Raw genomic sequence first — 60,948 nt, 5'->3', positions numbered from 1 at the left:
CATTTAAACCACCTAGGAAGCATTCGAACCGCTTGGGAAGCATTCCTACCGCCTAGGAAGCATTCCAACCGCTAGGAAGCATTCCAACCGCTAGGAAGCATACCAACTGCCTCAGAAGCATTCCAACCGCCTACAGGTTAGCACTCGAACCACTTATTTAGCCCTCAACCGCTATAAGTGGTTCGTAAGTGGTTCATAAGCCCTCCTCAGAGGCGAAATATGTAAATGAGCTAGGCCCTCGAACCACTTAGTGGCATTCCAACCGCCTATGAAGCACTCCAACCGCCAATGAAATTTCCAATCGCCTCAGAAGCATTCCAACCGCCTATAGGCATTCCAACCGCTTATAGGCATTCCAACCACTTACAGGTGAAGCACTTGAACCACTATATAATTATATAGCTATGATGGCTCAGCAATTATACGAGAGTGACGAATAGGAATATAATGCACTGCAGAAAATTGCACATGGTAAGCCCAGAATATACTCCATTTTTTATCCATTGTGACAGATGCAGATCGAGGCATTTAGTTCAGTACAGCGTCTGTCTTTGTCGAGTCTATGATACTTTTAATGTGGACACTAGTGGAGATGTGACTCCAAGTTCTTCTGGTTGAACGATATAATTGTCAAATCAGCTTAGAATTCAGTATTAACATCAATTGAGTGAATGCAAAGATGTACCATCTGGTGGCTAAATCACATCCGATGGATAAATCACTGCGTCTTTTATGGAAAAAAGTGAGTAAAGGGCCTTCCAATTCAAATGCAAACTATGCTTCAATGAATTCCCATCACATAAAGGTAGTTGCTTTAGCCCTCTAATCACACGGTTGTATTAGCCCTTGAACGAATATATCAGAATCAAAGGATACCATTATTATTGTCTCAATTAACACAAAACCATATGCAAACACCAGAAAGCTGGCCACTGCTATGGTTGTTATATAGTTTATCTTTTTTATTCTGTGATGTAATTCTCCAAATTGACTCCTAAAGACAAATTAAATAATTCTTATCAACAACTATGGAGGTCCAAACTATTCCCTTCATAATAAATGAAGTCAAAAGTGAAAAAAGGCAATTTCCCCTAATTTTGAGCCATATGAGTGCTTTTTTGAGGATTTGTGCATGGTATAAATGTACACTGTTATTATTAATGTTAATAATAATGCCCCAATATGCTAACTAGCTCCTCCTTCCTAACACTAGACCATTCCATATTTCAAGAAACTGCCTACATAAAACCTATATTCAATGTTACATCTAGTCATATTTAAGCTTACCTATACTACACCATCCATATTGTGGCATATTATTGCACTCAAAGATAACTATACACATGGATCCCATACATGTATGATGTTGTCCACATAATCTGCATTGTCATGTAACATCCCAAATGTAAAGAGTGAAAAATAAGGCCTATAATAAAGCTGGAAACATGAAAGGATTAAGATTCAATCATCTCTGCATTCACACCAGTTCAAAATGGCAGTTAGAAATATATTCCCATCATGCACCTGTTTGACCCTTAGGTCAACCACTAAGAATGCTAGTCAAGGCTATTAGCAGAATGCCTAATTGAATGGAATGCCTATTACTTAGAAATTTTTTAACCGAATGCCTAATACTTAGAAATTTTTCAGTGGAATGCCTATTACTTTAAAAAATGTTAACCGAATGCCTAATACTTAGAAATTTTTCAGTGGAATGCCTATTACTTAAGAATTTTTTTAACTGAATGCCTATGACTTACCCGAATGCCACTGAGTGCCTATAGCAAACCGCCTAATCCTAGAACCACTTAGTTATGAATGCTTAGGAATGCCTAAGTTAATAGTATTGAGCTTTAACGAGGGCTTAATGAGTAAATAGGCATTCGGTAGCATTCTTGTGAGGCATTCGAATGCCTGTGAACCAGCTCTATAGGCATTCATTAGCTGCTGAGTGCTAGTGATGACCTAGTACCGCTATCCTTGGCACTCGAGGGCTTGGCGAATACCTACAGAATGCCAAATAGGCATTCATGTTTGGTAAGGGTGACATTTTTAGCATTTTACTAAAATCATGAGCTGATTTAAGGCAAATTACTGGTTTTAAATGGTTACCGGTCACCACCAAATGTCAAAATATTGCGTAAAAATACATCAGCAATTCCTGTAATTAAATAATTAAAATTAATTAATTAAAATAATTGTTTTTCTAATTTAGGGGTTTTGCTGTTCATCCCTCTCAACGCATACAAAAAATTTGGAAAGAGCATGGTCAAATTACCCAAAAAATGTTTTTGAATTTTGAAAATCAGTTAGCTAAAATTGCTATAACGGATATTGTAAAGTGCCATAGTGATATAGCAAACTTTATGTTGTTTACTCCTGTTTAATTTTGTTTATCTAAACTTTGCAAGCCAAATAAACAATAGCCTACTAAAGCCAATTTTAGCAATTTTCTGGCACTTAATATATTTGCTGGATCTAGCATTAACATGTTGACAAGAAAAAAAACAAATTGGATTCACATTTAATTATGTAATAGCCATTTGAATAGTTTACTTAGTTTGTTTACTTGTAAATAGTTTTCTTATTTGTTTCAATGAGTTATACAAGAGATAAAAAATTCAAAATCAAGAATGAGGTTCTATTTTGCATGTACATAATTTCAACCCAATTAGAAATAAATAGTAATATTATAGTATCAGTAAATGCTAATTAAGGTAAAATGCTCATTAAGTTGTTTACTCTTTGTTTACGACAACAACACACAATTCAAACAACAATTTCAACAAACCGGGAATTACGACTTTATTATACGCACTTTTTCTTTGATCTGTTGTGCAAGAGACAGCACAAACTTTAATGGATATTGCCTAGTTATAGGCATTTGAATTTGTTTACCTTTTAGTTTATGACTATGCTAGTCCAGTAAATAACCAATAGTCATAGAACCTGTTTTTATAATTTCCAAAAATTGCCATAGACAGTTTGACTGAAAAAAGTGCCTCCATGCCAAACATGACCATGAACCATGACACTGAACTGAAGGTCTACACGTACACTGTATCATGACAAAGACACTGAACTGAAGACAAAAAGCTTAAATTCCTAATCATAACCCTAGTCCTAACTAACCCTAACCTCCTTCTAAATACCCCGATCCAGCGTTAATAATTACCTACGGATTGTGTATGACCATGAACCATATGACACTGAACTGAAGACACGTACACTGTATCATGACCAAGACACTGAACTGAAGACAAAAAGCTTAAATTCCTAATCATAACCCTAGTCCTAACTAACCCTAACCTCCTTCTAAATACCCCGATCCAGCGTTAATAATTACCTACGGATTGTGTATGACCATGAACCATATGACACTGAACTGAAGACACGTACACTGTATCATGACCAAGACACTGAACTGAAGACAAAAACCTTAAATTCCTAATCATAATCCTAACCCTACTCACCTCCTTAAATAAATACCCCGATCCAGTGCTAAATTACCTACGGACGACCATGAACCATGACACTGAACTGAAGACACGTACTTTTATCATGACCAAGGACACTGAACTGAAGACAAAAAGCTTGAATTCATCACATACACAACACAACTATAGGCATGGCTAATATAAATGACATTGACATGTGACATTGACATTGACATGGTGTACCGTAAACTCGTAGAAGATAAGGATGCACAGAGAAGCTTAAATTCATCACATACACATGGCATGGCTAATATAAATGACATCGACAAAAAGCTTAAATTCATATACACAACTATAGGCATGGCTAATATAAATGACATTGACATGGTGTACCGTGAACTCGTAGTCGTAGAAGATAAGGGTGCACAGAGAAAGGTAAGGATGCACAGAAATATAGGGAAGGATGCACAATAGTAAATAATTAACACCAAAGTGAGTGATTTTATGGTCTCATTAAAAGGTGTCAGGCTTAATTGAATAAGCGGCATCACATTATCAACAAAGTACGGCCTTAAAATCATTAATTTGCATGCCACCCCTGAGCTTACAATAATGTTGGCAGAGTTATGTTAAACGCATCTGCCGATTTAAAAAATAATTATCCAGCACGAATCACATGGTTTTATTTCAAACAAACTCTTATTAACCTTAAAAGCAAAAACCTTAAAACCGAAATTGCCTGTAGCAATGACGTCCCAGTAACACAATGAAGGCTGACGACAATTGAGCACAAATAACCATGACGTCATAGTCGTCATTGCTACAGGAAATTTCCGCAGTGAGAAATTTCGGTGCGGGAATTTTGAATATCGCGTGTTAAGAGCCGGCTGTTTTTATTCGTTTTTATGGTCAATATGAGTTTGTTTTAAATAAAACCATGTGATTCGTGCTTGATAATTGTTTTTTCTAACATATAAGGCATAATGTTATGATTGTTGGAGTGTTCCTTTATCGATAATTTAAGCTTGATTTAATTTAAGAGTGCATTTTATGTCCACTGAAAACTGAGCATTATCAGATTATGTGTCGATATTTATAGCAAGATACACCGACAAGATGGGTTGATTTTTAGTCAAAGAGACCAAAACTAAAGCCCTTGACATATTCATCCTTCTTGTTAGCAGCAGGTGCTTCCGCATCCCTCTTCTCTTCCGCTGCCGCTGCAAAAGCTTCCGGATTTGAAAGAATGTCTTTAACCTGCTCAGCTTGCTTGAAATCAATATCGGTTGCTTCAGCTATGGCGAGGACATTCTTGAATCCATTCATGATGGAATGAGGCACGCTAGCAGCTGTTGGATAGCCAATTTGAAGACTCACACTGGCAAGGTTACGTATACCTGCTATGACGGACTTCAGCACATCCTCATTATTCACCATTTCAGGTAGAAACCTGTCCGAGTCATGCATTGTGTAAATCTTGACTTTGTCTGTGTGGTCAACGACAGCAAGTGAGAGTCCTTCGTTAATTGAAAAAGCAACGTCTGAGGGCTGCACAAGTTTCGATCTTTTCCTGTTATCGCCACCGATGAGTTGTTTTTCACTCAAACAACTGGCGTCTAATACCATTACTTCATTTGATAATTCCGTGACTGCTAAAACCGAAGTACCTTTTTGATACCAGGTACTTACATCAATACTATCGCACATTTGGGGGTATTCTTCGGCAAGCTTCATGTTGACCGATTTAACTTCTGCTATCTGACCGAAAATATTACAATAGCCCATTTTCCTCTCTTGGAAACGCACGTACTCAAGGGATGACAAATATGTGCAAGGTTTCTGTAAACTCATTTGCTCGAGCTTGGACTTCATCGTCGCATAGAAAGACAGGAAATCAGAATCACTGCCATCTTCTACCATTGGCCTTGCCTGCTGCTGGATGCTCTGTAATCTGGCGATAGTACCTTTGACTGACGATCTGTACTTTTCAAGACTACGGTTTTCATATTCGACTTTAACGTCTAAAGTCTTAAGTAACTTCCTTTTATCTGCCTCAATTTTGTCTCTCAAAATTTTATATCTCCCTTCAATCTTATCTTTAAGCTTAGCAATATGTTCTTGTGAATCTGCATGGGTTTTACGGGCGTTGATTTCCGCTTCGGTAAACACAGTTTCAACAGCAATTAAGTCTTCAAGGCCTTCCAACGCGTGCTTTCTTCTGGTTGCTGTTGCTTCGGATGCTTCGATACATTCGTGGTCTGGAGATTTGTGTTTCAACGTTGCACAAATATGACATATTGGCATCTCACACGTGGTGCAAAATATCTCCGCTTTGTTACCCGGATGTCTATTGCACATCAACTGACGTTTGATGCTTGATCTTGGTCGAATCTGAAACAAAATAGGTTTTGTGATATTAATTCAATTAGTCTATTTGCGATAACGTTAATTGTATTACAGATAAACTTAGACGTCATAAAACAGGTCTCCGATCCAGATATCCAAAACCTTTGAAGATACTCCCGCAAATCAGGTAGGCAAGAAGAATTCTTAATGTGAATTTACTCATTTGGTCAGGAAAGAAGTTTCATTTGCGAGAAAACTTCCACAGGGCTTGCAAAATAATGTGCGAGTGGTTCGAGCAAAAACAACTTGGAATGGGGTCGAATATACATCCATTGAAAATTTCCTGGCATATACAGGACATGTTTTTGTCCATATTGTACGCCGTATAGACGCATGGCTACACAACCGGCATGACCGGTGTTTACGACGTATAAACACCCAAAATGCTGAACCGTTTAATCTGATACTAATAAGAACAATGATAATGAACTCATTTCGTTACACCTCTTAATTTGTCAAGTTTTTACCATACCAACATTAAATTTAGTTAAAAAAGGTCAATATTTGTGTTCTACAGCCAACAAAATGCTTTCAGCATGACACCTGTTACCGACTTAAGACATTTGAATACATGAATACAAAAGCCACCTAAGTCCATGCGAAGTTATTTTGAGAGAAAAACCTGTGTATCATTTTAATTCCTTCAGTTAGATTTACCTGGTCAATATGGTAAGTTTTACGTGCAAATGAGTGGATTAACCTGTATTAGGTATGACGATTAGCATTTCAGGGACTTCGTGGGGTTCATTTTAAATTTTGGACTTAGGTGGTTTTTGAATCATATACAAAGACAACAATGTTAGAATGAGATTACCACTAGTAAGATAATACAAAATAAAGCACACAGGTATGAGTAATGTTGATAAGCATTCTGCTATGTAATATAAACCACACACTTTCCTTTATTAAACCCATTTTTTGTTCAAAAGTCATTCTCTAGCAATGAATGTGTTACAAGTGGACTTTTATACATACTGGATTTCAATCAATGTGTTACAAGACTCAAATCATGGAATTGGGTGATTCTTTCATACATGCTATTTTTCACATGCCCAATAGACACAGAGAATGAATTTGAGTTGTTCTTTCATGCATATGACAGGCCTATGTATAGCAACAATTTCCCATGCTTAACTCAATTTGGCCAAAGTATGGACTTAGGTGGCTTTTGTATAAATTGTATTCATTATATTCATTTGACAGCTCATCAGTCTAAGGTCACTTTCTGGAAAGCTGGACTGTCGCCGCATCTGGGTCACATACCGTCCTTATTTGGCTGTAAGACAAATTGGTTACGAAAGCATACTGAGGAATAATGGACCTGTAATGAACATACCTTGCCTGTCTTTATTTCATCAAATGTAGCTATGGCGTGTTCACGTAACGCTGGAAACCGTTTATGTGCCTTCAAACAAGGTGCACATAGATACTGATCACAGTCGAGACATTTAGACACAGCTACAAGTTCCTCATCACAACTGTTGCATACAATCTCCGTTGAATGTTTAGTTACTTCGTCTGTCAGAACCACTTCTTCTACGAGCTCTTTCAAGTGGAAGTTAGATTTCAATTTCGACGCATCACCATTGGGAACTTCAATTCTTTCTTTGCACAATGGACATGCTAACGTTTTGGTACCAAGAGGTGCATAGTTGGTCAAACAATCTTCACAAAAGCTATGGAGACATGGCAGCGTTTTTGGATTGCGGAATCGATGTAGGCATATGGAGCATTCCAGAGTTCGTCTTTGTCTTTCGAGTGTAGCACCACCTTCCGCCATCATGAGTTTTAGTCCCGCTAGTTGGTTTTATTTGTTCCTGAAATTTTGTAGAAAATATAATAAAGGCATCGACGAGAAGCCTGGAATATGTTTTTATCATGCAGACGTATATACATACATACAAATTCAGAGTATAGACCTCTGGAAAAGGCAACCGTTACTAATATAGTTTCACGGCATACCCTCACTTACGATCTTTGGGTATACCGATCATCAGACGGATAATTTGTCATGGTTTCAACTTAACATAAATGCATATTCATGTAGGCCTATATACATTAGGGCCTATGTGGTGTCAAAATCATGACAAACCAAGCCGCTCCCAGCACAGCCTCTACTCCAAAAGTGCTCAACCACTATAAATAGTGGAGGCGTATAATATAACAAGTATTTTTTTTCAGGTGACTAATTTTGTAAATAAGGGAGCGATCGTTATTTATGGCAGGGGGGAATGGGTAAATTTAGGGGGAACATGAAAATTTTTGTGGTCTTGAGGGGAACCTGAAATTTTAGTTGAACCAAGAGGGGGATTGTTAAATTTTAATGGAAAAAATAAGGAAAACAAGGGGGAACGCGAAAATTTTGAGCGGACGCGAGGGGGAACGCGAAATTTTTGTCGATATTTTTGCCAAAACACCCATTCCCCCGCCGTAAATAACGATCGGTCCCTAAAAGTGCTCAAACCCATTACAGGTGAGCGTAGAAACAAACTCAAAGTATAGACCTCTGGAAAGACAACCGTTACTGATGATCGGTATACCTAATGATCGTATTAAAGTGAGGGTATGCCGTGAAACTATTAGAAGGCCTATATAAACGGTTGCCTTTTCCAATTTGTTTCTACGCTCACCTGTAGGCCTAATGGGTTTGAGCATGGTTTGAGCACTGTTAATTCCAAAGTTAGTCACCTCAAAAATAATACTTATCAAATAAAATTATCACCATTTGCCCCAAATATTTTGCGCCGCCCCCAATTAATTTTGCCAACCACCACCACCCTCCTCCCAACAAAACATTTCTGATGCCGCCACTGATTCTGCACACAGACAGACCCTATTGCAAAAGAAATGATGCGAGTCCGTGCATGATAGTCGGATAAGTTACCTACTGCCTGCAGTCGTCCACGACTTCAATCTGGAACATAGGCTATCATCATGAATACATGATCATATCACCGACCAAATGGTTGTAAGTTCTCCCCTTAAAATTGCTTGAAGTCTGCATAGTGTTTTCCCCGGATATTTGCACGCGGGCCGGTGGTAATACATGTACTATGCATGCCACACAATAGCTCCAAATCATGATCTGATCATGCAATGCACTCTATATGACCTATGGAAGGTCAAGTCCACGCGCACGCGTGTTCTACGGTAGGATGTATTAGATGGAAAAAATTCCCTTAAAATGACATTGTAAGCTATTGTATAGGGACCTACTGGGGAAATAATTTCAAGCGCTTAAATTTAGCTCAAAGTTCAGGTTGAAATTCTATGACAAAATCTAGGATTTTAATTTTATTGATGCTTTGGTTAATGTAATGTTAAAGAATTAGAATAAGGCGTCGAAAAATCCTCACATCCGGTATCTTTATAGGCCTATTTATTTATTCGTGTATTTATTTATTTATTTACTTACTTACTTACTTACTTACGTACTTACGTACTAACGTACTTACTTACTTACTCAGTAAGCCTATTGCTCAGTGGGATCAGATATCCTGTAAAGACGACTTTTTATATTGTCTTCTTAGCGGTGATCCTTTACGACTTTATTGTCTTATAGGTATTTCTCGACGGTGGTCCGATATTTTGTAAGATCGACGACTTTATTGTTTAAGTATATAGGCCTATCTTGTATAAGACGACTTGATTGTTTATTTCAAAACTATTTCTCAGTGGTGATCCGATATCTTGTAAGACGACTTTATTGTCTAAGTATTTCTCAGTGGTGATCCGGCATCTTGTAAGACAACATTATTGTTTAAGTATTTCTCAGTGGTAATCTGATATCTTGTAAAACGACTTTATTGTTAAAGTATTTCTCAGTGGTGATTCGATATCTTCTAAGACGATTTTATTGTCTAAGTATTTCTTAGTGGTGATCCGATATCTTGAAGAAGACTTTATTATTAAGTGAGTGGACACTACGAATGAGCCGTAAACTCGGCAAATTGCATTCTGAGTTACAGTGTAAAATGTACGTGACGGTCGTTTTCATAGGTATCTCAATTCGGTGCGACAAGTATCTGATCAAACACTGTTTAAACCAATCAATAATCCTATTGCTGAAGAGGATAATAAGCTTCTACCTATTTCTATAGAATAGTTCTTGTCTTTGTTTGCTTTGGCTAAATCCTGTTCAAGTGGTGGATAACAAAGCATTGTATTTTGTCTAGGTATGTATAACCAACAATTAAAAATGAGAGGACATTCCTGAACCTCGTTGACTTGCGGATGATTTGCAATGACCGCCAATTATGACTGTTTGATATTTATTACCAGAAATGTGGAAAGAGTCACACGTAGAACAAAAAAAAAGGTACAATTTTGTTGAAGGAACAGAGTTCAACAAACCATAACCCCGCTTCTGGATATCGTTTGAAGTCAAATGATATACCATTTTAAAGCTTATGATATATATTTTCTAAGCACGAAATTAAACAAAATTGACCGGGGCCGAATTTACGGCTGATTCGTCGTGTCCAGTCACATATGTGACTTTTACTGAAAAGTATTTCTCAGTGGTGATCCGGCATCTTGTAAAACGACTTAATCGTCTTAAGTATTTCTCAGTGGTAATCCGGTATGTTGTAAGACGACCTTCATAAAAATGTTATTCAATATGATTTTCAATACAATGGCATTATAAAGCCTGGTGAAATTGTACAAGGGAGTGAGTGCTACTAGCAAAATCATGGCAAAGCAAGATTACATTAGAATGTTTCAGAAACAATAATAATTTATTACGTGTATTGAGGATGCCTAAGATTTAGGCCAAAAAAAAAATGTTGTGTTGCCCTCCGCGGCCGGGTCAAAATCGCGAAAATCTGGGCCCGGGTTTTTTTTTTCAATTTTTTTTTTTTTTTTTTTTTATAATATTTTTTTAACAAATGATTTTTTTAAATCATACATGTACCCCCAAGCCTATTCCCAGATCCATAACATTCACTAAAAAGATTGTGCCCCAAGCCAGCACTTTAATTGGATAGTAGGACTGACTCATTGAATCCCAACAACATGGATGTTTAGGCCCTTCACAATTGATTTTGAGTTTCCTATTTCCCGCCCGCATCAAAAATTGAAAATTGCTAAATATTTAATTATTTGATTTTTCTCTGTCATTTTCGTTGTTAAATGACATTTTTGTTACATTAATTTGCTACTTTCTTACTTTGATCATGAATCCTGAACAAACAAATAACACATATTATTAATTATCAATATATAAAATCAACCATAATTGCAATATGATTTGCAGTGCCAAAATGTACCATGTAGGATCTCTGATGTAGGATGTTCATGTTGATATTTGGCTGTGACCACTTGTTTCAAAATGAAGAAAATAATAAGTAATAAATAACTAATAATTAAGTTACCTCATGCCTATTTTAAAATCTTTAAATAGTAAACTAAGAATTAATTGTGAAGGGCCTTATTATTAATATTTACTAAATTCAATAAAATATTCAACATTGGGTAGAAAATACAGCCAATATTAAGCATATGCCTCTCTTCACTCATGTGACTGTGAAATAGTAGGTATCAAATGGTTGAGTTGCTGGGTGTACTACCAGATTTTAGGCTTGGGAGGGCAACACAACAATTTTTTTTTTGCCTTATGCAAAGATTGGCTTAGTACTACCACATCAAAATATAACACAAATCTACCTAATTTGTAGAATAATGTTATAATAGAATGGTTATAAAATTACAAATTCTGGTCATTTAAAAAGAACTCAAATGCAGCATTGAAGAAGCAGGCTTGTCAATAGAGAGTGCAAAATTACTAAAATGACTACAATAGTGATTCGCACCCGCCACATTTGACTTTTGAATTAAGTTAGGAGCATTACCTTGAATTTGGGTATGAGATGTGCAATGAAATACAAATAAATCAAATAAATAAAGGACGTGTATTATTTCTGAAAAATTGAAACAGAGTTTAGTCCTCCGATCAAGAACCAAAACCATGACACTCTCAGTCAATAGGTCTATAAACATCAAAACTGATGAGTATTATCAGAGAGTTGATATTCTTGAGAGGGCACTCTATTCACGTGGTTTCTTTTCCAACGCTAAAAGATCACGAATTTTGGTGGTTTGCAAATGAAAAGTGTCCGCACTATCGATTGATTACGTAACTGTTATGAATAATTTATTAGGTTTTTCAATGCAATCGCCTCGACCCATTAATACATATTATCTGTATTATCAAAGTACTTGGAATAGCAATCCGGTGAGTTCACTGAACTACGTCCTAATACTGATGGAGTTTTAATGGCGTTTAATGGCGTTTTTAATCCTCTCCATACACAGATGAACAAATACAATAGATGAAGGTCAACACGTATGACCTCCTATGTGACATGTTATATGTGATGTACAAAAACCTGAATATCATAAAGATCAGTATTCGTTTGTGCATAGGCTATGAACTGCACATTTACGTTGCTAAATATTACTCATCATATACAATGACAAATATTGGTATTATGACAATACGGTATAAACATTGTATATAAAACGACTAATAGATCGTACTATCATGGCGTCAGGTTAATGTTTATCATATCCCGTATGTTTCTTAAAATTCATTCATATTTGAGACAAATTGCTGTGCCCATTTTATAGGTGCACAGGTAGATCCGTGTTTTTTTAATTTTCATTTCCTTTTAATGAAAGAATTAAGGTTTTCCACTGCACACTGCCACAAGGGTGGAACTAATTTTAATGCTATATTTTCAAAACGAATACGTGTTCCCGATTGGCTCCGATTTCACAAAAAAAAGGTATTTCTAGTACAATGCAGCGTCGGACTCTAGCTGAGAGCTTAGCCTAAGTCATTGTAGACTCCAAAAAGGGCTCTCCATACACAAATGAACAAACACAAAGGAGGGTAGTCTCCTCCGTGACCAGCTTGATTTCGATGGAGCGGATTGCCGGAACCAAATTGGCTGCAGAGGAGACGGGTCATTTTGCTATGCAAATTATTCAGTGTCGATGGCCTGGTATTATATTATAATACGTTTACGGGACCTTTGGACGTCCAACCCAACGCTCTGCAGGGTCTATTGTTCTATTGTTTCCTATTAGAACGCTGACATATTGGAAAATGTTGCCAATCAATATTCATGAGAGTGTACATTCGACGTCCAGTTTGCGAAATTGGGTGAGTTGTGTTTGGTAGGTGTGAACTACAGCTGACTGGGCGTTTTAATTACGTAACGAATAAAGGCATTGACATCGTCGAATGGCTGCCCAGTGCTGTTATGCGTTTAGTTATTATATAGGCCTAATAATTATTATTAAATGTATTCATCGTTCCTTTCTTTTTCCTTCTCTGTACTTATTCTTTCCTAGACCTACACCGTCTTTATCACTCCCTCGCTCTCATTGTCCCCTCTCACCCTCCCTCTCTCATGCCCATCATTTTTCTTATATTTCTATTTATCTACTTGTCTTTATTATATCTTTTTATTTCTGCCTTCCTCCAGCCCTCTCCCATTCTCCATATCCCTCCTCCCTCCCAAGACTTCTTACAGAGGTGAATCTGCCCTCCCCAACCCCTCCCTCTTTGGGCACGCCACTATTTCTATACCAATCTCCTTCTTAAAATAAAATTAAATGGAAATTTCTTAAAAACAACCTTTATAGGCATGATAGGCCTATACTTATATTTACATGTATACGTATAGCGATTACCATTATAGTGTAATATAGATATATGGACTGGACATGGCAGCCTTCATACATTCTAATGTGTAATCGATCACCAAGAGCATTCAATTTATTTAAATGAAACGCCTATCGTCAGGTGGGTGGTAAAGATGATTGCATCGACAGCTAAAGCCTCCTTATAGTCTTCAGACCCACACAAGCACACATTTGGGATACATAAGAACAATGGTACCACTTTACACATGACTGCCCTTACACATGACTGTAGTGTGGTCACTTATTGATACCAGCCTGTTGTGTAGAGCGTTAATATGATGCCGGATCAGTGACCAATTTAATGGCGGAACCCCTTTCTTCGAAACAATGGTACCACTTTTATGAATAGCCTGTCGCAACTTCTAATCGGCATCAAAAGAACAAAAGATTATATAATCTATTGCGACTCTATTTCTATTAAAAGCTCTTTGGTCCAACCGATCGATTTGAACGTACCATTGGCCTGGAGAGGAGGTATCTCTGTTGACGATAAATCAATATGACCTTCATCAAGTGAGGATCAGCCAAGCACGAACAGTTTCTTGTTTAGCGTAATTAGCATATTATCTTATAAGTATTTTTACCGTAGGCCTTATAATCATAATACAGGCCTGCCTCAAGTTTAATGTGCGAGTAGGATGATTTCTTTGATATTCTTCTTGATTTGATCAATATTATACCTATTTCTTTTCTTTTAATACCTTTACATCATAGGCCTACAACTTGTATTAGTTTTTTCAAAGAAACTTTTCAAACTGGAAATAATGTCACAGATATTTTTGCTGCCATGTTTAAAGATACGAAATACCTGTGTGATGGTTGATGGAGGCTAGCTCGAGATACTCTAGCTAAAATACAGGTTTACATTTACTATCTTACATTATCTTGCTGTATTTCAGCTAGAGCTCCAAACGACAAGCTTCCGGGTTTTTTTGTAGAACAATACTGTTACGTAAGATGAAGAAGAAACCCGCCTCGGAGCCCGCCCTACTCATTATTTCATTGTACTTATTGCAATTTGCCTCCACACATTACGTAATCAACACAAAGCTTTTGTGAAGATTAGTGAGGGGATAAGAAATTGACAGTGGAGGATACGAAGGACACGCCGATTGTTAGTTGTCAATCATGAATTGCCGCAACGTATTAATATTTTACTGCATGGCATTCCGCAAACACCAAGACAAATTATGCCGTATTTTTCCAAAGATCATCTCATATGAAGTAAGCTGAATGCGATCTGTACTTTTGTAACATTCCGATCGCTTTTGATCACCTATTATCGGCGAATTTGCTTGAAAACACGTGAGTTCATGTTGTGTAAACATAATTAGCATAGACACAAATGAAATTACGATGCAATACAATGCAATTTGAATGCGCAGCAGATCTATAGAAATAACTTTGCCCGGTTTTATGCAGAATTAGACCCTGTCTGATGGAGGCTCTGATATCAACTATAATGGCATGGGAAATATATCAATTGTGTGAAGAATACTTTGTGGGAACAAGTTAGATTTACTGTAGTATATGATTCTGAATTACAAAGTATTGGTTAGTACTTTTGTGATTTTCCAATTGGCGTTAAACATGTTTAATACATGCCTGCATTTGTAATGCTTGTTGGGGAGTAAACGAAATATTCTGTGTGTGTGGCCTGAACTATAAGGTCTGTAGTGCAAATCTGTCTATTTATCCAGCGTTTAGATAATGTGTACTCAACCGTTGATGTCAAAAGACCTTTGATTCTGGATACTTGTCCGAGTGTTTAATGACATTGTATTATGCCTACTGCGTATGAGGTGGCATATAGCATAATTCTCCACTGACATATAAAGAATATCATTAACAAACTTTAGTACTTCTCGGACCTAAAGATTATAAGAGATTATACACTTGGATGATGTTGTATTCATACGTGCATCTACCAGCATCTACTGCGACGTCGCCCGAAGCTAGCCTTTCGAACATGCCTTCTCGTGTGGCGTGTGTAATTAAACGAATTAGGTATGAAGAATGCACGCAAGGTTAACATCGTCACACGTTTGCGCATGTCCGTAGGTGCTAGGCCAAGTATAAACTTTCATTTAACATTCTAACCAAGCACATGCACCTCAAATCTAACCATATACCTCTCTTCCGGCAAACATAGTCCAAGGGTCCCTTAAACGTACTATAGTAATGCACTATTCGATCAATAGGCCTACCCCCCCAACCCTTCCGGGAAACGGAGATACGTGTGTGGATTGTAAGCTGGGATGATATAGGAATTAAACAATGATTTTGACAACCAATTAGAGGTCAATGCACCAAACGCAATTGAATGTTGAGAGACGACGATGCAAATCATCGATCATGTTACAAACACTTTTGTAGTCAGTCCCACTTGGGTCACGGGCGCTTTCTTATCTTGTCAAGTCTGCTGTATATATGTGTATATCGGACTCAATGCGATTTTGAGCACAGTGCGATTTGAGATGGTACTAGTACATGTAGTACCAGCAGAGGAGATCTATGTTCCCGAGCTTTTCTAGTTGTGTGATGCTTTTGACCAAGGTAAGATTTGTGTAGAAGTTTGAATAGAGGTTGTGCGTGAAATTATTGATTCGCTCCAAACAAAGGATTTGAACCGGTGTCCTTCACCGCCGTAATCACGGCGCAGTGCAGTCCATTCAGTCAGATGTTGTCATCAACCTACTTGCCGTATAGTGCATTTGTTATGTGTGTGAGACGAACTGTCGCGGTAGATTGTAATCATGCTTTTATTGAATGTATTTGAGTAGTCCGCCATATTTACGGTATGATACGTCATATGCACAACCTCTATAGTAAGTCCAGTATTTTGATTTAATTCCAAATTTCATGTTACTACAGCTGGGTGACTGAGAACATTCATCAATTTGTGTATAAGGCTTATAACATTTTGGTTGTAATAGATCTGGATCTGGATTATATACTGCCCAACACCCCTAAAGAGGAGTAACGCGAGCAAGGTGGTGTTCAGAACAGGATGATGTCAGAAATTAATATTTTGTTCTGGGTCTGATTATTCGGACTAGGTGGTGTTGTAACCTAGGCTTTTACGATTTTTCGGGAAAATGTCAATCGCTCCCCGGAAACGCTTTAAAAGGGATGTTTTAATTTGAAGTGTGTCTCTTGGTGTTGGGTATAGGCTCATGGTAGAGTAATTTTGGTCTTATCATTTTTGAGCATATTAACACTTGCAAAGAGAACAAACAATTTAACAACAGAAATTTTCTGATTAAGCGAATTACTGACATAAAAGAGACGTCACACACCGACATCGCCTGGCTAATAATTACTTGGTACAGCAGAGATACTAAAATAAATACCCGGGATCGATACACGTGAATGTGCTATGCACGATTTGATATTCAGACGATAAATCTTTGGATACCGGGGTAGAAAATGATGAATATCTCCCGTAATTGATTTAGTCTAAAGAATCCAGATTTGGTTCCTTGCACTTGAATATATATGTTCAACGGATATGATAGTCGTTAGCTAGCGTCTTGAACTCAAAAATTGACAAAAATATTCTGATTTTATATGTGTAACTATAGTGCAGCGCGCAGGTAGCTGCACTCACTCCCGTGGAGGCAGTATAAAAGTCGATGACCATTGACCTCAATGGCGTATACATGGTCACTCACACACAGAGAGGTCAATTACCAGGCTATTGTCAGTAGCCTTAGTCATGTCCCTCGGCTCATTATGCGTCTCAAAGGTCGGAACAAAATGGCCATGCGTGGCTGTGGATTCAACCTGCCATGGCGATTTCTGCCATGAAAATATCGGGGCGATGACACTGTGCGTCAACATGCATGGTTGAATTAAGGGCTCCGGTATGAGTGTTTCGACAGTATTTTTTGTGGGACATGAGAGCATATCAGACATCGAATTGTATTCTGAATACGAAGAATGTTCTTCTGATATCAAATAATTTTGATTTTTTTAAATTCGCAATATAATAAGGCCTAATACAAATTGTATGGCAAATTATATATTATTTGATATTTTAAAATTTTTTGATATATAAAAATCCTTGAAGTAAACTTTATAAATCTAATGATATCTACTTAAAGTGTATGTAGCTGGGATGAAAAGCCGAAGATCAATGGAAAATTCGACCTTTCATATTGAAGATATACATTTTCCCCCCAAAAGACCCAATTAATTTGAGTATTTTTGGGAAAACAATCCATATCATCAATACAAAAGGTCAAATTTTCAATTGATCGTCGGCTTTTCATCCCACTACATACACTTTAAAATACTGAAAGGTCAAAATTTTCAATTGATCGTCGGCTTTTCATCCCAGCTACATACACTTTAAGTACATATCATTGGATTTATAAAACTTCATGGACTGTTAAATATCAAAAATATGAATTTTTAATCATTTGCCATAAAATGAGTATTATATATATCGCGTATTCAGAAAGCAATTCGATATATCTGATGTGCTCTCATGTCCCACAAAAATACTGCCCAAACGCTCATACCCACCCCTTAAAATTTAATTTTTATATTAAATTACAGGTACAACAGGTGGCAATCATCAAAACAAAAGCTCATAATGGCGGAAGGTGGTGCTCCACTCGAAAATAAAAGACGAACTCTGGAATGTTCCATATGCCTACATCGATTCCGCAATCCAAAAACGTTACCATGTCTCCATAGCTTTTGTGAAGATTGTTTGACCAACTATGCGCCTTATGGTACCAAGACGCTAGCATGTCCATTGTGCAAAGAAAGAATTGAAGTTCCCAATGGTGATGCGTCGAAATTCAAATCTAACTTCCACTTGAAAGAGCTTGTAGAAGAAGTGGTTCTGACGGACAAAGTAACTAAACATTCAACGGAGATTGTATGCAACAGTTGTGATGAGGAACTTGTAGCAGTGTCTAAATGTCTCGACTGTGATCAGTATCTATGTTCGCCTTGTTTGAAGGCTCATAAACGGTTTCCGGCGCTACGTGAACACGCCATAGCTACATTTGACGAAATCAAGACAGGCAAGGTATGTTTTAATCGATTGTCATTTCCCTTCTAAACATGGTAAAAAGCATATTAGTTATGGTCTGCACTAGGAGAATACGATCGGCGAGGGTTCGAGCCTTGGGCTTGCCTTAGGTGAAAATTGTCTTCCTCTCCCAAAATGTTCCTAAAGGTCGGAAATCCCGCAATTGTGTTCAGTACATTTACACCACAGAATGTAATTGTGGAAATTATTCTCTCCTCATACACTTTTTAGCATATGTGACGTCTTGTGGTTCGGAAGTCACGTAAAGCCGTTGGTCCCATGTACAGGACGACTCACCCATGTGGACGTTAAAGTGTCAGACCTTTTCTGATACCCAGACAAACAAGTACCTAGACCTAGAACTTTGGTTCGCGTAGTGAAGCCGACACTGCTTAGCAACGACTTTGACAAAGACGCCAACCCGGACGCAAGCAAGCAGATTTGTTCGCGTGTATGGAACATGTTGCATTTGACGCGAGCGATAATGGCGCAACAATCACGCAAACGAGCGCGTTTTTCTCCAGACATGAACGCTTATTTCTCCGCGTCCGACCACCCGACCAAAATCACCTTGGATACGAGGCTTCACCTACTGCCATGGTCAGGGATGGGCAGTTATAGGTCTAGGTTGATATGTCTATGTTCTGATACCTGTACTCCACCCTCTACGTTCAAGAGAGGACAAGATGGGCGCAACACAACGTACAAGTTGTCTACCCATAAACCATAAATCCAGTAGAACGTAGAACTATATCAACATATTGATTGCTTTCAAATGTTGAAACAGCATGTGCATCCATTAGGTGATAGTGGGAATTATAGGCGTAGATCCCGGGGATGGGGGTGTGGTGGGTGGATGGGGGGGGGTTAGATCCCCAATATTTTGCTTGGGGTGGTCCATACAATCATCCCCCAATGTTGACGCCTATTTGTGGGTTTTTGACCAAATTAAACCTCATATTTGGCTATTTTAGTCACAAAAGTGCCATTTTCCCACTTCGCGCGAATTTATTCTAGTTTTGCACTATATTTCACCAGTTTAGCTTCAATATGGCAAAAGTTTTCGCGCACTAATTCGCCCGCATTTATACCATAGACTTATTCTGACGCCAAAAGGTACTGGATTCATTACAATTGAAGAATAATTTTTTCCAACCCCATCCCCTATGTCAAAAAGAAATCTACGCCACTGATCATGCCGGTGTGAATAATGCACAATAAGATATTCCCCGATAACTGTAATTAAACGTACAGATTGTACATGTACTTCAGCTTCAAGATTAGATGTACATTGATAGTTTCTATTGATCATTAAATATCACAATGTTTTATTTCAGATTCGACCAAGATCAAGCATCAAACGCCAGTTGATGTGCAATAGGCACCAACGTAATAAAGCGGAAATATTTTGCACCACGTGTGAGATGCCAATATGTCATGTTTGTGCAACTTTAAAACACAAATCTCCAGATCACGAATGTATCGAAGCATCCGAAGCAACTGATACTAGAAGAAAGCACGCGTTAGAAGGCCTTGAACAGTTAAGTATTGTTGAAACACTGTTTAACGAAGCGAGTACCAAGGCAAGTAAAACACATGCTGCTTCTCGAGAATGTGTTGCAAAACTGAAATTAAGTATCGAAACCAGATTCAAGTTTTTGATAGATAAACTTGAGTCTGATAAAGGGAAGCTGTTTGCAACTTTAGACGCTAAAGCTGCCGACGAGACGCATATGCTTGTTAAGTACATGTTGTCAGTCAAAGACACTATTGACTCATTACAACATATTCAAGAAGAGGCAAAGATACTGGTGGAAGATGCTAGTGATGCAGACTTTTTGTCTTTCCATGGAGTAATGAAATGCAAGCTCGACCACTTGTGTCTGACGAAGCCACGCATATACTTGTCAACGCTAGAATGTTTGGTGTTTCAGGAAACAGAATTGACAAGTAGTGAAAATTTCGTTGGTCTTATCAAGGAAGCGCAGATACCAGGTGAATTTAAATCGGTCAATATGAAGCTCGTCAAGGAATATCGGCCAAAGAAATGCGATCGCATTTGTGAATTTTATGGCATAGATGTAGGTTACTGGTGTCCGTATGTGTTACAAACGCACGTTTTAGCGGTTACGGATAGGGTATCCAATGAAGTGATGATATTAGACGCCAATTCTTTGGCTGAGAAACAACGTATTCGTGAAAGTAATAGTGAAAAAGGATCAGAACTTGTACAACCCTCTGACGTTGCCTGTTCTTCGAAATCAGACGGACTTTTACTTGCTATCGTAGACAAGACAGACAAAGTCAAGGTGTACAAAATGCATAGATATGACAAGTTTCGATTTGACAGAGCAATTGATACTCAATTACCTTGTTGCCACGCTACCCAACGCACAACAAGTGCTTCATCGGCGGTCACGGTCGACTCTGTTAATCATATCACTATTGGAAGACGTCTGGCATCTGGTCATAATTGGTTGATGAAGTTTGGATGGGATGGTGTTTCGAGCTTGGATGGTCGCCGAATCTCGTCGACTCCGTCGTTTCTTACATTTACTCACGATCATGCACAGCTACTTGTCTCGGATAGTGCTTCTGGAAGGGTTGTAAGTTTGACTGGAGGTGGGTCAACAAGATTTGCCATTGATGCTAAGTCCTTCGATCAGAAGACACCAACTGGGGTGTGTTGTGATACGGATGGCTGTATCTTTGTCGCCTCCGTTGCATGTTCAAACGGAAAGACAATATCAGCCGTTCACAAGTACAGTCCAAGCGGTAGCCACATTGCCTGCTTAGGAGACTATCCTCATCCAATTTATGGCATCGTATTTACCAAAGAAGGACAACTGGCAGCTGCATGTCGTGATACTGTCAAACTGTTTGATGTTCCAAAAGTATAACTAAAGCTGTTAAGTATAAACTACAGCTGTTGCGCACCATGACAATGGTTAGCATGGAAAATGCTCGATACATAGTCTATATTTTACAAAAGGTTATTATTATGTTTTTGCATAAAACCATTTCATTATGGGTTCTATCAGTTAAAGATATTTATTCTTGCTACTTGGAACACAAAAAGATTAATTGCTAGACTGCTTGGACATGCTAAAACACAACAAGATTAACCGGCTCTTTGTTGTTGCTTGTTGTTTTGGCCTAAGGGAGCGATCGTTATTTATGACAGAGGGGGGGAATGGGAAAATTTAGGGGGAACACGAAATTTTTGGGGTCTTTAGGGGAACCTGAAATTTTAGTTGAACCAGGAGGGGGATTGTTAAATTTTAAATGGAGAAAATTAGGAAAAACAAGGGGGAACGCGAAAATTTTGAGCGGACGCGAGGGGGGAACGCGAAATTTGTTGTCGATATTTTTTCCAAAACGCCCATTCCCCCCCTGCCGTAAATAACGATCGGTCCCTAACCTTAGTAGCTTTAACTTCACAGCAGTATACGCTAAAATCAAATTGTTTCTTAAATTGTGTTTAGAATAAACTTTATTCAATGCTAATTTATTACACATGCTGAGGAAGCCTGGTTACTTTTTAGAAATAGCCGAGTGGGAGGATTTTCAATGAAATGATTTTTGTGTAAAAACTGAAGCATCCTATGTATAAAAAAATATTTGTATCAATATTAACTGTACATCATATAAATAAGTATAAAGATTCGTGATGCAAATGTGGTACAATCAATCTAGTATTAAATAGAGTAGTCTATTTAAATTTTATATAAGGCAATTGTTTTTTTAATTGAGTGAAAATGGAGACTGAAAAGATGGTTAAAAATCTAATTTTGTGGAGTTTTTGTATTAAGTACTGTTCACAAGAAAAATGGTATCTTATAAGCCGGTGCGGTAAACATGTGCACCTATAAAGTCAAATGATCGATATATGTATTGTGTAATGTATGAGAATAGTCGACTGTAGATCCGTCGGATAGCGCTTTTTCAATGGGAAATGAACTTTGCTGCTTGGATGATGTCACGATGAGATTAGCATTTATTCCGTATTGAAAAGCGTGTTCCGACGGATCTGCACTCGACCAAAGAGGCCATATAGGCCTAATTTAATTGTCGCATTCTCTGTATGCAGAAACGCAATAAACTTAGCTCAAAAAGAAACTAATAATTTTTCACAAGGTCATATCTTAAAATCCCGTCCATCAAAACAAACCAAAATTACACACAGGTTTACTTCAATACTTTACTCTAGTCTAAACACATGTCAGTAACCAAGCAGTTATGCAACTGACACAACAGCAAAATTCACTGACATCGAACAGCTACCTGGACCACATTCACAGCCCAATAATTGGCACCCAGCACAAGAATCTGTGAGAATGAGTACAAACCCATATCCGTCTCTCAACACGTGATATTCAAAATTTCCGGGCGCCGAAATTGTCGAGTGCAATGACGTCTCAGTAATACAATGAAGGGTGGCAACAGTTGAGCACAAATATGACAAATAGCCATGACTTCATTGCACTGGACAATTTCGTTTTTATGGTTTATATGAGTTTGTTTTCAATAAAACCATGTGATTCGTGCTTGATAATTATTTTTCTAACATATAAGGCATGCTGTGATTGCCGAAGACATCCGTTAAACAAGTAGCGATCCTGGAGCAGCACTGGCTCAGGTCTATGATGATATGCTCTGATGTAGCTCAACTACTCCGACGTCTTGCAGACGTTTTCCGTTGTGACACCCGCAGCGGCTAATTTTCCGTCAGTGTCTTCGGCAGCGGCTACACTTTCATGACTTTTCGCAACGTCGTCCACTGCAAAAGACGTCGACAAAGCGAACAAAGCTACAGACAAAGCTAACCATTTGACTAGAAAGGACATAAGATTACCAGTACTTTAAGGACTCTGAAATGAGCGTTTCGACAGCATTTTTTGTGGGACATGAGAGCACATCAGATGTATCGAATTGCATTCTGAATACGAAGAATGTCCTTCTGATATCAAATAATTTTCATTTGTTGAAATTCGCGATATAATACAAATTTTATGACATATTATTAAATTTTGATATTTTTTAATTGAAAATGTTATTCCTTATTTTGTTTGGTGTTTTGGGGGAAAAATCCATATCTTCAAAACGAATGGTCAAAATTTTCAATTGATCGTCGGCTTTTAATCCCAGCTACATACACTTTAAGTACATATCATTAGATATTACCTGTCCGCTGCAATCTTCTGTTCTTTCCGTCTTCTGATGGAAGACACAGGCTGAAAATGAAATATTGCGTCTGTTGCAACGTCAAACATCCAACAGTCTATAATATCGAATAATTCATTGATGTTAGCACTGGGTAGTAGCCATTACTGCCAGTAGACAGGAAGTCTAGAAAGTTGACCTCAACGCTGTGGGTGGTCTTCCTGTACTTTTGAATGGGACAGCAGTAACCTTGGCCAATTTTTAGATCAAAATTTTTGATTTTTCAGATTTCTTTTACGTTTGTGAGAGCATAACAAGACTATACGTCGATGGCTTTTTATTTCCGTCGGTAAATAGTTTTTAAATGAAGTGTTTATAACATATTAAAAAGGCAGAGACCCCTGCTGTATAATAAATTTGCTAGGAAAGTTTTGAGTAACCTTGATGAAAATTATCAAAAAGTGCCTATTTTGTGTGTGTACGGTCCATCACCTGTCACTTGGTAGTCTTGTAACATGTCTAATGGCGCTGCCCATGGCCACTCGATGAATTAATCAATTCGATATTATAGACTGGTCAAGAATTCCTGGGTTGTGTACATGAGCTATTCGTCTACTCGTTTAGTTCATCAGATTACACGGTGCCCTTTCAGCATATTGTTCAAATGCGATTCATTATATTTCCCAGTACATTTATTATACACCGGAAAAAATTCATATTTGACGCTATGCAGATCAAGTATTTAAAAACATGATGCAAGAAGTACCTCAGTCCATTATCTGTCTCCTTTGACATATTTTGAAAATGCATTAATGATGAAAGCACAGAACGGAACCACGCATAATGATATAATTACCGCCATTTACCTCGCTAATGTTTTCAGTCTTACATTAGATCAAAATATCCTAGTGTTATTATATATAACTAGAAAACATTTGAAACATGAAAAGCAATACACCTGTTAGTTCCACAAACACATATTTTTGTAAAGAAAAATCGACATAATTTAGTGTCAGAATTTTTTTAAACTCACTAGATACAATAGATAATAACATGCAGCAATATCTGATCATGAATACAATGAAAAATACAATGTAAGAATTAGATTTTACGCCACACAGTAATACATCAAGACTATTAGTTTAGTGATGTAAATGTCCTATACTAAGTGCAAATTCCTTCTAGAGAAATAATGAACCATATACTTTCATTCAGCCTTTTACATATAAAACAGCACTTATCCAGGTAATCATTATTTTGTTAATAGTGGGTTTAAGGGATCTAGAATGAGCGTTTATTGCGTTTCGACAGTATTTTTTGTGGACATGAGAGCACCTCAGACCTATCGAATTGCATTCTGAATACGAAGCATGTCTTTCTGATATCAAATAATTTTCATTTTTGAAAATCACAATATAATACAAATTTTATGACAAATTATAAAAATTGGATATTTTTCAAACTTTTGATATATAACAGTCCTCGAAGTAAATTATATAAATCTAATGACATATTCTTAAAGTGTATGTAGCAGGGAGGAAAAACCGACGGTCAATTGAAAATGTTGACCTTTCATATTGAAGATATGGATTTTTTTCCCAAAAAGGCCTAATTTTTTGGTGTTTTGGGAAAAATCCATATCTTCAATACGAAAGGTCAACATTTTCAATTGGTCGTCGGCTTTTCATCCCACCTACATACACTTTAAGTATAAATCATCAGATTTATAAAGTTTACTTCAAGTACTGTTAAATATCAAAAATATCAATTTTAATGATTTGCCATAAAATGTGTATTAAATTGCGAATTTCAAAAATCAAAATTATTTGATATCAGAATGACATTCTTCGTATTCAGAATGCAATTCGATATGTCTGATGTGCTCTAATGTCCCACAATAAATACTGTCCAAACGTTCATACCCCAGCCCTTAAATCCAGGTCTTGTCAAACTGTCGAAGCATTTGTTGACCAGTGTACGTGATATCGGTTATTAAAGAACACTTGAGTGAATTACACGATCTGATTTTTGGGCTTCAGAATCAAACGAACTTGGCAAGCAAGAAAATGTTAGTCAAATCCCAGGTTCTATGCTCAAATGAAATGCAATAACTACTTTCCTAGATATTGTTTTCCGATTGGCGAGGTTCTGGCATAATGAATAATAAATTAACAGTAATTTTCAGTCCATAATGTCACTTCGGATCTTAGTTCTATTTAGCAATGCTGGAACTAAAGCACCTTCAAGTTTTGAGATATTTTCTCAAGAGCTATCTTAAGAACTACTGAACCAATACTGGGCTTGTTTACACTCATTTTAATGCATTTTTCATGCAGATTCCAAATATGGTCATGAAAATGTACACTTTGAATTTTTACAAAAATTTGAAACTTGTCGTCTGCAGTCGACACCCGCGTGGATCTTAAACGCTTCAGCGGGCTACTATCCTCGAGACGATCTCGAATGTTTCCAGGTTGAATATGAGGTAACAATATTGGATCCCGACATGTCCGAGATGTTTCTGCGAATATAACGAATGCATTAAATGTCCGATGCTAGACTAGAAATGCAAGCAATTTAATGTGAAGAACCAGCGTCGGACATTATTGTCCTTTGGTGATGAATCAGACTGTCGTCGGGTAACCAGAGATTTTATACTATGAGATGAGACACTCTGTACAAACTGCCTATACCATGCTATACCGCAGTTGAAGACAGGCAATTCGCTAGCGTCGTCGCCGGCCAAGTCTTACTACGATCGTGTAATGAGAAGATACCACAGAGTCCTACATAGAGGTCTGAGGAAGAGATGGTCCGAATTCTAATTTATTAATTTATCAGGGAATCACATTTTTGTACCGCTCACAAAACAGAGAGTATAAGTCCGCCCACCGCTGTCAATCATTAATAAAACAAGCTCTGGCAATGACGTAATCTTAATTATAAATGTGAAAATCACATTAATTTTTGTACATGTACTGTCTGCTGTACTCTGTCTTCCAACAAGTGCCGGAGTGTCGCGGTCCTGGGGTAACGATCTTCAGGAGATACTTCAGGTCCAGAAACACATTCTTAGAACTAGAAAATATTCAATTAGTGCTTATTAATATCTCGACGACATGTGTTATACAGGTACCGAACACTTTTACCATTATTATTAAAGTTAACATGATCCTAAAGTAATAGCAACTAATGCGCAGTACCTCTATTGATTTATCTATATATATAGATACAACATTGTGACCTTGACAGGGTTTTTCAGTACCTCCATTTGGGGAAGGTGATCACTGTTTATGGATATTTACAGTATCTAACTAGAGCTAGTCGTAGTTCTAGATTGTGGCACACCCTCAACTCCAATAATTTTGGATATAATATCTCCCGCAGTCTGTCTGAATGACCTCGTTCTCCAATAATACACAACAACATTAACCCAACTGTTTCCATAGATTGCGAGAAAGACTAAGAAGGAAGTGTAATTGGGAGCATCGTTCTCGGTAATATTTTCATATAAGGAGAATAAGATTCCAGAAACAGCACATATTCCATATGCGACGGTTATGATGACGAATGTTGTAGCAGCTTTGGATTCTCTTTTCGTGTTTCGTCCTTCAGACCTGTTGACCTGGTTCTCTTCCGCCTGTATGCGATTGAGGTGCTTCCGCGCAATGCTAAACATTCTCCCGTAAAGAATAAGAATAGTAAAAAGTGGGAATATAAGATAAATAGGTAATGAGATATAGAGGATCCAATTCCCGGATGAGGTGGAGATAAACCAACAAGCGTAAGTTGGTGTGTCATAAAACACTTTGAAGTTATAGATGTAAGCAACAAGAGTTTCGTAAGCCAAAGCACCAAACCAGATTGACACCAATGCGATTCGTGTTCGCGTGAGAGTTACAATTGCAGGGTAGCGTAAAGGATAACATATAGCGATGTATCTTTCTACAGATAAAGCAACTAGAGCCCAGGATGTTATAAATGCAATCGCACCTCCTATTAGTGCATTGATGAAACACACGGTGTTACTCAGCGGCCAGTAACCAAATGGTGACGAAATAGTCGCGGGGAGAGTTATGATGATTCCTACCATCAGATCAGATATTGACAGCGAGTACATAAATTGCCGAGAAACTTCATTCATTTTAGTTTTCCGTAATACCACTAGGCAAAAACTATTTCCAAATAAAATCAGAAATGTAGTAATTGCCAGAATTACAGTTTTTACGCTAATTTTCCATTGTTCTTCGAATACAGATCCAACATGTTCCGTTCCATTTACACTTGACGAATATCCTGTTAAATTTTCCATATTGATGTACATTAACCTATTCGGTGTGGATACAGTTTTTATTCTTTAAAGTATGTGTAACGATCTCGCTCCCTCTCTATCATGTGCAGCGTTTGACGGATGATCAACACACTGAATGAAGTGCAGCGTTACTGGTATTTTTGTGTTTTCGTAGAAGCTAATGCTGAATAAATTACGGACTTAGAAAGATAAATCACTGAATCACGTTTCTCTCTTTCCTTTTTGAAGTCAAAATAAATCAATGTCACGCATTACATGATGCACAAGTAATTACCATTTTGGTGGTTTATGATCGAATGAACGTGAGTTAAACATTGTGAGTCTCAAAAAGTTTGTTTACTACTATACGACAAATCGACATAGCATATTGATAATAATAGTGCAGTACATGATGAGCTACATTAACTACATTAAAGTATATTGAACATGTTGTATAAGTTATCTCATTGTACTCAATGATAAGCAGATTTTGTTGAATCTGAGTTTGTCTCATGGAAAATTGTAAAGTTGAATTTGACTGTGTTCAGGGGAGTATATGATATTGCAGCATGATATGTTCTTGCATTTTATATATTTTTTGCAAGCTTTGGTCTTTTTGCTTTATATTGCTTGTAAGTTGTTGCTCACATTTGATTTTGTTGAGTATCCCCTGTACACAGACTTTCAACAATTCATGCAGGTCAGTTGTCAATCTATTTAATTTTGTATTTATTTTTGTGTTTTTGTATATGAATTATGTTATGTAACAGGAAAGGAAAGCACTCTGTGTTTGGACCTACAAGTCTATTTTTCTTTCCTGAATTACCATTTTCTTACTTATATGTTGTATTATTACTATTATATTGTTTGTATTTTGGTAATTCAAATAAATATTATTATTATTACACGTGATTTTATGTTACTGACTTCCTTATACAAACCATACCACAAAGTCATTAAAAGGTCAAGTTTCCTGTCATCTTTCCCCCCTGTATAAAATAAAATAAAAACCTACTTTCGCTTGGCACAGTGTTGGCGTAGTTAGTGGTTGTCAACACACAAAAAAATGACAGAAAAGAAATATTGATGTCACCAGTAGCACAATGTTTCATAGAACAACAAATCCAAAATCCGCTAAAATCCACATGGGGACGTCTGTAACCAAAAAAAAAGGAAAAACAATTTGGGGGAAAATATTTTTTTTTTAAATGTGACGTATACGTGTTTATTGTGTTGATATTTACACCCCAGAGAAAGATGCTAGTAAAGATATGGTCAATTTAGTAAACTAGTCGTAAAACCGTTCAATTGCTAAAAGAGACTGAATGGAATGAAACCATGAACCTGCAGCGTCTATCAAACTATTGTGTCCGCTTTGAGCGCTGACATTATTGGAAAATGTTGCTACTCAATATTCATGAAGTCGTGCGATTGACACCTATATAGTTGTACAGTTAGGCGACTTTAATCATTAGCTGTTTTTATTTATAAATTGGGCGAGTCGAGCTTTATCGGTCGGCTGACAAATTCTGACAGTTTGGGTCAGCATTCGCAATATTAATATAGTACCTATGATTTGATTGATTGATTGACTGATTGATTGATTGATTGATTGATTGATTGACTGATGCTTATTTACAATAATGTGGGTATCTCGGTATTATAGGCATATTAAGTGATATAAATACGACGTGCACTGGTCAATGTCCTTAAAAAAGATGTGAAAAACATACATGTAGTAATATCATCGTTACTTCCAATTTTCATCTATATTAGGGCTTACTATTCGCCGTCGAAGTGACGTAATAATCGGATTAACTACCATAGCAATAGTTGAATACAATTTTTGAATATATAGCCCTGCACTACAACGTTCACGCGGCATTGAACCATTGATGTCAAAGAAATGCTGGTGACTCTTTGAAAAGAGCGGTATTGTATTCAATCTATGATTGCAGACATACGTAGGTGATGAATACAACCTGCTTTTAGTGCAGGGCGGTATATTCAAAAATTGTATTCATCTATTGCTATGGTAATTAATCCGATTATTACGTCACTTCGACCGCAATAGTTGACAAACAATATAAACGACTTACTTGTGAAGATTATTGCTTCAGTCACACAAAACACACACCCATGGCTGCTGAACTGTCCGTTATCGAATCGTTAGGTCAAAGTGCGTTCACTCAGTTTAATCAAATGAAGTGCCCAAACCAATTTATGCGCAGCATAGGTTTGTATTGTAGGTAAACCTCTGTTTTGTGTGCATGCGACAACTCGAGCACACCCTTGGGCTGTATGAGGTACTACGTGACTTTCTCTCACTAATTTAATGGCGGCACCCTTTTGCCCGAAACAAAATATACCACTTGATAAATAACTCGGCAAATCAAATCGGCATCAAAGGAACAATGCGTTACGTAATCTATTGATCTCCATGTTTATACAAGCTCCTTGGTATGTTGTATGTAAAAAGAAATAAAAACAGGAAAATGTGAAAATGATGAAAATGGCCAAGCTCGTTTCTACATAGGGCATAACTCCTGGCCCCGAGCGATAAAAGAGCCAACGCCGCGCTGAAGGATTGTTTGTCTCTTTTAATATTTTCAATTATTATTATGTCATATATAACACGACAGGGTTAACTTTCCATCCTCAAAATATTGAGTTTTAGAACCGTATTCATTCATCATTATACTCAATTAATTACTCCTATAAATTAATGCTCTGCGTGCTAGCCATGCGCTTCAACGGAAAAAGTTTTGAAACAATTTCTCAAAATATCAAGAGCTATCTTAAAAACTACTGAATCAATACTAGGCTTGTTTGTACTCGTTTTAATGCATTTTTCATGCTGATTCCAAACGTGGTCATGAAAATTTACATTTCTGAAATTTTTGAATTTTTTCAAAAACATTTGAAACTTGTCGTCTGCAGTCGACTCCCGCGTGAAGAGAGTTAAGTGAATGAATTACTGTCATATAGAATATGACATGATCATGAACTTGTTCTTTTGAGATTATACTGCAGTGATCAGTTTTATAGGCTTTTTATTACCTAATGGGCGTCACGAATTCAAAAGATGGTTTATAATTGGCACGTTTCCCATAATTCTTTCATTTAATGAGATACACGTAGCACCAAATTGAAATACCTATGAATATGACCTTCATGCCCATTTTACACTGTAACTCAGAATACAATTGAGGACATTTACGGCTCATTCGTGGTGTACGGTCACATTTTGGTAATGGTGAAATGAATTCTGGGATAAACTCGATGCGTTGCATGTTTAACCATATATTAATAGTGATTAATAAGAATCCTTCCTGGAATTATAGCGACGTTTTACAATTCCCGGGGAAAACCTAATACAAAATGAAAGATACATATTGTGGCCATAGTGACCCAGCATGTATGTCTTTCTTCTAATTATCAGTGCTACAATTCGAAGAATTTGTCAATGTGCTTTTCACCCCGATGAGAGTATGCCAAACAAGATGTTCATATTCTATTATATGTGATGCGATCAAGCAAAATCAGTCGGATCTCGGTAATAATTATTTTGAGATATAGCCAAACAAAGGAAATGTTTCCTATTGTTTTGGAAACTGTTTAATTGCTCATATCTTTGGAACTGGATGTTCAATTTCAATGGAGTTTTCTGTAAAATCCAGCTTTGTAAATGCTTTTTACTATCCTATAAGAAACTGAAAATGTAATATTTCCGAGTTCCGACTAATTTTGCTTGCTCGCGTCACATATGGCCTGTTCCCTTAACACTATTAAACACAACACAACAAGAAAGGCCTAACTTATTATGTAACCTATCTACAATCTGAACCTGTTCATGTTATGAGAACTTGATCACCGCGGTCATGTGCGGAATCTTGTCAGCTCCAATTTGATACCATATTTGCTTCCAAAAAGCTCTAAATTGTCAAAAGATTTATACCTGTATTTAAAATTTGGTGCATTTTCAAAAGCTGCAAATCAAAACGATAACGCAGTTCCAATTGAAGACTGAGCGCAAGAAGACCGTAATTCCACTTGGCCCTTCAACATGTATACACTAAAGTTGCGTATAGTGCATAGTTTGGTAATGTTTTATACATGTTCAGGGGCCAAAACAAATTTTTCACAACCTTTCATGATATTTTCACCCCGGAACATGCATTAAACATCATAAAACCCTAAGAAACTATACGTAACTTTAGTGTATACATGTTGAGGGGCCAAGTGGACTTACGGTCTTCTTGCGCTCAAGTCTTCAATTGCTAAGCATGGCCAAGCTCGCCTGCCCGCGATGGGCCCCTGTCGAGCTAACCCCAATGGCCGTACAACGCGCGGTTTATTTCATTGTTATAATTTGAACCGTATGGATTGTTATAATTCTTTACTGCTGTATACGCGGGCATGGTACGGTCGGTAATACCTAGCGGTCGTTTTGGGCTATGTCATGGTAACGCTCTGTCATTTACCTCTGCATTCTCCTTTTAAAAATGCACCAAATTTTACATACTGGTATCAACCTTTGTCGCTTGTAAGGTGGAAGACAATGCGAGACACAATAGGAGGGTCCTAAATGCCGTGTCCACCCGCTATATAGAAGATTCGTTATGTCTTAAATAAGTTCCGCTATGTCGATTATGAAATAAGGTTCGATATGTCGAATATGAAATAAGGTTCGATATGTCGATTATGAAATAAGGTTCGCTATGTCGAATATGAAATAAGGTTCGATATGTCGAATTTGAAATAAGGTTCGATATGTCGAATATGAAATAAGGTTCGATATGTCGAATATGAAATAAGGTTCGCTATGTCGAATATGAAATAAGGTTCGCTATGTCGAATATGAAATAAGGTTCGCTATGTCGAATATGAAATAAGGTTCGATATATCGAATATGAAATAAGGTTTGCTATGTCGAATATGAAATAAGGTTCGCTATGTCGAATATGAAATAAGGTTCGCTATGTCGAATATGAAATAAGGTTCGCTAAGTCGAATATGAAATAAGGTTCGCTATGTCGAATATGAAATAAGGTTCGCTATGTCGAATATGAAATAAGGTTCGCTATGTCGAATATGAAATAAGGTTTGCTATGTCGAATATGAAATAAGGTTCGATATGTCGAATATGAAATAAGGTTCGATATGTCGAATATGAAATACGGTTCGATATGTCGAATATGAAATAAGGTTCGATATGTCGATTATGAAATAAGGTTCGCTATGTCGAATATGAAATAAAATTCGCTATGTCGAATATAAAATGAGGTTCGCTATGTCGAATATGAAATAAGGTTCGCTATGTCGAATATGAAATAAGGTTCGCTATGTCGAATATGAAATAAGGTTCGATATGTCGAATATGAAATAAGGTTCGCTATGTCGAATATGAAATAAGGTTCGCTATGTCGAATATGAAATAAGGTTCGCTATTTCGAATATGAAATACGGTTCGATATGTCGAATATGAAATAAGGTTCGATATGTCGAATATGAAATAAGGTTCGCTATGTCGAATATGAAATAAGGTTCGATATGTCGAATAAATAAGGTTCGATATGTCGAATATGAAATAAGGTTCGCTATGTCGAATATGAAATAAGGTTCGATAAATTATGTCGAATATGAAATAAGGTTCGCTATGTCGATTATGAAATAAAGTTCGCTATGTCGAATATGAAATAAGGTTCGCTATGTCGAATATGAAATAAGGTTCGCTATGTCGAATATGAAATAAGGTTCGCTATGTCGAATATGAAATAAGCTAAGGTTCGCTATGTCGAATATGAAATAAGGTGCGCTTTGTCGCTAAGAATAAAGTTGGCATGGGTTGAATCGTAGAAACAAATCGAATCTTCGACATACCGAGTTGTAACCGTAAAATATGCGATCGAGGTTTTACACATGTCGAATATGAAATAAGGTTCGCTATGTCGAATATGAAATAAGGTTCGCTATGTCGAATATGAAATAAGGTTCGCTATGTCGAATATGAAATAAGCTAAGGTTCGCTATGTCGAATATGAAATAAGGTGCGCTTTGTCGCTAAGAATAAAGTTGGCATGGGTTGAATCGTAGAAACAAATCGAATCTTCGACATACCGAGTTGTAACCGTAAAATATGCGATCGAGGTTTTACACAAACGACGCCTTGTACAATAAAAGGAAAAATTTACAAAAATTTGTTATCCAAATGACGAGTTTATTTTCCCGAACCTTCTCCCTTATTTTATTTTGATCATATGGTGTATGGTATGATTGAAACAATTATACCGGTGACGTCGTGTGTTGTGATAAAACGGTTTCAATGGTTATGGTTCGTGCGTATTAGACATTTCGTTGATGCCTTCAAAAAACAGGTTTACTGGGTCAGTTTCGTATTGTGCGGTTTTTTCACCATGGTAACAACAACAATCTACACTATCCAGTTATTGATGCTCATTAGTTACACTCGGCGAATTCAATTAAGTTTTATCTCCAATTATGGAACATTAAGTAAGGTAGAATCGCCGTGTTTTTATAAGATCTTATTTCAATTCAAGGCAATTTAGTGTAGGATTTCAGATTATGAGTAATTATCTCAGAATTAAGTAGAATGTAGATCTACATCAATAGATCTACTTTAATGTCTATTCTACGCCCGAAAGCGTCGAATTCTATAATGGAGTACTGCTTTAGTGAAAATTTGATGTTTGATGTTTGCGCGCGAGAAGAAGGGGTGTGTTGATTTGTGTTTGGCAGGTATTTGTTAATGCCGATAAACGTAAGGGAGTGAAGTGCGCGCGTGTGTGTCTCTATTATACACAGAGGTTTGCGTGGGGGAGTGGGTGTGTGTGTGGAAGGGTGGTTTTATAGTGTATCCAATACAAATATTGTTTACGCGCGCTTCATCCTATAATCTATTGCAAGACATTTATGGAACAATGCGAGAGAGAACTGTTTAAAATCTCTGTTTATCAGCCCATTATGTTGTTTCACCTTGTTTGCATAAGCCTCTTTGAAGTATGGCGGGCACAAAAGGAGAGGGCGCACTTTGGTTTGGGTAATCTTTGTATGCTTCTCAGCTGATAAAAGATAACCCAAATCAAAGTACGCCCTCTCCCTTTATGCCTGCCATATTTTAAAAAGGCTAATGGTCAGACACATTAAGAGTGTTTTTCTATAGAGTAAAAACACAACAATCTACTCCTCTGAAAGTTCTCGAATTTACTTGGTGAATTTAATTCAGAAATGGTTTATTTGGTTTATAATAATATCACCTAAGGAAATGTTGAATGAACTTATAATTAAAAACGCCATGTCTAAATCCTTGAGAAGGGGCATGCGGGCATAATTATTTTTTCAAATGGTTGCACGCCGTAACATTCAGATGTATATCCTTTGACACGTATTGCATGTAATATGTACTTTATGAATGTTAAAGCAAACACGATTCGACACAATGGTATTTGAGATTGCACCCATAACCAAATGGCCCATGCCTAAAGGCTTCAGGTAAATTGTTCAAATAATTTGTTGGGAATGACATTCTTTTCCTTGTTCTTTATCTTCATTTTATTTTGTTCGATGGGAATTCATAATATGAAATCCATTTTTGGAGACACACCTTATTACACTTTCGTGCTGCATCAATTATTCATCAGATTGCCAACCTTCCTTCTTCTACTTTCATCTAACGTTGGCGGCGGTAAAAGCTGGTCGAAAATATTCGTATTTGGTAAGAAATATTTTCCCTCATCTATCTATTTATGGTGTTTATCTCTCGGCGTCTGATACTCAATTGCCTTCCTAATCCGTCTTTTGTTCCTGTTGGTCTCCGTTGATCTGTATTAGCGTCGTTCCAGCCTATTATGTGTCTGTTTCCGACAATATGGTCGGAATAGTCGATTTATTTGTTTTTGCAAGTGATTGTTTTCTCTGAGATCGGGTTTTTTACGATGATATTTCCTCTTCTACCTGATGTTCCTTAAAGGAAATCTGTACCATAAACTAATCAATGGCTAATATAGTTATATTCCCCTAAATTAAACATACCAGACGGTCTATATGAATTTCGGAATATTCCTAACAAAGAAAAAGCACTTTTAATCCTTCGTTTCTGCGATTCATGGAAGCCGCCATGATAGCTGCTTGCGAATCCTTTCTGCCACAAGCGGTAGTGTAACCTTTCACACAGACCCTCGGCTACCTTCGGCGAGCGTGTGTTGCTTTATGGCATTCGCGACCCCCACAGCGAATTTTGTTTTTTAGTGCTGTTTTACACTTTTCGTTCTCAAAAGACATTGTTGGTCATAAATATTACTTAAAATACATTTTTTTATGTTCTTCTGTAGTTTTATGGGTAAAAATGGTCGCGTTTTCTTTTGATCGAATGTTGAATCTGAACTTTGGTAGTATTCGCTTCGTGTCACCAAAGTTCACGAGGGACGATGCTTATGGCACGGATTTCGCTGGTTTCAAAATCGGGGTACCGTTACAGCGTAATAAAAATACATCGGGTATCAATATGGCAGCCACCATGGATTGCAAACTGACGGCTGATTGTCGTAAGGAATTAAGAATTTCTCCTTTATTTGGACGTATATAAGCGTGGGACTTTTACTGTTTGTCGTTTTTATTATTACTGCAACTATATAGCCATTGATTAGTTTATGGTACAGATTTCCTTTAAGGAGTGTACCATTGATGTTTCGCTAATGTAGGTATTATTACAGTACACGTGATGGAATCTGACAGACACAGTGTGAGATTTGTGACACGTTCTGTTTGTCTCGCAAGTTTGGGATGAACTTATAATTGAAGACCGAATTAAAAGACTAGTTTGCGTATGACATCCTGTCAACCAGGCCAAAAACGTCGAACTGCGCAGGTCAGCAATCAATCACGCCGTGCGCATTGCTCCAGCGTATGTTTGAGTTTTTTGATTGCAGTACGAAACTGTAAGAAGGTATGTCACCAAACATGGATTTGATAGTATGAATTCCCATCAGTTTAATCGACAATCCACATGAATCTAATACAACATTTGATTATGTTTTCTTTTCTTTTCATAAAGACCAGCATGCTTTTTGGCCTGGCTTGATCAATTTGCTTGAGCCTGGTCTATCAGAACCCAAGCGTGTCTCCACACAGAGCAATCGTTTAAATAAAGTTTATCAAACAAGCATGCAATAGCATTTCAAAGTAATGTGCGCAGGGGTGGACGCGTTGTGTAAACCAAGACTTGTATGTATATCTCTATTTTTCTTTAACATATCAAACGATTCACAGCACGTATTTGCCATGTGAAACAAAATAGATCTATAAAATACTATATTCTAAATTAAAGAGACTTGCAAATCTGCACGTCTGCTGCCTCGCTAATAACATGATGATGTATGTACCGGATGTATAGATCAATGCCTTAATGGATGCAATCATGTTTCGACAACATATTTCCTAGCGTAATGGTGGTAAAATTGGGCAAAAATATAGAACTTACATAAATTTGTAGCTGTTTAAATCTCAGGTGCATGCTTTTAATTGACATTAATGGCAAATCAAACTTTTTTATTTTTGGCAACGATACAAATGTAAATGGCATTACCCAGCAAACACAAAAACGTTTTTAAAACGTTTTAAATAAGTTATATTTTGGGTTTTGGTTTAGGTAAAAACGTTTTAATAACATAAAAATGTCGGGTTATATAAAGGTCATGGAATCATTTTAAAACGTTTTGTGTTTTGTATGAAAACACGCTACAACAATATTTTTAAAATGTATTCGAAAACTATTTTTGCAAACATTTTTGGTCAAATATTTTGTTTACACTTAAATAACATTATGTAAAAATATTTGCACCCAGCAAGCGCAGAAATGTTCTTAAAATGTTTTTTACAAAACGTTTTAATAACATTTAAATGTCGGGTTATATAAAGGTCGTGAAATCATTTTAAAACGTTATTGTAAATATTTTGGGCAAACATTTTTCGCAAAATATTTTTTCAACCCCAAAATAACATTCTGTTTAGAATGATTTGTACCAAGTTTTCAAAAATGTTTTTGGAATGTTATTAAAACGTTTTTATATCCTTTATACAACCCGACATTTAAATGTTTTCTGTAAAACATTTGTGTTTGCTGTGCAGTAAATTACCAACAAATGTTTTTTAATGTTATGAAAACGTTTCATAACATTAATGTACCCTTTATATAACACGACATTTTAACGTTTCTGACAACCTTTTATAACCCTTTGCGAATGATGTCGAAAACGTTTTGTGTTTGTTGGGTATCCAGTGTCATCTCTGTTTATATTATTAGGTTAGGAGAGATACACAGATGTAAACCATATTTAAATTGCACGTAAACTGAGAAGTCGTATAGATATCTCAAACTATGGTATTTGTGGTGCTGATGGTGGTATTGGTGGTGATGGTGTTTTTGATAGTGGTGGAGGTATTGATGGTGATGGTGGTGGTGGTGGTATTGATGATGGTGGAGGTATTGGTGGTGGTGGTATTGGTGATGGTAGTGGTATTGATGGTGATGGTGGTGGTATTAGTGGTGGTGGTGGTATTGATGATGGTGGAGGTATTGGTGATGGTGGTGGTATTGATGGTGGTGGTATTAGTGATGGTGAAGATATTGGTGGTGGTGGTATTGGTGATGGTTGTGGTAGTATTGGTGATGGTGGATGTACTAATGATGTTCTATATGAACAAGGATGTCACTTCGGATCTCAGTTCTATTTTACATATGACTTGTTACAACAATGTGAAAAAGGCAATGATTTCCACCAAAGCACCTTATATATTGTGTAGCCAATTTATGTAGTAAAATTTGCAAAATAATAAACAAAGGTATATTATAAGCACTGGTATTTTTTCAGCATCCCATGTTTTTTTATGCACAACGTTTAAGTTAAAACATGGGAAAAGGTGTACTGCTGAAAACAGAATATTAACCAGCATTATGCTCTCTTAAATGAAAAGTTTCCTTTTCAGATTGAATATTCAATCTTTTTTTTTTACAATTGTGCACTCACCATAGACTTATAGATTGAAAGTCAATCTCTTTATTTAAGAGAGTGCCTTATATAACCTGTAAATTCTTAGAATTTGTAGCAGTTCCTGGAATTCCAGACAGCTAAATCTTAGTTTTTGTTTAGAACTTAATCGTTTCCAATCCAGTCCAAAATACCCCCCCACCCCCAAAAAAAAAGAAAAGAAGAAGAAGAAAAAAAAGCTGGATAAGCAGATATTTAATAGAAACGATATTGCAAGATACTATCGGGAGTCTATCCTCCAGGCGATCTCGAATGTTGCCAGGTTGGATACTGAAGTACCGACACACGTCCGAAATTCTTCGCCGGCATTATTTGGTTACATGACATGCATGAAGAGCATCAAAATGTCGAATGATAGATTACAATGGCCAGCTTTAGCTGGGAAATAAGAAGCGCCGGACTAGGGGCTACTTTGTAATAAAACAGACCTGGTTCACGGGGTTTTATAGGGAACCAGACACTATTTTCAATGAACCTGGGGATATATTGCCCCTGACCTCCACTTATTTCCCAGCCTTGTGTTAAGTCATAATTTCGTATAGTAAATGTTCAAGCATTTAATCATGTGGAGAACCATTGGAGGACATTATGACCTTGGGTGACGAGACATACTTTTGTCATGCATGTAAATGATCTGGAGGAGGTACTTCAGGAACACGTTCCGAATTTCATAAAACAAGAAAATATGCTTGATGTCTTGTTTAAAACAAATATACGACAAGTGCACAGGTACCGAACATTTTACCAACTATTTAAGTAAACATGATCCTAAAGATGATGCGCAATACCTCGGTCGGTTTCGAATGTTTACCAGGTTGAATACTGAAGTACAGACACACGTCCGAAATTCTTCGCCGGCATTATTTGGAATGTCGAATGATAGATTACAATGGCAGTTTTAGCTGGGAAATAAGAAGCGCCGGACTAGGGGCTACTTTGTAATAAAACAGACCTGGTTCACGGGGTTTTATAGGGAACCAGACACTATTTTCAATGAACCTGGGGATATATTGCCCCTGACCCCCACTTATTTCCCAGCCTTGTGTTAAGTCATAATTTCGTATATAGTAAATGTTCAAGCATTTAATCATGTGGAGAACCATTGGAGGACATTATGACCTTGGGTGACGAGACATACTTTTGTCATGCATGTAAATGATCTGGAGGAGGTACTTCAGGAACACGTTCCGAATTTCATAAAACAAGAAAATATGCTTGATGTCTTGTTTAAAACAAATATACGACAAGTGCACAGGTACCGAACATTTTACCAACAATTTAAGTAAATATAATCCTAAAGATGATGCGCAATACCTCGGTCGGTTAATCCATGACCGTGACATGGTTTTTCCTCAACTCCATTCGGGGAAGGTGGCCATTGTTTATATATATCTGCAATATTTAACTAGAGCTAGACGTAGTTCCAGATTGCGGAACACCCTCAAATCCACTAATTTTGGATACAATCTCTCCCGCAGTCTGTCTGAATGACCTCGTTCTCCAATAATACACAACAACATTAACCCAACTATTTCCATAGATTGCAAGAAAGACTACGAAGGACGTATAGTTGGGAGCATCATTCTCGGTAATATTTTCATATAAGGAGAATAATATTCCAGAAACAGCACATATTCCATATGCGAAGGTTATGATGACGAATGTTGTAGCAGCTTTGGATTCTCTTTTCGTGTTTCGTCCTTCAGACCTGTTGACCTGATTCTCTTCAGCCTGTATGCGATTGAGGTGCTTTCGTGCTATGCTAAACATTCTCCCGTAAAGAATAAGAATAATACAAAGTGGGAATATTAGATAAATAGATAATGAGATATAGAGGATCCAATTCCCGGATGAGGTGGAGATAAACCAACAAGCGTAAGTGTCATAAAACACTTTGAAGTTATAGATGTAAGCAACAAGAGTTTCGTAAGCCAAAGCACCAAACCAGATTGACACCAATGCGATTCGTGTTCGCGTGAGAGTTACAATTGCAGGGTAGCGTAGAGGATAACATATAGTGATGTATCTTTCTACAGATAAAGCAACTAGAGCCCATGATGTTATAAATGCAATCGCACCTCCTATTAGCGCATTGATGAAACACATGGTGTTACTAAGCGGCCAGTAACCAAATGGTGACGAAATAGTGGCGGGGAGAGTTATGATGATGCCTACCATCAAATCAGATATTGACAGCGAGTACATAAATTGCCGAGATACTTCATTCATGTTGGTTTTCCGTAACACAACTAGGCAAAAACTATTTCCAAATAAGATCAGAAATGTAGTAATTGCCAGAATTACAGTTTTTACGCCAATTTTCCATTGTTCTTCGAATACAGATTCAACATGTTCCGTTCCATTTACACTTGATGAATTCCCTGTTACATTTTCCATATTGATGTACTTCAACCTATTCGGTGTGGATACAGTTTTTTCGTCAAATTATGTGTAACGATCTCACTCCCTCTCCGTCATGTGCTGCGTCTGACGGATGATCAATAAATGAAGTGCAGCGTTACTGGTGTTTTTGTGTTTTCTTAGAAGCTAATGCTGAGTAAATTACAGACTTAGTAAGATAAATCACCGAATCACGTTTCTCTCTTTCTTTTTTGATGTCAAAATAAATCAATGTCACGCATTATATGATGCACAAGTAATTACCATTTCGATGGTTTATGATTGAATTAAGTCATACATTGCATGTCTCGAATAGTTGGTTTACTACTGCTATATGACAAATTGACATAACATAGTAATAATAATAATTCAGTACCTGCAGTGGCGTGACTACGTGGGGGAGCACCACCCTGGGGGGCGCTAAATTGACCAATTCAGCATTGATACTGCGCCCCTCCAAGCGAAGAAAGTCAAAATTTTCGAGCGCTTCGCGCGTATTTCAGCGCAAAATCAATCGAAAGAACATTTTAAGACCGATATTCAATTTCTAGTAAACCAAAATTAATTTAGTGGTAGGCCTTATTTGTCCAAAATTGTCGCAGGCTCTGAGCGTAATTGTTTCAAGAATTGGGAGGTGGCATTATGTAGAGGGCACGGTGGCTCAGTGGTTATGGCCTTGGACTCATAATCCGAGAGCTTGCTCGACGTGCGTGGGATCGAGATCCCGTCCTACCACCGTGTTGAGTCCTTGGGCAAGGCGCTTTGCCTCGCTTGCCTCATCCCAACCAGGTGCAATGGGAAGCTGTTAGGGGTAGTCACAGTCGTTGTACTGATGGACCCTGCGCCACTTGTAGGCTGCAAACGTGGTTCCGAGACATATTCTAATGACGGCGGAATAAATGTAAAGCGCTTTGAGGCTGTTTACGGCATAAAGCACTATATAAATATCTAACTTTATTTATTTATTTTTCTTAGCCCTGGGCGCCACAACCCTTAGCTACGCCACTGCCCGCGCCTAAGATATTCTCGGGTGGGTAGGGGATAGGGGCGCCAATCTTGTTTCTTGCCCCGGGCGCTACCAACCCTACCAACCCGAGTACCTGATGTACTACATGTCTCTTAACATGCTTGTACTAACGGTAAGAAATGATATATAAAGGCTGGAAAAGGAGGAGGATTGCCGGATCTTGGATAAAGAACTGAGACCATCAACGGAATCTCATTAGAACTTCAGCCAATCAAGATCTCCAGGTTTAGATAACTTACCATAGCAAATGCATAGGCCTAATATTTATAGTAAATTTATCTCTGGTATGATTTTGTATTGTATTCTGATTGATAGCCATACTGCACTAATTAATAATCTTAATCATTAGTTATTTGATATAATAACAGTGTGTTAGCTGTTGAGTGAACTCGGTAGCAGGTGATTCTGGCCTGTGTCATTTTTGTGACCATAACAATATACATCCCAGAGGAAAATTCTTTAAGGTTATTAATAATTTTAAACTGTTGTGATTTGGTATATAGTTCACAGCATCTTACGAAAGGCAGTAAGCTTTGGCAAAAACTACATTGCTCAATTCATAGCGAGCGTGTAGAAGAATGAAAATATCACAGATATACTTTTATAGGTGCTGCGGTTCTTGAGTTACGTTGTGAAGAGGGCTGAAACAACAACACTTTTGTAAAACGTACATAACTCATTAACAACAATAAATTAAGCAAGTTTGCAAAGTATATGATTTGTAGAATACACTTTTGCAAAACATCAAAGTGTTATTTTTATATAATATATTGATTTAGATAATGACAATCGATTTTTTTGGTTGCTTCGACCAACAATACCTAGTCCACCCTTAAGCCATACTAAATTGGCGTTATATAAGTAAAGATATTGTCAATTTTGTTAACTAGTCGTGGGCCACATATCAATTTGTAAGCGCTCTTTAACAAAGTCATAGTTCATTGAATTTACAACCGTATGACAAAACAGAAGAAAATAGTAACCTTTTGCACAAGATTTGCAATTCAAAGAGAATTGGCAATTGTCCATTAAAATGAAGCTAGTATATGGACAATATAAGTGTGCTCTTTCCTTTAATGACATACAATTTGAAAAATATTGTAAGGAACACTTGAGGTTTTGACTTTCAAAACCTACATTTTGGTCAAAATTTGTGCTATAACATTGAATTACGTTATCTGTTGACCTAATGGGTAAAAGTGGATTTAGGGGCAAGTATTAGCTTTCGTTTGATATAAAAGAATTCTGATTGGATGAAGGGAACACTTGCTTGAGGTTTTGACCAAAAAAAAAAAAATTCACAGACGTCTACTTTCCACTAGATCTCACACAGTTCTTATGATGCAATGCACATCAGAACCCGAGAATATCTTAGGCGCGGGCAGTGGCGTAGCTACATCAACCATGTAGTATAACACAGAATGCGTACTAGGCTAGGGCTAGACTCACTGTGCTGGAAATATATGTGTGCTCGGATGTATCGAGGTGGAAACTGTTCGTTGATGCATTTATAAGAGAATCGTTTTTGTAGTCAAACCTTTTCATCTTCTACAAATGTATCTATTTTGCGCCACTGTATTTTTTCCTCTCTGAATCCGCGGGTGATTAAGAAGCGCAGTGATTTATAGTGCGCTATGCACAGGGGCTACGCCTAGACGTTGATCCACAAGCTTCAGAACACTTTACAGGTTGTCGCTGACCAATAATAATAATAAATAATAATAATAATAAATTTTGGATTTATAAAGCGCCTTTCTCCAGATCTTAGAGGACTCAAAGCGCTGTAATTTCGCTGCAATGGTGAATCATCACAATCAGATCGCATCAACTAGGTTGCTGCCGAACGGCGCACACCTATCCGCATTTAGATTGTAACATCCACCAATTATCTGTGCAGCTCCCCAAATTCCATTGGGTGAAGGAAGTTTTGATAACCAAACAACTAATCACCGATTTTTGCGATACAGGAGGAAACCGGCGCTCACGGAGAAAACATGCGAGAGCGAGCATGGAATCGGGATAAACCAAGTACACATGAGTCCTTGGGCCGCGCCGGGGCTTGAACCCGGGACCTCAGTGGTGCAAAGCGAGGGAATTACCGTTGCGCTAACTCGCCCTCCCAATACAGTCCCATATGATCCACAAACCATTAAACAACAACACAGGGACTTGCAGCGAAGAAGCGCACACCCTAGGCATTCTACAATCGACCTTCGCAGCCAGGATCAGCTCCCCGAGTTTCATACGGGTTACAACGAGACAATAAGAAGTAAGTTCCTTGTCCAGAGGAATTTCAAGCTAACACAATTTTAGCAGTGAGAGCATACTAACCACCGCCAAGGTTCGAACCCGCAACATCTCACACCATGATAGTCTAATGCCTTATAGATTGAGCTAACTTGACTGATTAAGACATCTGGAATAACTGTTGAACCCGAGTGATAAAAGAAGTAATAAAAATACTTATGCATTACTTATTTCAATGTATGCAACATTTACGATATTATCGTTTTTATTTACTTTCTTTGAAAATATTGCCATGTTTTGTTACAGCCTGCAATTTTATGTTATGTATACTGAGGAGTATGTATGCAATAAATGGTTCAAGCAGTGAACCTATTCATCTTGTGTTGTGTAAGTCAAACCATGATTACGTCGATCTTCGTTTAAATGACAATAGCTCCCAGATGCATCAACCTATCAACTTCAGATTAATAGATCAATAAGTTAACATATGCCCCTTTCTATTTATAGTACAAAAACTATATTAATTAGCAATTTTATATTTTTGATATATTTTTGAAAATGTCACATAGCCCGGTACCAATCATTTTGATACACCCTGTATTATCGTTTTAATTTAATTTCTTGGAAAATAATGTCATCGCCATGTCTTGTTACAGCCTGTATTGTTATAGACTGCTTGTCTGGTATGACAACGCTGAAGGATCACTTGTCTCTTTTAATATTTTCTTTATTACCCTATATACGAGTGATTTGGCTTTGCACCCTCAAAAGCTCGAGTTTTAGAGCCGTATTCATTCATCATTATGCTCAATTAATTACTCCTATAAATTAAGTGAATGAATTACTGTCATATAGGACATGACATGATCATGAACTTGCGATATACTGCAGTGATTAGTTTTATTTCCTAATGAGCGTCACGAATTCAAGAGATGGTTTATAAATTGCACGTTTCCCATAATTCTTAGCATCAAGTCACACTTCTTGCTTGTACATACATTAAGTGTTCAGAGCAAATATAGTGATTACCCAAGTATTATTTTGGTAATTGTGAAATGAATTCTGGGATATATACGATGTTGTGTATGTTTAATCATATTAAAAAGAATCCTTCCTGGAATTACAGCTACGTTCTACAATTCCCGGGGAAAAACTAAATACAAAATATGAAAGATACATATTGTGACCAAAGTGACCCAGCATGTACTTCTTTTTGCAGAAATGTGTGTTTTTGCTCATTCTCAGTGCTACAATTCGAAGAATTTGCAATCATTGTGAGGCTTCATCCCGATGAGAGTATGCCAACCTAGACGGTCATATTCTATTATGGTCTGTTCGCTTAAGGGGGTACTACACCCCTCAATAAATTTGTGTCTACTATTGCATTTTTCTCAAAACTGAGAACACAGTGGTAACAAAAGTTATGTATATTATTGGGGCAAGGAATCCAGTTACTACACTGGAATTTCAGTGACCCAGACAAGCGGTTCGTTATTCATGATAAGAAATAAGGTACCGCTATGATGTACCTCATTTCTTATCATATATACTGAACCGCTTGGCTTGAGTCACTGAAATTTCAGTGTAGTACTTGGATTCCTTGCCCCAATAATATACCTAACTTTTGTTACTAGCAGTGTGTTATTATTTTTTTGAGAAAATGCAAAAATAGTCACAAATTTACCACAGGGGTGTAGTACCCCTTTAACATTATTAAACACAACACAACACAACACAACACAACACACTACACAGCACAACAAGAAAGGCATCAATTATGTAACCTGCCTACAATCTAAACCGGATCATTGTTATGAGAATCTGATTATCGCGGTAATGTCCAGAATCTTGTTAGCTCCAATTTGATACCATATTTGTTGCCAAAAAGCTCTAAATTGACAAAAGATTTATACCTGTATTTGAAATTTAGTGCATCTGCAAAAGCTGCAAATCAAAACGATAACGCAGTTGCAATTGAAGACCTGAGTGGAAGAAGGGCCCAACTCCAATTTTTTACAGAAATGAGTTAGACCCAGCATTTTATTGCCAGCAGACTGTTCTGCCTTGTGTGTGAACGATGAGCTAAAATCCATTCTCTAAATGGTCTTCCACGTACACGTAATCATGGTTTTCATGGAAGAAAGGCCAAACTCCATGGAGTTCGGCCCTTCTTCTACAAATATTGGGTTAAATGGAATTTTGTTCATCCATGAAATTATGGATAATTACCAAATTTCGGTAGCTATTTACAACACATCTGCTTTATGGAACTGACACTTGCAGTATATTAGTGGAAGATGGGCCCAACTCCAGCTCGTATTTAGACCTGTATGTTCATGTACATGTATTAAAGATCCCCTGAAGATCAAACTAATCTAAGAACCGTCTTGATCATCCACAGATCAAAGAAACAAGGCATAGGCACAGGAAAGTTGCACAAACAAAATGTGACCAGCGTGACCATTACCAACGTGCGGTAGAAGTTGTCAGAGACAGAGGATCATCGATGGAAGAAAAGTTCATATCTCTATGACAACGATGGACTGATGACAAAAACTGAAATGTTCACTCGTACATGAATTAGAGCAATCTCTTGCTATACATATCAGTCGCCCAATAGAACTAAATTCCCCGATAACACAATGCCGTCGGCCCGACGTTGGCGACTGGTCGGCGAAGTCGGCAAGGGGTCGGGGTCCTGCTGAAGTAGTCGGGCGGACATCGGCCCTACGTTACTAAGTGAACGTCGGCCTGCTGACTTTGGGGCGACGTCGCACAGTGGGCCAGGGCGGAATCAAAGTGTGCCAAAATTCAAAATTGGTGAAAGCGGAATTTCCTATTTTTTCAGTTGTATTAGAAAGAAAACATTCTGAAGTATATTGTTTGGCCCATAATTTATGTTTCGATGGATTCCATAAGTGTCGTTCAGTCATGAATTTGACCCAAAAGTGCCATATTTTCTCTTAAAATGGTAAAAGTGTGAATTTTGAAAACAACTAATGTAACGTTAGTAAATGAGAAACTGTTGTCTTGCCATTGTGCATATGTCATACCTAATAGTAGTCAAACCAGATAATTAAAGTCAAAATATAAATAATTGTATTAATCAGGAGTAATGAGGAGGCTAATTTGGTGAAATACGGTAAAATGTGCATTTTGGGAAAAATAGAAATTTAGTTTGGATTCCTGTCGATTCCTGTACAAAAAATAATTTTATCATTTGCAGACAAGTCTTAGAACTATGTTGATGGCAATTTTGTTTGCAAATATTTGCCAGCCTGCATTCCAGGGTCCATCCAATGTACCCTATTTGCTCACTTTTCAGCTGATTTTGATGGATAGCGTACGGGTTTATCGTGTCATGTGCATAGCGCCCTCATATTGCTTACATACCCTGGGGAATTTGCGGTTTTCACTATTTCTATGCCCTAAGAAATAGTATAAGGTCTCAATATTTTAACACATCATTGATCAAGATAATTGAAGCAAAATAATATCATCATTATCAAGGATATTATTTATGCTGCTTAAATCCATCATATCATGTATGTATGGATGTTTTACGCATTAACCATAGAATTGAACTTCCAGATAACATTTAAATAGGGCCTATACATTCAATGTGAAAACTCTTTGCTAAAACACACACAGTTTGGATTAGTTTTGTGACTTTTTAAATCATGATAATGATATCTTAAAACAATTTTATGAAAGTAGCTCGATATCACAGTTTCATGAAAAACCCTGAGCTTTGTGCTGTTATTAAGGACATGTGATAAAGTTGTGGTCGTTTCTTTTTAAATAATGAATATCAGGGAATTAGAGTAGGCCTATTCTGACCTCATTAGCCTTTTGATTGAAACGTACATTCATATATTACATGCACATTTTTATTCTGCTTTGAACATTCATATAAATTATAGAATTTCAAGACACAAAAACCCCATGGTCTGCCAATTTTAAACGTGACATCTAGATTTGGTATAACGTCTACTTTAAAAAAAAATCCAATTAACATTTCAGTAATGGGCATAGCGAACGACAAAATTACATGGCCTAACTGTATCATCACTGATCATTTGTTTATAATGCAAAATTACAAATTAAATCAGATTACATCATTTTAGTGTCGTTTGTGATGGTGTTGAGGGTTAATAAGTTGTAACATCCAGGGTGGGGTCTCCCATTGACGTATGTGCTTGCCTTTTGGGGTGCCTTTTCGCCAATTTTGGTAAAGCAATGGATGGCTTTTACCACAGCGCCCAGTATCATTGTGTATTTTGAGAAACATATTGGTAAAAGCACCCAATTTGGGCAAAATTGGTTGCTTTTTCAAGGAAATTGGTATATTGATGGGTTGCAAATTAGGGGCAAAATTACGTTTAAAGACAATGGCGACGTTTTGAAGTCCGGCAGGAAGAATGGCATGCAAATTGTGGAAGAGAAATCAACCCCCTACACATTTACTTTGGCTGGTTGTTTGTTTCCTTATATTAAACAATTAAAATGTCAGCATTTTATTGATGTCATACGTACTAGAAAATGCCGTCAGTGAATTTTGCAGCCCGTATAACCTTTAAATATGCTATTTGATAATACTTTTCCAATCGGACATTTGAATTCCTGTTGTAAGACTAATTAGCCAATCACGGCTCGGTATTTTAATGACGTCATATGCCTTGGAAAATGGCTCTATTGGATTCCGGAGTCCTTAAAACCCCTGATTTGGAAGTTTTTATAATAATTCCTACACAGCCATTTGAATAACTGTGGGAGGAATAATTGACCAATCACATTTCAGCATATTAATGACGTCATACGCTTTCCAAAATGTCATCATTGAATTTCGCACCCCTTGGAACCCCTATTTCGCTTTTTCAATTAAAATTTTAACATATATCATTTGAAATACTGTTGTAAAAATAATCGACCAATCACCGTTCAGCATTTTGATGACGTCATACATTTTTAAAAATGCCTCCATTGAATTCTGCAGCCTCAAAAACCCTTAGTATATTCATTTTACCGTGTTTGTAAACGTTTGATTGTCCGTTTATAATTTTGGCACACTTTGAGGCGATTCTGGCCCACTGTGCGTCGGGTTGAGGTCGGCCCTACATCACTAAGTGAATGTCGGCTCGCTGACTTTGGGGCGACGTCGGGTTGAGGTCGGTGAAATTCCGGTGAATTGTATGGACGTCGGCACGACGTCCATACAACGTGATGATAGGGGCCTATATTTATTTATTATTATTATTATTATTATTATTGTTCTTTAATAATTAATGTTATTATTATATTAGTGTTAATTATTATTATTTTAAATTATTATCGTTGTTGTTTTTCTTGTGAATTGTTCTCTTATTTTTTTATTGACCTTAAAATTGCGTGTGATATGGTTATACGTGTTGGGCCAATGTTATTAATCCATCCATTGACCAAATTTTTTATTTTTACATGTATATTACTTTATAAAGAAAACAAATCAACAAATTTAGTAAATGTTATCAATATTTACAGTAAATTTGATCAAAATATTGCTTATATTAACTTAAAACACTTCATCAAATATAGAAACCTCGGTAGCTCAATCGGTAGAGCACCAGATTTATAAACCGAAGGTCCCTGGTTCGAATCCCGGTAGGTCCATTAAGGTAAGTGACTTGTGTAAATTAAGCTAGGAAATTTGTGTTCGTTGTAAAATAGAGAGTAGGTAAGTGTAAGACTCGGTGTAAGCAGAGTATACGCTACTAAATAATATTTTTGATTTTTTTTTCATGATTTTTCGTCTCATTGGGCTAACTTGCCAATCGTTGGATCGACGTTGGATAATGGTTGGTCCAACGTAGTTCCAAGGTCGGGCCGACGTTGTTGAAGTCGGGTTAGGGTCGGCACCGGCTTTTAAGCAGTCGGCATAACGTCGGCCGATGGTCGAACCGAAGTCGGACCGACCTCGTCGGCAGGACATATACCCAATGAACAGCCGACATCTGAGCCGACGTTCAGCCACCGTCCATGGCGACCAATACCCGACGTCGGGCCAACCTCTTTGTGTTATCAGGGAACATTATCAACCCAGAAGCACCATTACCATGATTACCAATAAAAATGGAATGGTTCTGGCACTAAAGAAGGACAATCAGAAGTAGCTAACACAATTGTCCAACATTACAAATAATTGCAAGCCACATGTCAGGCGACGAAAATAAAGCGCAGTCATAACGCCTAGACGTTGATCCACAAGCCTCATCAGACTTTACAGGTTGTTGTTGACCACTATGGCCCCACATCATTCCACAAACCATTAAACAACAATTCAGGGACTTTGCTGCTTCAAGAGCGCACCTCCTAGACATTCCACAAATAACCTTCGCAACCAGGATCAACCTTCGCAACCAGGATCAACCTTCGCAACCAGGATCAACCTTCGCAACCAGGATCAGCTCCCCGAGTTTCGTACGGGTTACAACGAGACAAATTAGCAGTGAGTTCCATGTCCAGTGGAAATGCAAGCCAACTCAAATTTCCACGAGAGCGTACTAGGCACCGTCAGGGTTCGAACCCGCAACCATTCGCACCATAGTCGAACGCCTTATCGATTGACTGTTAAAATGACATCATACCAATGTGCATTTAATGGCTACTGCACATAAATTTCCGAGCTCAGTATTCATATTTAAGAAGCCGACGCCCCCTTGTACCCCATGCAATTCATGTAGTCAACAATGGAACATACAGGATCTTATTGCTGTCCGAAGAATTTCTTGGAGAAATTCTTTGTAGAATTTCCTCACGATCCATACTCTAACCGGATGCGATTACACTATCAAAGTGGATACAGAATGTTCAGCTTTAAACGCGAGGCCGGAGAAATATCTTATGGCGTTTGGATTCCATCCAAACGACTTCAACATATAACTATTGCTACGACTGAGGAATATCTTGTGCAAGTGTTATATATGCAAAGCGATGGACCATGCAACTGAGGAACTATCTCTACCATCATAGCAAAGGGGTCTGCTTAGATCAGCTGCCACATCTAGCCATGCTGCATGAGCTCGCATAACTAAGAGCATTTTATAGCAAAATATGAAATGGCCTCACTGTTGTCTCCTAATCCGCAAATAAGTACTGAATCCAACTCTATGTGTTTGTAGAGGTTGGGGAATTACTAGTGCCAGTGGCTCTCAGACCAGTTTCGAAGGAACTCAGTGCGCTTAATAATGTAACTGTGTAAAATGCTCTAATATTATATAGGTAGATTTGCCGAAAAAAAGGCCTTCCGTGTTGGAAGTTCTGCAAATGCCAGGGTGTTAAAGGCCCACCTTCTGCTTGTATGAATCCGTCAGGAAGTAAATAAAAAACGTAGATGGTTTGCCATAGCACATCTCCTAATGCAATACCAACACTGCAGCGCTGGAAACACGGTCAATTCTGTACGGAATGTTACATCACAATTCAGTATAATTATACAAGGTTGGTACGCGTGTCTGTCATCGACTTGACAACAGGCACACCCGGTACAAACATTTTGTAAATCGTGGAAAGTCGTATTTATGCAAAATGATCAAAAAATGATACTTTTAGGTGTTATTCTGTTAGTTTCTGTTTGGCAAATCATAAATGCGTACGTGTTTTGGTCAAAATGGCAATAATCTTACTTTTACCCCTACCAACCTGATATAGCTTTACACAACCCTTAACATGTACTAATGGGATGTGACAGCCATTTTGAAAACGCCCTCTAGCGGAACTCCGGCTGTCTTGTCATGCTTGTAGAGATTCAAAAACTATCCTATTCAATTGCGATATTTTCCTTGCTGCTAATTTAAACAGCAACATTGTTAGACCCGCATTTATTTTGTGTGTTGCTTATCTTCGAGTTTCGAGTCTCGAGTCAAATTTTCGAGTCTCGAGTTTCGAGTCTCGAGTTTCGAGTCTCGAGTTTCGAGTTTTATACTTCGAGTTTCGAGTCTTATTTTTCGAGTTTCGAGTCTCATATTTCGAGTTTCGAGTTATATTTTTCGAGTTTCGAGTCTTATATTTCGAGTTTCGAGTCTTGTATTTCGAGTTTCGAGTCTCATATTTCGAGTTTCGAGTTAAATTTTTCGAGTTTCGAGTCTTATATTTCGAGTTTCGAGTCTTGTATTTCGAGTTAGGAGTCTTGTATTTCGAGTTTCGAGCCTTATATTTCGAGTTTCGAGTCTCATATTTCGAGTTTTGAGTCTCATATTTCGAGTTTCGAGTCTTATATTTCGAGTTTCGAGTATCGAGAGTCAAATTTCGAGTTTCAAGTTTATAATATCGAGTTTCGAGTCTCAAATTTCGAATATCGAGTGTCAAATTTTCAGGTTTTGACTTTATAATATCGAGTTTAAAATAAAAAAAAAAAGTATTTAAACAAACAAAACAAGCAATCACAAAACATATTCACAGACATACATATTAACACACATATTCACAAAAACGTGCATTTTCACGATAATGAAATTCAAATTCAATTTACAACGGACCCTTTCTAATGGACAAAATGACATTCAAAACCCACTCATATTATTTCTTGGTCAAAATACTATAAAATGGGTGAGAAATAGCTGATTAAATTCTGCCTCCTAGAGAGTTATAATCGAGACTCGAAATTTAGACCCAATTTCGAGTCTCGTCATTTTAAGGAAAATTGACCTTTTCTAATGGACAAATGACATTCAAAAGTCACTCATAATATTTCTTGGTAAAAATTATTATAAAGTAGGCGAGAAATAACTAATTAAATTTGGCCTCCTAGAGAGTTATAATCGAGACTCGAAATTTAGACCCGATTTCGAGTCTCGTCATTTTAAAGAAAACTGACCTTTTCTAATGGACAAATGACATTTAAAAGCCACTCATAATATTTCTTGGTAAAAATTATTATAAAGTAGGCGAAAAATAACTAATTAAATTAGGCCTCCTAGAGAGTTATAATCGAGACTCGAAATTTAGACCCGATTTCGAGTCTCGTCATTTTAAAGAAAACTGACCTTTTCTAATGGACAAATCACATTTAAAAGTCACTCATAATATTTCTTGGTAAAAATTATTATAAAGTAGGCGAAAAATAACTAATTAAATCTGGCCTCCTAGAGAGTTATAATCAAGACTCGAAATTTAGACCCAATTTCGAGTCTCGTCATTTTAAAGAAAACTGACCTTTTCTAATGGACAAATCACATTTAAAAGTCACTCATAATATTTCTTGGTAAAAATTATTATAAAATAGGCGAAAAATAACTAAGTAAAGTTTTCCTCCTAGAGAGTGATAATCAAGACTCGAAATTTAGACCCGATTTCGAGTCTCGTCATTTTAAAGAAAACTGACCTTTTCTAATGGACAAATCACATTTAAAAGTCACTCATAATATTTCTTGGTTAAAATTATTATAAAGTAGGCGAAAAATAACTAATTAAATTTGGCCTCCTAGAGAGTTATAATCAAGACTCGAAATTTAGACCCAATTTCGAGTCTCGTCATTTTAAAGAAAACTGACCTTTTCTAATGGACAAATCACATTTAAAAGTCACTCATAATATTTCTTGGTAAAAATTATTATAAAGTAGGCGAAAAATAACTAATTAAATTTGGCCTCCTAGAGAGTTATAATCGAGACTCGAAATTTAGACCCGATTTCGAGTCTCGTCATTTTAAAGAAAACTGACCTTTTCTAATGGACAAATCACATTTAAAAGTCACTCATAATATTTCTTGGTTAAAATTATTATAAAGTAGGCGAAAAATAACTAATTAAATTTGGCCTCCTAGAGAGTTATAATCAAGACTCGAAATTTAGACCCAATTTCGAGTCTCGTCATTTTAAAGAAAACTGACCTTTTCTAATGGACAAATCACATTTAAAAGTCACTCATAATATTTCTTGGTAAAAATTATTATAAAGTAGGCGAAAAATAACTAATTAAATTTGGCCTCCTAGAGAGTTATAATCGAGACTCGAAATTTAGACCCGATTTCGAGTCTCGTCATTTTAAAGAAAACTGACCTTTTCTAATGGACAAATGACATTTAAAAGCCACTCATAATATTTCTTGGTAAAAATTATTATAAAGTAGGCGAAAAATAACTAATTAAATTTGGCCTCCTAGAGAGTTATAATCGAGACTCGAAATTTAGACCCGATTTCGAGTCTCGTCATTTTAAAGAAAACTGACCTTTTCCAATGGACAAATGACATTTAAAAGCCACTCATAATATTTCTTGGTAAAAATTATTATAAAGTAGGCGAAAAATAACTAATTAAATTCTGCCTCCTAGAGAGTTATAATCGAGACTCGAAATTTAGACCCGATTTCGAGTCTCGTCATTTTAAAGAAAACTGACCTTTTCTAATGGACAAATCACATTTAAAAGTCACTCATAATATTTCTTGGTAAAAATTATTATACAGTAGGCGAAAAATAACTAATTAAATTCTGCCTCCTAGAGAGTTATAATCGAGACTCGAAATTTAGACCCGATTTCGAGTCTCGTCATTTTAAAGAAAACTGACCTTTTCTAATGGACAAATGACATTTAAAAGCCACTCATAATATTTCTTGGTAAAAATATCATAAAGTAGGCGAAAAATAACTAATTAAATTTTGCCTCCTAGAGAGTTATAATCAAGACTCGAAATTTAGACCCAATTTCGAGTCTCGTCATTTTAAAGAAAACTGACCTTTTCTAATGGACAAATGACATTTAAAAGCCACTCAAAATATTTCTTGGTAAAAATTATTATAAAGTTGGCGAAAAATAACTAATTAAATTTGGCCTCCTAGAGAGTTATAATCGAGACTCGAAATTTAGACCCGATTTCGAGTGTCGTCATTTTAAAGAAAACTGACCTTTTCTAATGGACAAATGACATTTAAAAGCCACTCATAATATTTCTTGGTAAAAATATCATAAAGTAGGCGAGAAATAACTAATTAAATTTGGCCTCCTAGAGAGTTATAATCAAGACTCGAAATTTAGACCCAATTTCGAGTCTCGTCATTTTAAAGAAAACTGACCTTTTCTAATGGACAAATCACATTTAAAGTCACTCATAATATTTCTTGGGAAAAATTATTATAAAGTAGGCGAAAAATAACTAATTAAATTTTGCCTCCTAGAGAGTTATAATCAAGACTCGAAATTTAGACCCAATTTCGAGTCTCGTCATTTTAAAGAAAACTGACCTTTTCTAATGGACAAATGACATTTAAAAGCCACTCGTAATATTTCTTGGTAAAAATTATTATAAAGTAGGCGAAAAATAACTAATTAAATTCGGCCTCCTAGAGAGTTATAATCGAGACTCGAAATTTAGACCCAATTTCGAGTCTCGTCATTTTAAAGAAAATTGACCTTTTCTAATGGACAAATCACATTTAAAAGTCACTCATAATATTTCTTGGTAAAAATTATTATAAAGTAGGCGAAAAATAACTAATTAAATTTTGCCTCCTAGAGAGTTATAATCAAGACTCGAAATTTAGACCCAATTTCGTGTCTCGTCATTTTAAACATAACTGACCTTTTCTAATGGACAAATCACATTTAAAAGTCACTCATAATATTTCTTGGTAAAAATTATTATAAAGTAGGCGAAAAATAACTAATTAAATTTGGCCTCCTAGAGAGTTATAATCGAGACTCGAAATTTAGACCCAATTTCGAGTCTCGTCATTTTAAAGAAAACTGACCTTTTCTAATGGACAAATCACATTTAAAAGTCACTCATAATATTTCTTGGTAAAAATTATTATAAAGTAGGCGAAAAATAACTAATTAAATTTGGCCTCCTAGAGAGTTATAATCAAGACTCGAAATTTAGACCCAATTTCGAGTCTCGTCATTTTAAAGAAAGCTGACCTTTTCTAATGGACAAATCACATTTAAAAGTCACTCATAATATTTCTTGGTAAAAATTATTATAAAGTAGGCGAAAAATAACTAATTAAATTTGGCCTCCTAGAGAGTTATAATCGAGACTCGAAATTTAGACCCGATTTCGAGTCTCGTCATTTTAAAGAAAACTGACCTTTTCTAATGGACAAATGACATTTAAAAGCCACTCATAATATTTCTTGGTAAAAATTATTATAAAGTAGGCGAAAAATAACTAATTAAATTTGGCCTCCTAGAGAGTTATAATCGAGACTCGAAATTTAGACCCGATTTCGAGTCTCGTCATTTTAAAGAAAACTGACCTTTTCTAATGGACAAATGACATTTAAAAGCCACTCATAATATTTCTTGGTAAAAATTATTATAAAGTAGGCGAAAAATAACTAATTAAATTTGGCCTCCTAGAGAGTTATAATCGAGACTCGAAATTTAGACCCGATTTCGAGTCTCGTCATTTTAAAGAAAACTGACCTTTTCTAATGGACAAATGACATTTAAAAGCCACTCATAATATTTCTTGGTAAAAATTATTATAAAGTAGGCGAAAAATAACTAATTAAATTCTGCCTCCTAGAGAGTTATAATCGAGACTCGAAATTTAGACCCGATTTCGAGTCTCGTCATTTTAAAGAAAACTGACCTTTTCTAATGGACAAATCACATTTAAAAGTCACTCATAATATTTCTTGGTAAAAATTATTATAAAGTAGGCGAAAAATAACTAATTAAATCTGGCCTCCTAGAGAGTTATAATCAAGACTCGAAATTTAGACCCAATTTCGAGTCTCGTCATTTTAAAGAAAACTGACCTTTTCTAATGGACAAATCACATTTAAAAGTCACTCATAATATTTCTTGGTAAAAATTATTATAAAGTAGGCGAAAAATAACTAATTAAATTTGGCCTCCTAGAGAGTTATAATCGAGACTCGAAATTTAGACCCGATTTCGAGTCTCGTCATTTTAAAGAAAACTGACCTTTTCTAATGGACAAATCACATTTAAAAGTCACTCATAATATTTCTTGGTTAAAATTATTATAAAGTAGGCGAAAAATAACTAATTAAATTTGGCCTCCTAGAGAGTTATAATCGAGACTCGAAATTTAGACCCGATTTCGAGTCTCGTCATTTTAAAGAAAACTGACCTTTTCTAATGGGCAAATGACATTTAAAAGCCACTCATAATATTTCTTGGTAAAAAATATTATAAAGTAGGCGAGAAATAACTAATTAAATTTTGCCTCCTAGAGTTATAATCAAGACTCGAAATTTAGACCCAATTTCGAGTCTCGTCTTTTAAAGAAAACTGACCTTTTTAAAGGACAAATGACATTCAAAACCCACTCATATTATTTCTTGGTCAAAATACTATAAAATGGGTGAGAAATAGCTGATTAAATTCTGCCTCCTAGAGAGTTATAATCGAGACTCGAAATTTAGACCCAATTTCGAGTCTTGTCATTTTAAAGAAAACTGACCTTTTCTAATGGACAAATCACATTTAAAAGTCACTCATAATATTTCTTGGTAAAAATTATTATAAAGTAGGCGAAAAATAACTAATTAAATTTGGCCTCCTAGAGAGTTATAATCGAGACTCGAAATTTAGACCCGATTTCGAGTCTCGTCATTTTAAAGAAAACTGACCTTTTCTAATGGACAAATGACATTTAAAAGCCACTCATAATATTTCTTGGTAAAAAATATCATAAAGTAGGCGAGAAATAACTAATTAAATTTGGCCTCCTAGAGAGTTATAATCAAGACTCGAAATTTAGACCCAATTTCGAGTCTCGTCATTTTAAAGAAAACTGACCTTTTCTAATGGACAAATCACATTTAAAAGTCACTCATAATATTTCTTGGTAAAAATTATTATAAAGTAGGCGAAAAATAACTAATTAAATTTGGCCTCCTAGAGAGTTATAATCAAGACTCGAAATTTAGACCCAATTTCGAGTCTCGTCATTTTAAAGAAAACTGACCTTTTCTAATGGACAAATCACATTTAAAAGTCACTCATAATATTTCTTGGTAAAAATTATTATAAAGTAGGCGAAAAATAACTAATTAAATTTTTACCTCCTAGAGAGTTATAATCAAGACTCGAAATTTAGACCCAATTTCGAGTCTCGTCATTTTAAAGAAAACTGACCTTTTCTAATGGACAAATCACATTTAAAAGTCACTCATAATATTTCTTGGTAAAAATTATTATAAAGTAGGCGAAAAATAACTAATTAAATTCTGCCTCCTAGAGAGTTATAATCGAGACTCGAAATTTAGACCCAATTTCGAGTCTCGTCATTTTAAAGAAAAATGACCTTTTCTAATGGACAAACCACATTTAAAAGTCACTCATAATATTTCTTGGTAAAAATTATTATAAAGTAGGCGAAAAATAACTAATTAAATTTAGCCTCCTAGAGAGTTATAATCGAGACTCGAAATTTAGACCCGATTTCGAGTGTCGTCATTTTAAAGAAAACTGACCTTTTCTAATGGACAAATGACATTTAAAAGCCACTCATAATATTTCTTGGTTAAAAATATCATAAAGTAGGCGAGAAATAACTAATTAAATTTGGCCTCCTAGAGAGTTATAATCAAGACTCGAAATTTAGACCCAATTTCGAGTCTCGTCATGACCTTTTCTAATGGACAAATGACATTTAAAAGCCACTCATAATATTTCTTGGTAAAAATTATTATAAAGTAGGCGAAAAATAACTAATTAAATTCGGCCTCCTAGAGAGTTATAATCGAGACTCGAAATTTAGACCCAATTTCGAGTCTCGTCATTTTAAAGAAAATTGACCTTTTCTAATGGACAAATCACATTTAAAAGTCACTCATAATATTTCTTGGTAAAAATTATTATAAAGTAGGCGAAAAATAACTAATTAAATTTTGCCTCCTAGAGAGTTATAATCGAGACTCGAAATTTAGACCCGATTTCGAGTCTCGTCATTTTAAAGAAACTGACCTTTTCTAATGGGCAAATGACATTTAAAAGCCACTCATAATATTTCTTGGTAAAAAATATTATAAAGTAGGCGAAAAATAACTAATTAAATTTTGCCTCCTAGAGTTATAATCAAGACTCGAAATTTAGACCCAATTTCGAGTCTCGTCTTTTAAAGAAAACTGACCTTTTTAAAGGACAAATGACATTCAAAACCCACTCATATTATTTCTTGGTCAAAATACTATAAAATGGGTGAGAATTAGCTGATTAAATTCTGCCTCCTAGAGAGTTATAATCGAGACTCGAAATTTAGACCCAATTTCGAGTCTTGTCATTTTAAAGAAAACTGACCTTTTCTAATGGACAAATCACATTTAAAAGTCACTCATAATATTTCTTGGTAAAAATTATTATAAAGTAGGCGAAAAATAACTAATTAAATTTGGCCTCCTAGAGAGTTATAATCGAGACTCGAAATTTAGACCCGATTTCGAGTCTCGTCATTTTAAAGAAAACTGACCTTTTCTAATGGACAAATGACATTTAAAAGCCACTCATAATATTTCTTGGTAAAAAATATCATAAAGTAGGCGAGAAATAACTAATTAAATTTGGCCTCCTAGAGAGTTATAATCAAGACTCGAAATTTAGACCCAATTTCGAGTCTCGTCATTTTAAAGAAAACTGACCTTTTCTAATGGACAAATCACATTTAAAAGTCACTCATAATATTTCTTGGTAAAAAATATCATAAAGTAGGCGAGAAATAACTAATTAAATTTGGCCTCCTAGAGAGTTATAATCAAGACTCGAAATTTAGACCCAATTTCGAGTCTCGTCATTTTAAATAAAATTGTCCTTTTCTCATGGACAAATCACATTTAAAAGTCACTCATAATATTTCTTGGTAAAAATTATTATAAAGTAGGCGAAAAATAACTAATTAAATTTTTACCTCCTAGAGAGTTATAATCAAGACTCGAAATTTAGACCCAATTTCGAGTCTCGTCATTTTAAAGAAAACTGACCTTTTCTAATGGACAAATCACATTTAAAAGTCACTCATAATATTTCTTGGTAAAAATTATTATAAAGTAGGCGAAAAATAACTAATTAAATTCTGCCTCCTAGAGAGTTATAATCGAGACTCGAAATTTAGACCCAATTTCGAGTCTCGTCATTTTAAAGAAAATTGACCTTTTCTAATGGACAAATCACATTTAAAAGTCACTCATAATATTTCTTGGTAAAAATT

General features: G+C 36.5%; 4 protein-coding genes across 5 annotated transcripts; 1 reads left to right on the top strand and 3 right to left on the bottom strand.

Moving 5' to 3' along the window:
- Positions 1-2,826: 2,826 nt before the first annotated feature.
- LOC140164528 (E3 ubiquitin-protein ligase TRIM56-like) lies at positions 2,827-8,934 on the bottom strand. Of its 2 annotated transcripts, none has more exons than XM_072187828.1 (3): positions 8,728-8,934; positions 7,180-7,660; positions 2,827-5,828 (listed from the first exon to the last, which is right to left on the bottom strand). In XM_072187828.1, exons 2-3 carry the CDS (start codon positions 7,624-7,626, stop codon positions 4,566-4,568), a joined length of 1,710 nt encoding a protein of 569 aa, XP_072043929.1. In that variant the 5' UTR covers positions 7,627-7,660; positions 8,728-8,934; the 3' UTR covers positions 2,827-4,565. The 2 variants fall into 2 exon arrangements, with proteins under 2 accessions (XP_072043929.1, XP_072043930.1); XM_072187829.1 differs by having other exon boundaries at positions 8,732-8,934.
- A 7,132-nt stretch (positions 8,935-16,066) lies between these two features.
- On the top strand, positions 16,067-21,503 carry LOC140163545 (E3 ubiquitin-protein ligase TRIM45-like). Its single transcript, XM_072186858.1, has 3 exons — positions 16,067-16,112; positions 18,120-18,600; positions 19,941-21,503. The coding sequence occupies exons 2-3, from the start codon at positions 18,157-18,159 to the stop codon at positions 21,501-21,503; spliced, it is 2,007 nt and encodes a 668-aa protein (XP_072042959.1). The 5' UTR covers positions 16,067-16,112; positions 18,120-18,156.
- A 4,107-nt stretch (positions 21,504-25,610) lies between these two features.
- On the bottom strand, positions 25,611-28,269 carry LOC140163950 (trace amine-associated receptor 9-like). Its single transcript, XM_072187248.1, has one exon. It carries the CDS (start codon positions 28,088-28,090, stop codon positions 27,077-27,079), a length of 1,014 nt encoding a protein of 337 aa, XP_072043349.1. The 5' UTR covers positions 28,091-28,269; the 3' UTR covers positions 25,611-27,076.
- A 12,255-nt stretch (positions 28,270-40,524) lies between these two features.
- LOC140163544 (trace amine-associated receptor 9-like) lies at positions 40,525-41,594 on the bottom strand. The gene has a single exon (XM_072186857.1). It carries the CDS (start codon positions 41,518-41,520, stop codon positions 40,525-40,527), a length of 996 nt encoding a protein of 331 aa, XP_072042958.1. The 5' UTR covers positions 41,521-41,594.
- Between the last annotated feature and the right edge of the window lie 19,354 nt (positions 41,595-60,948).

The sequence above is a fragment of the Amphiura filiformis genome, chromosome 11 (genome assembly GCF_039555335.1).
Source record: "Amphiura filiformis chromosome 11, Afil_fr2py, whole genome shotgun sequence".
Lineage (NCBI taxonomy): Eukaryota > Metazoa > Echinodermata > Ophiuroidea > Amphilepidida > Amphiuridae > Amphiura > Amphiura filiformis.
This window is presented reverse-complemented; position numbering and strand designations above follow the sequence as displayed.

Excerpts from the sequence above, each read along its gene's own strand:
- LOC140163545 (XM_072186858.1), top strand. The coding sequence starts at position 18,157 with ATGGCGGAAGGTGGTGCTCCACTCGAAAATAAAAGACGAACTCTGGAA. Across the intron at positions 18,601-19,940 it reads ACGAAATCAAGACAGGCAAG|ATTCGACCAAGATCAAGCAT; the intron begins GTATGTTTTAAT and ends GTTTTATTTCAG.
- LOC140163544 (XM_072186857.1), bottom strand. The coding sequence starts at position 41,520 with ATGGAAAATGTAACAGGGAATTCATCAAGTGTAAATGGAACGGAACAT.
- LOC140163950 (XM_072187248.1), bottom strand. The coding sequence starts at position 28,090 with ATGTACATCAATATGGAAAATTTAACAGGATATTCGTCAAGTGTAAAT.
- LOC140164528 (XM_072187828.1), bottom strand. The coding sequence starts at position 7,626 with ATGATGGCGGAAGGTGGTGCTACACTCGAAAGACAAAGACGAACTCTG. Across the intron at positions 5,829-7,179 it reads ATGAAATAAAGACAGGCAAG|ATTCGACCAAGATCAAGCAT; the intron begins GTATGTTCATTA and ends ATTTTGTTTCAG.